Source organism: Hydra viridissima, unplaced genomic scaffold (genome assembly GCF_058129835.1).
Source record: "Hydra viridissima isolate aposymbiotic clone 2 unplaced genomic scaffold, HvirCarnegie_v1 scaffold_8, whole genome shotgun sequence".
In the NCBI taxonomy this organism is placed as follows: Eukaryota; Metazoa; Cnidaria; class Hydrozoa; order Anthoathecata; family Hydridae; genus Hydra; species Hydra viridissima.
In genome coordinates, this window is record NW_028324307.1 from 4,004,520 (window position 1) to 4,066,693 (window position 62,174).

The window sequence follows — 62,174 nt, forward strand, 5'->3', positions numbered from 1 at the left end:
TGACTTGTTCTTTTAGTTTGTAAGAACAAATTTTTAGGACATTTTTTGATGCTCTTTAAAGATATTATTATTTATAGAGTAGTAGAAGTGGAGAAGGCTCCCTGTTAAGGTCTTATAATAAGTTGCATTTCAGAACCAATTCATTTTGTCTGGTCAAAATGGAACCTGCTTCTGACAAACCAATCTAACATCTAATCTGAATAAAATTTGGTAAACTAATTGTTAAACTAGGTTTAGTATACTTTCGGAAGTGTAAGAAAGTAATACACGTCTTAGGTAGATGATGTTTGGAATGGGGAACCCATTTGCAGCTACTTCAAAATAGACAGCCTCTCATGCCTGGTTTTTTTCAAGATTGGGAACCTTTGCTGTTTTTGAGCCATCTGCGAATTTGCCACCAAATCTTTCTATTAAAACATCTTTGCAATTTCTAATCCAGTCTGCCAAATGAATTTTTTGTGATAAACTCAATAACACTCGAAGTGTTTAGGTATCTTTTTTCTGTCTCCTTCGATAAAAAATATTAAAAATACATTTAATATAATATACTAAGTGTGGAAATGGTATTATGTATTGGGTCAACACAGAAAGGCAACAATAACAATAAAGGATAACTTTGATGTAACGTGATGAAAATTATTTAACAAGACATAATAATTTCACTACTTTAAAATTACTGTTTAATTGTTGCTGTGTGCCTTTTTTATGCCTTAGAAAAAATATTTTTTTTATTGGAAGTTTTATGACATAATTATTGCCTTTGTGGTATGTCTATAATATGGGGAAATTTCAGTGAAAAAATTACTTATAACTATTTAATGATGTTAATCGTTAATTAATAAAATTAATTAATAAAACATTGATTAAATAGCCTTATAAATTGATAAAGAACGTCTTAAAACCCCTAAAACATATGAACCTAGGACTGTGGTAGCTAGTTGCACAGAAAGCTTCATAATTGGAAATAACTATAATATTCCACAATGCATTATTTTTTCAGTAGGTGCATTTTCTAATGGGCTTTTTTATAATTCATTTGATAAAGCAAAACCTTTTGCAAAGTTATTCAAATTTATAATTATCTTGCAAAATGCGCCCAGATATTTCTTGTTTTCAATTTTCATACTTCATATCGTCGGTTGACAAAACTCATTAAGTACAGGTTTATGGGAAATTGACTTTTATACACTATGATGCCCAAATATTAACAACATATTGCAAGAAAAAGTCACTGAGTGCGTAAATCAATCCGAAATAGTAGTATTTTATCTAGAGATATCACATTGATATCTCGATAAATGGAATTTTAATGAAGTAAACTAACTAAAACTTGATTATCTCAAACTAGCTGCAGTATCACTTAATGAGTTTTACTTGTCAATAGACGATATATTATTTCATTTGTCATAAAAAGTCACACATTTGTTTTTGTCAAATAAAAATTAGTTTATATATAGCTGGTAAATCATATTATGTTGATATTAAAATACTTAAATGCTTAGTTATTCTTGCGATTGCCATAAATCAGCTTCGCAAAATTCTTTAAAACTGTGACAAATTATTTTTTTCTTCGTTGTATTTACATTCATTTTATGTATAAGTTATTTATCCTTAACTGTATATATTTTTGTTGTTAAACATAAAAATAGAAAATTCTATAACATTTATAAACTAGAAGTCTACAGCAACATAGTAGATAGAGTAATTCCCTGAACATGAAACCATTGTGCTCCAGATAGCTACAAAACTAGTTGATATTTTGTATTATTTATTACATCTCTAGTTATATATGTTCTAAAGTAGTTAAGTAAATATCTCAATTTCAATACCATCATCAGCGTTTTTAGCATTTCTTAAAATATTAAGAATGTCTAGCTATATAAAATTAAGGTTAAAAATTTGGTTCTATTGCTATTATCTTTAAAAACTAAAAGGAAGTTGCTGTGACTGGTTAAACGAGACCAAAAATTTTCGACGAACCTGACAAACTTAAATATAATTTAATTTCTATTGTTTAAAACAAAAGATTTGTAACAATGCGCAACGAGCATGGTTCGCAAAGAAACAATATCGTTGTAGATCAATCTCTTATACGTCCATGGTGAATATGCACCCTGGTTGGCAAGAAATCTGCTTCACCGCGGAAGCGCGAGTTAGATATTTAGTTAATGTCTTAATAGGGCAAAGTGACCTAATAATGGCCGGGTCTTATTAAGAGCCAAATTTGGGTCAGCTTTTGTTACATTTATTTACTTGGCGGGACATTTACCTAGTTGATTAATAATATTTCGTGTTTCTTTGATATATCTATGTTTTATTTGAGCTTTTGTAAATTTTTCTATTAGTCTTGATTTTGTAGAAATCTTATTTTTGTCAAGGTTAGTAGAAGTAAATATTTTATACCGGCGGTACTCATTTTTGTTTTTTTTCAAGCAACTTTGAGACGCATTTAACGAAGTATTCCTTCGTGTACGGCTTTATGATATATTTTGATCTGTTTTGTTAGTTTATTATGTTTATGTAAACTGTTTTATTTGTCAACACACGAAAGGAAGAAGCATAAATGTAGCCCAAGCTCAAAGATCTCAAATAGTCTCATTAATAGCCACTCGTTTGACCAAATAAGAGCCGTGGCTCTTGTATGGTACTAACGTGGCTAATATTAGGATCTTAGTGTAATTTATACTGTATAAACACTATAAAGTAAAATTGATTTCCAATTTATTTCAAATGCATCAGCTATTTATATAAACATAAGATATAGGCAAGTGCTGATGTAACATTAATTTAGTATATAGCTAGTAAATATATAAAATAGTAACTTATCTATACAATACATGTATATACTTTATATACTTTATATATATATGTATATATATATATATATATATATATATATATATATATATATATATATATATATATATATATATATATATATATATATATAAAATCATTTTTAAGTCTTATGCTATATTTTAAAGCTTGTATGTTATTTCTTTAAGTTGATTTTAATCATGGAAAGCACAAAAAGGAACAAGAAAATAAAAAATAAAACTGCCTCTAGTTTTAACTCAAAGTTTACCCAGAAAGTGACAAAGATTAAGAGATTTCAGTGGTCTAGTGTTGATATGAAAAATGCAATTACAGCTGTTGAAAATAGTTTAATGTCACAACGAGAAGCTGCATTACAATTCAATGTTCCCCGGTCAACTCTTGGTAAATATTTTAGAGGAGATTCAGTTCTTGGTGTTAGACCTGGACCTAGTCCAATATTATCTAGCAATTTAGAGAACAAGTTAGTTGAATATGCAGCAACAAGGGCTACACTTGGATTTGGATTTGGAAAAAGACAATTTAAAAAATATGCTTCTGATTTAGCCATGAAACACAATTTAAAGTTTAAACATTCAACTCCTTCAGAAAAATGGTGGCGCTCATTCAATAAGCGACATAAAAATTTAGTTTTGCGAAAGCCTGAAGGTACTTCATCAGTTCGCCATCAATGCATGTCTGTTCCAAAAGTAGCAAAATATTTCTATTCACTTCATGAAGTTTTGCAGGAGACTCATGCACTTTTAAAGCCATCTTTGATTTGGAATATGGATGAGTCCGGGTTACAGATGGACTTTAAACCTCCAAAAATAGTTGCAAAAAGAGGTACAAAACACCTTCAATCTCGTACTACAGGAAAACGTGAAACCATAACCATTATTGCTGCTATAAATGCTGCAGGTGATTTAGTGCCTCCACATTTAATAGCAAAAGGTAAAACGATTAGGTCTCTTCAATCTTTTAATACTACAGATGCACCTTCAGGCTCAAATTGGAGTTTTAGTGAGACAGGTTGGACAAAGCAAGGGATTGCTTATCTTTGGTTCACCAATACTTTCTTGCCTAACATAGGCAGAGATAGGCCACAAGTTCTCATAGTTGATGGTCACGATTCTCATAACTCAGTTGAATTATTGTCTGTTGCAATTGAAAATAATATTCATATTGTGGAAATGCCAGCACATTGTTCGCATTGGCTCCAGCCTCTAGATCGAACAGTATTTGGTCCTCTTAAAACATATTACAATCAAATCTGTCATGAATTGATAAATGAATATCCTGGAGTTACTGTTGACAAGCCTAATTTTTGTGGTCTTTTCAAGAAAGCCTGGGATCAAGCCCTCACAGCTGATAACATTATTTCAGGGTTTCAATCGTGTGGCATATATCCATACAATCCATCTGCTATTCCAAGCACAGCTTACTTGCCTAATTCTGTCTATTCCATACAACAACTGCTTGATGAAAATGATCTGCTTGAATCAAGTTTGCAACCTATCAAAACTGACACTAGAATAACAACATCAGAAAGTTTAATAGAAGTGGGAGTTGATTTTGAAATAGAATCAAGCGCAAACAAATCTGAAAATACGTCTGAATATAAAAAAACATATAACACTGATTTGGTAAACCTTTACAATAATACTGCTTCTTTGGTTTGGGATACTTATTTAACACATGAGCAGTTTACAACTTTCAACTTCTGTATCCAGAATTGTTATGACATTCCAGATCCTTTGTATAAAGTATATAAAGAATTCAAACTGAAAAAGAGTTCATGCATAAAGGATGTTTTTGACATAGATATTCCAGTGTCAAATGAAAACACAGATCTTCCTATTCCAATTCTAAACGAAACCATTGTTCAGTCAAATTCTATGCCAAATGAAATCACAGGCCAGCCTTGTTATTTGACCAATGAAACCCCCTCTCATTATAATCAGATGCCAAATGAAGCTATTGTTCAGCCTATTCTGACACCAATTCAGTCTTGTACAAAGGGTTCTGCTAATGATAGTGACAATGATATTTTGCCTTATCCAAAGATATATACTATCAAGTCAAAAGAAAATCGAAGAAAGGTTCAAAAATATTTTGTATTAACTTCACAAGAAGCTATGCAATCGAAATTGAATAATGAGGAAAAGAAAAAAAATAAAGTCAAAGCAACTGAAGAAAAAAGATTAAAAAAGAAAAAAGAAAAAGAACAACAGAAGAAAGAGACACAAAAATTATCTAAAAAAGCTAATTTAGTTCAAGAGATTAATAGCAATTAAAAAATTTCTCAACTGATTTTTTTTATTTCCTATTTGATACACTAGCTAAATTTGAATAACAAATAAACACTCCGTTAAAGTACTGCTATAAACCAAGAAAAAAATATTTTTTAGCAAAACAGAGTATATTTTACTATACTCTTTTTACTAAAAAATTTTTTTCTTAGTATCTAGTAGTTCCTAGTTCATTATTAGGCTATAATCATCTGATAAAATAATACTTTTTGATATATAAGCATTCTTAAATATGTCAGTTATAGGTTATGTAGGTGGCTCATAATAGGTACCATTTCTCAATTTGCTGGCTACTATTTGGTCTACCCGGCCATTAATTGGTACGAAATTGAAATCTCTGTTTAAATACATTTTTCTCTGAATGAAGCATATTTTAGTACTAACTAGGACTTTTTTTAGGTAAAGCCGTTTGTCACCAATGTAACAGTGAAAAAATAAAAGCTCCGTTAGATTAAGGCATTCTTCACGGCTATCAATAAGAAATTTATGGCCATTAATTGGGCACTTTGCCCTATATCTTTTGTATGGCTACTGAAATTAGTGGCGCACTCAAAATACGGATCGCCATCTTGGCCCTCTCAAAAAAAATTCCCTTTTTTTTCTTATCGTGTTTTTTTGTTTTTAATACCTCTACTACGGCATATCATCAAACATTTGTCCGCCAGACGAAAGTTTGTAAAACTTGTCTGTAAGTTCTAATTCAATCACCAACTTGATGACCAATGTGGACTCCGCAAAATGTGCCATAATTGTGAATAAAAGGTCTACCCTTTGCAGTGCCTACAGTCCAAATGACCATCTCACTGACTACTATTTTGCCTTAACAGCACTAAAGAATATTGGCAAGAAAAAAAAGCCAAAGATTTCCTATCGAAATTTTCCTCTACTGTTAAACTAATTAAAAAAAAAAATCCCTTTTCCAATTTAAAAAGGTTTGTTCTTCTCAGAAAATGAATAGAGCAAATCTCATATAGAAACTGAAGAAATGATATCAGATTGGTAAGATTCTTGAGCTAATGCCAAACATAAAAAAAGCTTTCATTGTTTTATTCAAATAAACTTGACTGACTTAGTGTGTACTTTGGTACTTCCAAGAAAGCAGCAGAGTTATTAATCTCTAGGTTAAATGAAAACTTCATTGACAGCTCTGCAAAACTCTCATTACTTTCTAACTACTTTTTTTTTTCAGAAGACACTATTTATATACTGCCATGATAATACTATCAGGTTGTCTTTATTATTTGAATGAAGTAGATTATGAAGTTAAAGTAATTTTTCAGCACAAAATACCTTAAGCTAATGGCTGTAATTCTGACTTAGATACACATAGCATAGAAGTTTCTTTATAGTATGTTAAAAGCACAAATTGACATAATATTAATCTTATTTTAATGATTTAGTTTTTTTATATAGTATTTGTAAACAACATTAATAAAAAATTATATTTGATTATATAATTATTTTATTTTTTACATTTGGTATTATATTGTTTATTATACCTAAAGACAAAAGATTTTAGCATAGAATTCTCTTAATAGTAGATAATTTTATTCTTCTTCTTACATATACTTTTAAACTGGAGAACAGGTTTAGAAATGTTGTAACTGTAATCTGATAATAAACACACAAAAAGGAAGGTAGAGGTTTACTTTATTAGAGGAAGATAAAGAAAAATTATTAATCAGGCTTAAACACAAAAAAGCTTTGAGTTGATAAGTGGATTAAGAGTTGTTAATTGCAGAGACTATTGTCAAAATTATTAAATACCAAAACAAATGACTTTGTTTTTAATTGGTGGGTAAAATTGACATAATCTGTGTTTTTAAATAATTTAAGCCACATTTATATAAATTATGCTACCTCATGGTGTGCCAATATATGTTCATGTATATGTGTGTGTGTATATATATATATATATATATATATATATATATATATATATATATATATATATATATATATATATATATATATATATACGCATGTATGTATATATGTATGTTTATATATACATATATATGTATCATAAATATACATATATGCATATGTATCTTATGTAAATATGTGTATTTTATAAATACATATATATATATACACATGCATACATAGATATGTAGGTTTGTATATATGTATGTATGTATGTATGTATGTATGTATGTAGGCATTACATACATTCATATGTGTTAAATGTATATATATATATATATATATATATATATATATATATATATATATATATATATATATATATATATATATATATATATATATATATATATATATATATATATATATATGGTTTTTTCCTCTGTAAAGGGTGTCTACAAAAAGCTCTATCACAAAGCTAAAATTTCTTTTCATTTGTATCAACAAAACTGATTTTTGTTTTTTTTTTCATTTTAGATATTATTTAGTTACCATAAATCTAGTATAATATGTGCATACAATGCAGAACAAAGAAAGAAAAAGACAAAAAAGTTTGCATGAAAAGAAAAATTCTTTAAAAGAAAAAGATGAAGATACTTATATTAAGGTGAGTTTAATATTTATTTTTACTTGGTTTTTTTAAAATACTATAGTTTTAAAAGGTAGACTGGTAAATGATACATATACTAATATATTTAAGATTTGTTAGAATTAGGCTAGACTTTATTGCCATCACTTCAATTCTTTTCTTTTAGTATCAGATATCTCAGATAAAAAAGCTTTGTGTTTTGATTATGGTACCATTATTATTGTGTTGAGTTAAACTAAAAGTTGATGTCTAATTCAAATAAAAATGAAATTTTTAAATCACATTTTCTTGAAATTTGCAATTTTAATACATTCAAGTAAGATTTTTAAAAATGCAAAACTTTAGCTCATATCTTTCACTTGTTACAAAGTGAAACATTGAAATTTGAGCTTAACTTATTTTCCTTACATTTTAGCATGGATAATGGTATTTTATAAGAAATATGGTTGAGTAACTAAACTAAAATTTTGTACCCAGCCATTTTTGAGTATGCAGAACTCAAAAATAAAGTCAAAAATGTTCTTAGCAGAACTTGTTTTTTTAAATGTTTGACAGTTACAATATGAGAATATGTAAAGTAGCAAAGATAGTGTTGTACTCCCTATAGCTTAAGTTATCCAAAGCTGATTTTTTCAGACTGTTTTATATTGGTAATTGGCTAAAACACAACATTTTATTTCATGCTTAGTTACAGGATGTTAAATTTTATTTGTTTTTTGTCTTTTGACTGCTAATAACAAACTAATTTGTAGAGGTCAGAGATTTCTATATTTAACATAGGTGCCAGTCCATTTTAAGTTTTCTAATGCAACAGAGCATGCTGCAATCTTTTTTTTTAGCCACGGTTTTAGTCACAGAAAAAGTTAAGTTTTTGTAGAAAAGGCGAAAAAGATTTAAAATATCAGCCCAGTTATAAGACTAGTAAGAGGCTCCTTTGAATCAGCCCAGTGATAGAGCTTCTCTTGATGTCTAAATAGCTCATAATGTAGTGGAACAATCTTTTCTTCTAGATAATAAAAGGTTTGTTAATTTTAACTTTAGTTTAGTCATTGTATCAAGAAGATGAAACATACTGCTGAAGGAAAAAGAGGAAAAAACTTAACCACAGGTTCACTTAATAATACTGCTATAACAGCCAAAAGAATAACTGTAAGTATTAATACACTATGGTTTATGCATTACATTATAATATTTTGCTTATGCTAGTAAAAATGTGTGTGTGTTATTATTTATATATAATACTAAACCAGAATAATATGTTAAATAGAATAATAAATGTACCATGTAATAATCTGGCTAGTTTTTATTAAATTTCAACTAGATTTTTTGTTAAAGTCAAGATCATATCTCCGCGCAATTCTTTCAAAAGAAACTGTTATTTGAAACTGAGGTTTTAAAAATTGTTTTCACTTTTAAGGTTGGAGTTAAGGGTATCTTTGGTAATGCAAAGAATTCTAGTTCTGTCTATAGAGGTTGGTTTATCTATATATTATTTTAAAAAAATTTTTTTCTTTTTTATTAATTTCATATTATGTGTATATTTATATATTTATTTCATATTATTTTTTTTTATAGTTTTTTATTTTTATAACAAAAATAACCATTTTGCTCCGTTTTCTGAAGGTCAATTAGGATTCAGTTTTACATTCTTTTGAAAGAAGTTTGAAATTAATTTAGTTAATTGTTTTGAAATGTGCCATTTTCTAGATTTGATGCAAAGGATTGAGAACAAGAAGGTTTGGAGTTTTTCAAATTTTTTTATATTTTTAAAAAATAACAGAGTGTTTTGGATTAGAAAAAAGACTTTTTATGTTTGGTGTCTCAGGACTCAAATATGAATTCCTTTTTGAGAATCATATTCCATTGTCCCTGGCATTATAAAAGAATTGTTGCTTTTGTGGAGTTATGAATTTTTTAATTTTTTTATGTTTTGGCTAATAATAATACCTGTCACCTTTTTGCTTTGATTGTTTATGTCTATTTTACTCCAGTCCATTATACACAAGTGTAAATATATTGTATATTAATTTACATGTATATATTATTTTTTCTAACAAGCTTTCAAAAGCTTCATCTTCAGAAATCAAAGAAAGTTTAACACACATAATACAGAGTTGTAAGTCATTAGATGTGTCAACAACCTCAAGACTAGATGGCTTTGTAACTCCAGGTTCCTTTGGCAGATTTTGTTTTGCTAAAATATATATATTGAGCTGTGAAATATTGTGTATTTTAAATTGTTTTTCTTTAAATGTTCTTCTATATTGTACTAATTTTAGTATATTACTGTAGTATATTCTGCATTAACTGGGATTTTAACTGCAAGTTTTTACATATTTGAATTTTTGATATGAAAGCTTCTGTAAACAGAACTTTTTTTTTATATATATATATCTTCTACAGTGTTGTTTCTTTCTTTGAATAATTTTTTTACCTTTTGATTGTATTATTGTGATTAACTGTTATTGTGATAAATACTTTATATGAAATTAAATGGAATATATCGTTTTTTTCTTCAGGGTGTGATGAATCAATGAAAAGTTCAAGAAAGTAACTTAATTTTGTTGATAGTTATCATTAATAGTTACTTTACACGCACCAACTACGTTATACATTCAAATTAAAAAAAGTTTATTCCTTTTAAAAGACAAGATTTTCTTTAAGAATGACTAAAATTTGTACAGTTGTATTAAATTTTAGTTGTTTTGAAAGAAATTTTTAAAAGTATTGTTATAATCAGTTTTAATTTTTATGATCTTTCAATTAGACATGGTTTTTGTTTAGTGAGGTTTGTGTAGTTAGTAGATCAATTAGTAGTTGCGAGGATGAAACAGAACAATCACCTATGCTTAATGTAAGGTCTTAAAGTTTTATTTAATTTATAATCTAATTTGGGTTTCTAGAAATTAAAAACAAATGAAAAAGTTTAACAGAAGTTTCAAAAAACATCACTGAAGTATTAGTCATCGTTCAATTTTTCATTGTGACAATTTTTCATTGTGTTTTCATTTTTCATTTTTTATTATTCATTCTAATTGTTGCATTTTATGTTATGGTGTACATTTATATTTCAAACAGTTATCTTATAAAAGTTACAATTGTTACATTGGTATTTAAAGATAATTAATTAGTTAATTAAAAAACTAGTTGCATTGATAATTAAATATGTAAATGCTGTTTTTAAATAAACTTTTTTAGTTAAAATTAAGTGTATTAGTATCTTAAGTCAATTATGTTATATTTATATCATGTTAATTTATAAAAAGTTTAATAAAGGTCACAAGTTCAATTTCTACAATCATTTGGTTAAATTTCATATATTGTTAAAATCATTTTTATTACAGACACCGTACGAAAAAATTGCAGAAAGAATGCAATCATCACTACCACAAATAAAGTTATTCAAAAGTTGGAGTGAGTTATATTTTTAATGAATCGCATATAAGATCAGTTTGAACAAAAGTATGATGTGTTTATTATACCAAAAATCATTATTCCTAGTTCATAACAAATTTAAACCTTGCTAATAATTTTTTTTGTTGGGCAGTATGAATTTCTTTAAACATTTTTTATCATGATTTTGGGTATTTATTTAAATGAAATTATGAACTTTAAGTAGGTTTAGAGAATTGTTTTGCACTAAGACTGCAGTGCTTTGTGTATTCTTTAAGACTGCAGTGCTTTGTCTATTCTTTAAGACTGCAGTGCTTTGCTTTTTAAAATCTATGTATAAAATATATCTATATATAAAATAACATGGACCATATTATGGATAGTCAATAATAATTCATGATTAATAATTCATGATTATCCATAATAGTGTCCAAGTTATTTTATATGTTTAGATGTATTCTCTTAATCAATCTGCAAATAGGTTTTCATAGAAGTTAAACACTAATTAATTAAATTTAAAATTATTAAAATTAATTTAAAATTATATTTTACTTTAAAATAACATTTTAATTTAGACTATTTGAAGGATGTGAAAGATCATCTCAAGAAAATTTATAATACAAAATAGTAAGTTTATTTGAAAAAATAGTCTTCTTAAAAACTTTTTACATCTCAATAAGGCAATTGTTTGAAAAAAGAATGCAATGGTAATAATTGTCTTATTTTATGTCCATAATTGTGTCTTTTTAAAATCAGAAAATATTGTTATATGCAATTTTGTAGTTATTTATGATGTATATAAAATATGTAGAGAATAACTCTCTTAAAGCTTCATTTTATACATTTGTTAGCCCCTCCTTTGATGTTACTTCATTTGCATTAAAAGCTTTGACCTGTTAACAACAAAGGCATTTTTATTTTTATTTTTTTTTTTATCAAATGCATAATTTGATTGATAGTAAAAAATTATATATCTTTAGTCCAATGGATTTAGCTGCTAAATTCCACTTGAAAGATTATTCAGGTTTTTTTTTTTTTGTTTCTTGTTTTTTATGTTCATTTCATTCCTGTTTAATTTCCTGCTCAATTAAAGATATTTTTCATCAAGTTTATAAATTTTTTTAAACATCGTTGTTTAAGATGTTCCTCCTGCAAAGAAGAGCTGCATAGAAACAGTTAACCAAGAGGATTGTGGTCAAGAAATAAAAAAAGTAATTTGTATTTTACTTTCTTGTGATTGACAGCATTGATGAACAAATTATGTAAACACCATCTTACATCATGTTTACAGCGTTTTTCAGCTTTGTTTATTGCTTTAGGGACAATTAAAGCAACTAGCAGACATCACAAATGTAGAAAGGTATCTTTTTTTTTTGCAGTTTTATAATTTTAACATGTTAAGTGATTTTTGTGTAAGTTTTGCTTTAGGGAATTATTTTTGCTTAGTTCAGCACTCTTCATTTGAAGTAATGTTGCAGCACCGTTCTGTAGTTTGATTGAAAAGTAATGAATCTGAACAGTAAAAATAAAATTCATTTTGTACTGAGAACGCTAAGAATCTATTTATATAATATGCGTATTCCATGGTAAACATTTATCTAATCTTAGTCTGCTCATGGACGATATATTATTTATAAATATATTTAGTTTTCTATTTCAGAAAACGAACCTCAAATACATTATTTAAAACAAACTTTTGTGAAAATAATCAGGTAATTTTTAGATTGATATTTTCGTTGTTTATATTTCTCATTATTCCGTTTAAAAATATTGTACAAATAAAAAGCTAAAAAGTTACTATAGAAACCTTAATATAGCTTTTATGTTATAATTTTTTTCATAGATCAACGGAATAAAATACTTGTCTTGCTAAAATATTTTTCTCATATTTTAAACCCTCGGTTTCTATTTTCAGTCGAGTGACGTCATTCCACAAAAATCGAATGCGGTGCAGAGGGAGGATAAAGAGTCCTCTAATGAACTCTTTGATTGGAAAAGTGAACAAGTAAGTCATTCACAAAGTATCAACAAGACTGCAACTCGCAGTCCGTTTTTGTATCCATTTACAATTAGCGATAGAGCTGTAGCAAAACCTGACAACCTTCAATGCTTTCATCATGATCCATCTTTAAGCAAAAAACCTGACAAGCTTCAATGCTTTCATCGTGATCCATCTTTAAGCAAAAAGGTGGATAAAATCCCAGGTAAACAATATTCACATCGGCCGTTCATTTCATCGATGCCCAATCAATGTTTAAATAATTTACGTAATGGTGGCGCACCGTTTGTTGCTAGCAGTAAGTTAAACATTCGAGAGCGAAATCAAAGTACAAGTTCAGCTCTCACGATACTTAATCAGCCCATAAATACTTTGCGTAGAAACCGTCGACAAACCAGTCATTCTGCGGAGTCAGTACATTCCACAGAAGAAATAGTAGATATACTTGATTATATTGATAGTATCCCTATTAAAATACTTGAATCTGAGCTTCTCGGTCGAAATGACAAAACGACGCCATTTTTTGATACTGAACTGGTGAAACCATCATTAGAAAGTCCATCTCCTCCGAAATACTATCGAATGAGTATGTTTTAGCTTACTTGATTAACTTTTCTGATGACGTAAATAAGCTGCAATCATCTGTTTACGATGCATCTCACTTTTAGATGCTGCAGGTTATAAGAAAAGTTTTTATTGTTTGTATACTATTTGTCGATGTAAAAACAGTGTTGGTATGTTTACCGAGTTATTAGCATCCACTGCAAGCCATCGCTGACGCTTGAGATACAATTTTATAATAAATAACGCAGTTCTCTGAATTTGTTTACCATATTTAGGTGTTTTTGAATTGAATTGAATTTTATTTTGATGAGTATTTATTTATTGCTTAGAATATGAATAAATGAAAGTGTTTTTATGAGTAACAAATAAGTTGAGTTTTTAGTCCGATATGTCTTCTGCTTTTAATTTTAAAAAATTTGTAAAATGCATGAAAAACTACAAGAACAATTTATTTTCGGTTTATAAATATGTTTACAGTATAACATAAATATTTCTATTCATTCTTGATTCTCAAAAGCAAATGATTTTATCAAAAGATATTATTTATGAAATAGTGTGAAATAAAAAGTGTTAATATAAAATTACAATAATGAAATTTAGATTTTTTTGAGACCCTTAATGTAGCCTATTTAGCTAATAGTTAAATCCAGTAAAAATGGTTCTGATATACTTCTAAATACCTTGTAAAAACTAATGAATTTCCTGTTTCAGTTGAATTTTAAAACGAAGTTTCAAAAGTTTAGAATTTCGATAGGCTTTTCTTAGAAAAAATTATGCACTTCGAAACTTTGCTCAAACAGCCGTAATGCAGACAACGAACTTTGACTACGAAAGATGCAGATGCTTAAACATTACATAAAATTATCCATACATCACACTGGACCAAAGTAATCGCCATGTTCGACGTCGGGGAACTCAAATCAAATCTTTTTTATATAAAAGAATCTGAAATCGGGACAAAGTGCTAGGAACAAAAGTCAGGCCAAAGTACTAAGCTTAAGGGGACCCTGGGCCAATTAAGAGCTTGGGTTTTAATTTTATTTTTTCTTTTCAAATTTATAGTATTGCTATTGATACTCAAAACAATTTTCTTTACTAAATATGCTGGGTGATTTTCACAATAAGTGACTTTATATAAAAATATTTATTTCCATTTAATGGGTGACCCCCTTCCCCCTCCTAAATGAGATAAAAAGTAACAATCTTTTTTTAAAGACTTTATGTATTAAAAAAATACATATTTAAATATGAAAATACACAGTTTAAATACGAAGAAATCTGTTTAAAATGCAAAATTAGATTTTTTCGCTATAAAACTGCTGTGCTTATAAGTTAACAGCAACCGTAATCTAGATGTTTCGCTCTTTTTTTTTCTTCAAGGTTTTCATTCATAGTATGTAGCAACTTCAACCTTGTTTTAGATTGTTTCAAGACACAACAGAATGCAGACTTTATAGTTAATTTAGACATTTACACTTGGTCACAAAAACCTCCTTTACAATTTTGTTATTTTGAAACTGCAGTAAATGTTTAGTTTAGTGGTCGGAAATTAGGTAGTTAAAGAGGGTAACGCATTCCGTTATATGCAACAAAGTTTATTTTACTTTAACTGGTAATTAAGCCACAGTTTACTTTACTCATAAAACGCTGCTCAAAAGTTTAGCACACAGTAAAATTAAATTAGTTTTTTTCTTTAGAACTTAAAAAATAGAAAAGATGAAATTTTTAAGTTATTTCAAATACAAAATTTATTTTTTAGAATATTTAGAATATGTTAAGAGAAAAAAAAAAGAAAAATAACAAAAAAAAAACTATTAAACTTTTTGGAATAACTTAATCATATGTAAAATAAGAAAAAAAAGCTACTCATAAGTTTAGCACGCTAACTCTCCTTAAAGCTTTCAAGGAGAGTTTTTATTTATTTATTTAAAAAGTTTATTTAAAATTTATTATTATAAAAGTTTTATTAAAAAGATTATTTAAAATTATTTATTTAAAAAGTTGCATCATTGTAAATTAAACTCTCTTTTTTGATAAAATATTTAAAAAAGTAATATGTAGCATTTTAAAAGCTCGTTTTAAATTAATTCATCATCTTTGCTTAATTTTTGTCTGAAAATTTACCATAGGGAAAAAAAAAAAAATAAGCCAAGAAATCAAACGGCTTATACTGCAACTATATTCTATAGACGCATGTGTATTATGTCTTAAAAACGTACTTAACTATATTTTTATAGTGTATTTCAATAGATTATAAATAAAGTATCAAAAAATAATGAAAATTATTATAAATTTGAAAAGAGGTCAATCATAAATTAATTAAGTTCAAAAGAAAGCTGGCTACTTTCTATAGACACAATTTACATTTTTTAACAAAACTATTAAAAAAAAATGTTTTTATCACATTTTTAGTACTCGATTGGACCTTTGGAAATTTGAAAAGAGGTCAATCATAAATTAATTAAGTTCAAAAGAAAGCTGGCTATTTTCTATAGACACAATTTACATTTTTTAACAAAACTATTAAAAAAAAATGTTTTTATCACATTTTTAGTACTCGATTGGACCTTTGCGCACAATTACTTGATAAATTTGTTTTGACATACTTCCCATCAAGTTTTCCAGCACTTTTAGCTCCGAATCCTCTCAGCATTCTGATACCGCTACTTTTAGCTCTGCCACAGAGTTATATTGCTTCTGGTCAGTATAGATACGTCTTACAATGATTCCCCAGATGTTTTCAACAAGATTCAAATCTGGACTGCGCGCAGGCCACCACATTAGCTCAATTTTTTTAGCTTCAAACCTTAGATTTCTTTGGTTTCCTCTTCATTATTGCATAATCTGTTGGATTTTTCAAGAAATTACGGATAACGTGATCTGATCTCTTCAATCTTCTAGCTATTTCTCGATTTGGAACTTTTTCTCGATGATAAGCCAATATTTGACCTTTTTTAATATTGGTAAGAACCTTTCCTTTTGGCATTTGGTTAAGTTCAACTTAATTTCAACTCACAAAATAAAAAACACTGCAGAATATAAGAAGTTTGCGACAAAACTCGTAAAAACTTTAGTACGTCTATAGAAAATTGCCACATGAATATTAAAAATTTAATTATTTTAATACAATAAAGACAATTAATAATCAGATGCATAATGGATCATTGTTTTCTTACATAAACTTGTTCAAAAGTACCGTTAGAACAATTTTACTACCACTGTAACACTTTAAAACCGCTAAATTCTTCATGCGTCTATAGAAAATGGTCGCAGTGTATTATTGCCTTAATATAGGATGTCACTCTAATATTGAAATATCTCGAATTTTAAATTGTTTCACCTTTGTGCGTAAGTAGAACTATAGTCAAATCTAACGAAACTGGTTACGAAACTGGTAATAAAGCTTACAAAAAGCGTTCTGGATAACCAAGCTGCTGCCAGAGCGCCATTATTAAAACTAACACATAAGCGTTAAACTTATAAGCGTTAAACTTATGAGCAGCTTTATTTTCTTATTTTATATTTGATTACTTTCTTCTTTTCTTTGATTTTCTTTTTTCTTTTAAAATATTCTAAATATGCTAAAAAATAAATTTTATATTTGAAATAACTAAAAAGTTTTATCCTTTTTTCTATTTTTAAGCTTTGAAGAAAAAAAAAAAATTTAACTCCGCTGCATGCTAAACTTTTGAGCAGCATGCAGCGGAGTTAAATTTACTTTTAAACTCTAAATCTAATCTAAATCAAAACTTCCTATTTTATACAGTGTAATAGTTTCCGTGCTATAATAAATATTACTAAAGTTCGAAAATTAGTAAAGAATTAAAAAAATTTTTTTTTTTAAATTAGTATTTCCAAAATTTAAGAATTAACGGGAAATTATCAAATTTATTGAAATTTTTTCAGAGACATCTTTGTCTAAATATATATACAAATATTTTATTTCAATTTTAGAAAGACATATGCAAAGGCTTCGATATTGACACAATGTTGAGCCTGGAAGTTAGTCTATTACTTAGTACAGGTAGTTGCAAAATAAATCTTAGATTTACGCCCCATATTTTTTAAACACACGAAGATTTTTTTCTCCTAAATTAAATCCTCATATTGATGAAAAACGTTTTTAAATTTGACGATTAGATAATTTTTTACTTTATTTGTCATTCAATTTCATTACGCAATGTTTTATTTTATTACCCCTTCCCCCCCCCCCCCCCCGTCATACAACGCAGTTTCTGACCATGGAATTTAGAGAAATTTCGTTAAATGTAAATTTTATCCCACTTTTACGACGGAACCGAGGAGAAGTGTTCTTTTTAAAATCTCGAGCCAAAAATGGTGGGTAAATATCGGAGGAAAAATCTCCAACTTACCTTGACATGTAATCTGTTAATATCTAATCGATCTTTAATAATGCTTTCAATTTTTAACAAATTTCATTTTAGTTCTGTTTTGAGTATCTTATGTAGCTGAACCTTTTTCAATAATATTAGATATTTCAAAAAATTAGTAGCTTAAATTTAAGACAAAATCAGTCACTTGATTCTTAGCTCTGCAGACAATGATCTTTTGAATTTATCGTTCTTCCTCATTCTACTAGAAAAATTTTTATATCTAAGTATTTGCTGTACTATTGTTTTAATACTGTTTTACAGGCGGACACTGCTACCATCCGTACAAGAAAGTTCATGACCAACCGTCTGCTCATGCGACGTCAGATGGTCGTTGATGTATTGCATCCAGGAAAAGCAACTATTCCACTAGTTGAAATCAGGGAGAAACTTGCACGTTTGTACAAAACCACAGCTGATTGTGTAGTTTGCTTTGGCTTCAAGACAGTATTTGGAGGTGGCAAAACAACTGGATTTTCTTTAATTTATGACAGTTTAGATATGCTTAAAAAGTTTGAACCTAAGTACAGACTTCAAAGAGTAAGAATCATGTTTTACTTTTTTTTTTTTTTTTTGAAACTTAACTTCTTTACTGTAATGTTTATGTGAAATACATTTTTCAAAAAATCACGAGTGAAGTTAAATTCTATAACAAACTTTAAGTGCTATATGTATTTTGTTCAATTATCTTTCATTTCTTTCTCTGAGTTTAAAAAAAAACCAACAATAAATTCACATCACTTTCTCTTATAAAAAAAATTTCTATATGCTCGTTTTTTTTTTGTTTAACAATCTTTGATTTGTTCTAATTATATTAGATCATCAGTGCTACTGCACTTCCCCCTCCCTATATTTATGACCAATCATGATAGACAATTTTATGCTGATTAGGAATAATATAAAAACATAGGTCTTAAAATCAATATAAAGTACTCTAATCTGAAGTTGAATGTATAAATCTATAACAAATCACTAATATTCACCATTCAAAGTAAACAAACTTTTTTTTTCAAAAGTAAATGGTTCATAGCCTGGTTTTTACTTTTAAAAAATGTCTTTTGGTTTATTAGAGATGCTGATGTTCTTACCAATCTAATCAGACAGACAAATAGCTATATAACGTGTTACTCTTATGAAATGTGATTCCTTTTTGTGAATTTTAATTTTTTACTGAATTACTAGTGTTTTTTTCAGTAATTTTTGTTTTTTTATTAAAAATAAAAAGTAGTTTAAAAGATCAACTTTCATTAAATGACAATTGAGCACTTGTTCTTTGCATAAAATGTTCTTTATACATTTCTGGCTATAAAAATTACCATTTTTGACTTACATGATCCAAGCTGTTAGAGCATTTATTGTTGGTGTTTGAAGAGCCATGATGAAACTGAAAAACCTTTTATATGACGAAATAGTAAAAATAATTTTCACTGAGGGTTAGCTTGAAGTATTAAATGGAAGTTAATAGTTTTAAATGTATATTTTTGAAATATACATTATTTTAAATGTTTTATAGTTCATTGTTGAATGCTCAGTAAATGAATTTTTCAACTAATTTCATAAAAATTTAAAAAATTATTCTAGAGAAAGCCAGAATCTCCAATTAAATGAAATTGGCGTGATAATTAAATACCATTAAATTCCCATAATGTTATATTACTCGAAATCTGATTTATAAAAAATAAAAACTAGACAAATACTTTTAAAAGATAACTTTTAGACAAATCATCATTTCTCAAAATGACAAATGTTAGTGTTTTGTTGTACATTTCTTGTACTTTCAACTTCAGATAAAGCGTCTTACATTGATTTTAAGACCTATGTTATTATTTTATTCTTAATCAGCATAATTTTGTAGCTCATAGGGTTTCAGTTGGCTTAAAACCACAAATTCCTTTTTTTAAATTGACCTTTTTACAATATTAAGTAGTTAGAATTTTTCCCTTATTCTGATAAATAATTTCTTTATTACCGGCTAGTTTTTATAATAACTATACTGCAGAAAAAAGACACTAGTCATTCAAAAAAGAATTGTTATACTTTTCTTTTAAAAACTATTTTTATTTAAATTAGATTACTGAAGGCAATTGCAATTACCTTATTTGTATAAAAATTTGTATTATTCTGCTAAAGTGCTAAGTGAATCTGTTTTTAACTAAAAGAGCCCCTCTAAAGTTCTTTGCTAAATCATGTTCAAAATGTTTACTAAGCTTTGTATTTTTGTTTAGCATGGACTATATAAAAAGGAAAGACCACCACGAAAACAAAGAAAAGAACGTAAAAATAGGACCAAGAAAGTTAGTGGCACAGCAAAAGCTAAAGTTACTGGAGCGAAGAAAGTAAGTTATAAATATTTTAAACTCTTTCCTTACTTTAAATGCAGTCTTTCTATTGATGGTTTCTTTAAAATGAATTATTTTTTATTTTAGTAATTTGGAACTTCTCTGGAGGCTTATGCAGTTAAACAAATTAAAACAAAAAATTGATGTTTTTTTTTTCTCCTTTCATGCAATTTGTTTTGAGGCTCCTAGATTTTCCCTTAACATATAAGTCTTGGTTCTAAACTTTTGAATTTCCCTTTTTTTTTACTTTTCTGGAGATAAATCTTAATTAAAATCACCAGGTTATTGAGCCAATATGATTTTATCACGTAATAATTTATAGCCTAGAAGTTTTTGATTGTTTCCTTAGACAGCCTAAGCTGTAGTGCTTTTCATGACTCACAAACTAATTAGATGAACTGCAATTCCGCAAAATTGGCAAGTAAGCTGTGAGTCCACTTACTTCTCGTCAGTTGTCATGGCATAAACTTGCTGCTCGGATTTAAGTTAAAATAACCGAAATTTATGTCAAATAAACCTGTAAAGGCTGTTATTAATGCTTAAGATGGATGTATACATTCTACGCGTATTTAAGGTGCCCTACTAATAGACCATTTATTCCTTACATGTGAATCTAATCGCCTGAACCGCGCTAATTAAGTGTAAACTAACAATCTCTGAAACCACTAGCTTAACTTACAATCTTAATTTAATGCTGTAGTGCTCTCCATCTAAGATTTAATTAATAGTAGCTATTTAGCTTTAGATTATAAATTTAAAGTATTCTTTTGAAATTAAACCTAATTACTATTTAACTTGTATTAGTTCGACATGTTCTTGGTCAATGATTAAATTAACTTCCTATTAATTTTGAACTAAGAGTATTAATCTTCGACTAAATTATAAGGAGTACATGGTTTGAGGAATGCTCCAGATATGACAATTGACCATACCGTACTAAAGACAATTTTGATAAAGTTATGTACAAGGTACATATTTCCACGATTATAAATTATATACCGCTAAAGTAATGCAATCCTGATTCTTTTCTTAGATCTATCCAATAAGCTAATATCGCTTATATGTATAGCATTTATGTTTCGACCATTAATAAGAGGGTTTTAATTGCTTGCACCCCGTATGGCACAACGTGTTTTAGTATCTACTGAACTTTTTTTTTACTATTTAACCGAACCCAACAGTTCATTAACTTAGTAAAGAGTAAATTTTTTCAAGCAAAAAACGCAGAAAGTTTAAACAAAGAACTTTGATGTTCCTTTGATTCACAAATTAAAAGAGCTACATACTTTTTTTTTGCTATCTACAAAAATATCAATTAAAGAGAAACTAAAGTCTGTGAACTATCCTAACATCTTGACCTTAAACAAGAATAAGCAAAAAGCACCACCTTAGAGCTTTATGAAAAACAAATGTGACCTAAGCGTAAATTTAAGATATTTATTTTCTTCCTTTACTGGGAATTACGCATTGCGCAACTTAAAAGATTCATTATCAGCATAATTCGCTCTTGTTGACTGAAAGAAATTTTTATAATTTTGTCACCAGGTATTTGTTTTTTTATGATTTTTGAACTAAAAATTTTTTTCGAAACCGTTTGAAAAAGAGTTCTTTGGTTTGCTTAGTAATAATTTTTTGTTTGATAATAATTTTTTTTTTTTTTAACTTTAAGAGACGATTTAACCTTACGGATTTATTTAATTATAAATATATAAAATTTGTTTGCTTTTTATTTTCCTATTCTATAAGCGTATCTTTAACGAAACTATTTTGATTAAAGGATGAGTGACATCTTTGATGGTTGCAGAGAAGTGGAAAAGTGCTAAACATAGTAAACTCTAAGTAAAAGGTTATCAATAAATTTCCTTTGTAACTGAGCCAGCAGCCATAACAGAAAAAGGTCTAACTGAACCAGCAGCCGATAAAATGAAAATCTTATTTTTCAAAATGTCGTTGAGTTTTTAGGCTGTTCCAGCGGCTTGTCGCTCTCTTTGTTCTCGAATTCTAACGTACGTTGGCTCCTCTAACGTTTCTTTGGCTCTTATGGTTTTCGGGTGATTTAGACCAAGCACCTAATTTGTAATAGCCAATATAAAAGTTTAACATTATACTAGACATGTATCAAAGCATAACATAAAGTGATAAAGTTAATTAAATACGATCAACTTTATCTAAATCAAATAAATTTAGGATTTTTTTTTTTTTTTTTTTTTTACCTCAGAAGTTGCTTTATCCCATTTTACAAAATAATCGTACGCTTCATCGTATTGGCGGTCGTCTTCATAAAGAATACCGATATTGAGACACAATCGAACATAAAGCATGTGGTTTTCGCCGTACGCTTTCATACAAAGTTCCAATGATTTCATCAATTGCTATAAAAAAATTTTAATTAAAATTTGTACATACATACATACATACATACATACATACATACATACATACATACATACATACATACAGTGGGTGATCATAGAAATAGCAAATTCCATAATATTTTTTTAATTTGCATTTTATAGAGAGTTTCGACATTTAATTTTAATGGTATTTCTTATGGTAATTACGTCAAAACAATTCAAGTTGAAGTTTGGATTGGTTGAATGTTGTACGACGATGTGACAAAAACTTTTATTGTCAAATTTCGTTATGTGAACGTGCTCAATGAAATAGCACATGCTGATGGAGAATCCCATTTGTTATCAAAAATTGGAGTTTTTCAATAAAATTTTTAAATGGGAACTGGAGCAAGATATTGTAAATACTATTTGTGATGTACAATTTTCTTGTAGTAACTAAAAATTTGGGACAAAACAAAAGATTGTTCTGTAAAAAAAGAAAAAGAAAAGAAAAATAATTTTAAGTATCGAATGGGTTTAACATTTCTCAAAAATCGCATCAAATAGGATGTTCTAGAAAATTAGTTCAAAACTGTCGTAAATATATTGAAAAATACAATACCACTGATAATAGAATTCAAAAACCACCGCCAAGAAAATATCCAACTAATATGGATCGCCAAATTGTCAGGATATTTTAAAAAGATTCTTTTTTTAACTTCTGATGAAATAAAAACCAAAATTGAAGAAAAGTATCATGTAATTGTGTCCGCCTCAAACATTTATCGTCGTTTACAAGAAGCCAGCCTTCAAGCTGTATAGCAAAGAAGAAACCTTTCTTTTATAAAACAAAATCAACTAAACCGATTAAGGTTTGGAAAAATATTCCTAAATAAAAGGGTTTCCTATTGGAAAAACGTTTTATGGATTGATGAATTCAAGTTTAATCGTTTCAATCTGAGGGGAAAGTATGGAAGGCGTCCTAGGAACGATGAAAATAACCTATTGTATACTCTATAGATGGTGAAGCACAGTGGGGGTAATATTAAGGTTTAGGGAGCTATGTCCTGGCATGATATCGGTCCGCTGGTCAAGAATTGATGGAAATTTGGATCAATACAAATACAAAAATATATTACAAAACGTAATGGAGACGTATGGGGATGATAACCAAACTGTTACTTGGATTTTAATGCACGACAATGACTTAAAGCATACTGCGAGATCTATAAAACCTTCGCCTAAGGAAAATAAAATTGTTTTAGAATGGTCACCCTAAAGTTACGATCTGAATCCGATCGTGAACTTATGGTAAGATATTTGGGTGGTTATACGAGATAAACCAACCTCTAACTTTAATAAGTTTTGGGAAGAAATTCAAAAAGCCTGGAATCTCAACAATATGCCATCAAGATGTGCTGCAGTTGTAAAGAATAAAGGCTACTTAACAAAATAATGATGTTAGTTTTAATGTTCTGAGATAGACTTGTAAATAGCACTAATCTTTTGTTTGATGTACTATATCTATGATCACAACTTTTCGTTATAGTTTGTAAACTTTTCAATAATTACAGCTATACTTCAGCTAAAAATAATTTTTTTTCTTATGATTTATAGCTAAATAAATGAACACACACACATTATATATATATATATACATACATACACACACACACACACACACACACACACACACACACACACACACACACACACACACACACACACACACACACACACAGACACACACACAGACACACACACACACATATATATATATATATATACATACATGTATATATAATCCTCTAATTTTAATTGTACTATATACTATTTCAAATTTCGAAACATTTAAAAAAATTACGTACTGCTTTTTTCTCTTCGAAAAAGATTGTTTGTCTAGGATTTACAAACGATTTGGTCATTATTGCTTCAGCGAGGTGACCAATATCATTCATCTAAAACCCATTTCAATTATTTTTATTCTTTGAAAAATTTCTTTAAAAATAAGGATTATAATACTACTAAACAAAAAAAGCAACCTCTGTAAAAACTTCTATAGCTTGATCAATGACTTTAAAAGCCTCCTCTCTGTAACTATCGTCGTTTTTCAAGTCAGCTATTATACTCAAATGATGACACATTAAAATGTTATTCAATGCCATTTTAAACTTAAAATAAGATAAAAGAATATGTCAAGAAAAAGAGAAATCATTTGTAAGTAGATTAACATTACCTAATATCATTAACAAATAAAAACCTTGTGTTCTTCCGTCTGTTCTAACTGTTGCCTGAAAAGTTGACTTTTACGGCAAATATCAACAACCTCTATATCTTCGTTCAGCTGAGACATGGTAACAAAGTTGTGATTTTTTACTATCTACAAACAAGAAAATTTGCTCTTTACGCAATAAAACTTAATAAAGATAAACATTAGAGGGAAATGGTATCAAGGCCTAACAAAAGCTTCTGATATAGCTAACCTCACTTTTACACTTCGCCATCATTTGATAAACATCCGCTAACTCATCAGGTCGTGAACCAAGTTGATTTTCTTCTAATTCAACTCTCTCTTCAAGAATAATGGTTGCTTCGTTATACTGACCAGCCTGTATCCTTGTAATTTGCAAACAACAAAAATTAGAAAAATGAAAACTTTTACCAAAAGAAATTTCACTGTGAACCAAATTAATGTAAAAAAACTCACAGGAAAACTGCCACTTTCTCCATCTGATCACCAAAACTGATCAGATTATTTTCACTGGAATCTTTAAAAATTTTCAAAGCCTCTTTGTACATTGCAGCGGCAACGGCATAACCACCTGCCTGAAGTAAAAAAAAATTTTTTAATTTACTTTACCACTAATATCATCAATTACTAACTTAAAAAACTCATAACAAAATACAAAAAAAAAAAAAGAAACCTTTTGCCAAGAGCGAAGTAGATCTATACTAAAATCTTCGTCATATAATCGATCAAAAACAGGCCACTCCAATAAACATCGAATCAATCTATTGTTATCTAAAAGCCGCTCCAAGTGATAAGGCAACTCCTATAAAATAAAAATGTTGCAGCCCTAACATTTCAGAAATTAAACCATTAACTAAAAGAAACAAAAACTTTAATTTCATTGAAATACTTGTTAAACTACTTGCCTCTGCTTTTCTATCCATATCATCAACACCTTCAAAATAGCTAGCCAAAACACCATGCCAATAATTATAAACATGCTTTATAAGACCTTCACTGCCTTCAAAGTATCTAAATAAAAATACTAAATAAAATTTGAGAAATGGAAAGGTAAGTTTTACCACTTTTAAATTGTTTAAATTAAAGTAAATAAATAAAAAAAAAAAAAAAACTTACTTTTTTCGAACAGCTTTACTCAAAGAACGGTGATAAAAATCCAGTCGCCCCTCTCCAAGATCTCCACATGGTCGAAGTAAAGATTTCAAATTTCTGTAGATAAGTGCCCAGTCTCTGGCAGGGAGAAACTTCACCTGCTTGCCTTTTTGTCTTGTTTTCTGTTCTAAATTAAGGAAAGAAATATTTTCGAAATAAATTATCAAAAAACATAAAAAAAAAAAAAGAATTCCTTACAACATTAAGTTAAAGAACTTAAAATACTTTTTTTATCATCAGTTTCATCGTTTTCATTTTCTTTAACTTTGTATGCATCTTCTACTTGTTTTGAAAATTTATCAGTAAGTTGTTCAACTTCATGTTTCTCTGTATCCAGAGGCAAACCTGACTGTTCATTAAGCTTCTCTGTAGCTTTTATTATTTCATCATCTTCTCCCTTAAAAATAATCTTATTTATTAACGTTTGATACAACTTTGTTACATTTATTGTTATTAATATACTTTCAATAAAATTGATATCTAAGATAAATTTTGCATTAAAATATCAGAACTTTTTTTCATAAATTATTTATGCAATATAAAATAAAAAAATATCAAAGATAAAGTAATAACATAAATAAAAATTCAAGTTTCATAAAAAATGTTTTAAGGTAAAAGTGTTCAACCTCAGTATACTCTGGACATTGTATATTCCTAGAATCCCCAAGTAAGGCTAATAATTCTGTTTCAAGCAAACCATGTCTCGAAACTTCCAGTAAACATAGGGTAGCTTTCATGAGCACACCTCCAGTTTCTGATTCAAAACGTGTAAACACCTCGGTCTCTAAACTGAAAAAATTATTGCTTCTAGAATTTTAAATAAACAAACTTTTTTTATTTTTTTAAGAAAAAGATATACCTACCACATAAACAACTTTAGAAACTTTTTTTTTAAGGCAAATAAAATTTATTGAAGAATTTTTTTCTTACTTGATCAAGTCATCAGGCAGACTAACAATTTTATCTTTTAACAATTCAAACTGACCAAACACTCGCAACTCTTCGCATGCCAATGTCAGCCATAAAGGATTGCTTGAACCTTTTTTTGTACAAAGAGTTTCCATCTGCTCACTATCCAGCCGTTTGTTATAGATTGCTAAAATATTTGAAACAATTTCCTGAAGACAAAAAAAAAAAAAAAGTTAAACAACTTTAAGTGATCTTTTTAGACATTTCAAGATTACAAACTTAAATGCAAACAGAGTCATGCTATTGACTAACCTCTCTTGCCTCCATATTAAGTGGACCACATACTACTTCGCGAGGAGAAGGTTTATATGAGCGTAGTATTTGATGACTTGGTGTACCTTCAATCATTGATACAACAATACGAACAGTTGGAGATAAACTATCAGGAAGCCATCGACTAAGAAACTGCTGTTTGTCTTCATCCAACTATTAGTAGATAGAAGAAACAACTAATATTTCAGTTCTCAGAAATAAAATTAAAAAAAACAAAAAAAAAAATATCATTATTTCTTAGCGCACAAACCTGATTAACAGCATCAATAAACAAAATGATAGGTTCTGTATTTGGATTTGTCAACAAACTGTTAGTTAGCTGTATAAGCATTTCAAGATCGCTAGCTATATCCTTCATATCTGGTTTTGCTTCTTTAGTTAAACGTTGCAAAAAAAAAGCAAGATCAGTTGAGCCAGGTGTTGCACCAACAAAGTGGAAAAAGACCCTCCATTTTTTAAAACCACTATAAAAATTACATTCTATATGGAAAAAGACCTTCCACTTTTTAAAACCACTACAAAATTATATTTTTTACAACTGTAAAACTTCAATATAAAAAATAAAAACATACGTAGGCACAAGGATTTGATTGTTTTCAGCCATATGTACAGCATTACTTGCACATTTTGCCATCAGAGCAGACTTCCCTGCACCAGCAGTCCCAATAACAAGTAATGGTGATCTAGAATCGCCATAGCGTGTATAGGCATCTATCTATTTATTTGAAAATTAAAATAATTTTAAACTACCACTTTAAGAATTCATGAATATTGGTTGGTTTAAAACAAAGATGCAGAAACATGTTTCTTCTTTAAAACATGTACTTCTTCTTAAACAAAGATTAGTTTAATGTAATAAAATATAAAAATAACAAAGCAACTTGAAATTTAAACAAAGAAATTTGATTACTTGAGTAATGAGTTTGTCTCTCCCAAGAACACACTGAGAGCGACTGTCCAAAAATGTCTAAAAGTTTTAAGGACTGTTTAGGTTTTTTTAGTTGTTAGATTTAAGTACTTGTAAATACAATTCAATTTAGAAATAGATAGCCTCTATTAAGAAATAGATAGCCTCTATTTAATTTAACAATGAGTGCTTTACTCAATAAACAGAGCAAAAAAATCAAAGGAGATTATAATTAACTGCACATCGATTGTAAAGAATGTTATTTTAAGTTTACCTCATGCGCTTCTTTTTGAACTTGGAGAGGGTCTTCTGGACTTGGATCCAAAGGATACAATATTTCAATTCTTTTTTGAAAGAAATCAAAAACCTAGTAAAAAAGTTGAATAAGAAAAAACTTTATTTAGATATCAAGTTTCTTTAGTTGATCAAATTTCTGGAATTTTTATCTTTCTTTGATTTTGCAACCTTCTATTTTTTTAATTTTTTACTGTCATTTCAAACACTCATCATTATTATTTGATAAAATAGTCTAGTATATATTGTACATTTATCACAATTTCCATACAAAGTATTAAAATTGTTGTATATTTATTTTAGTATCTTTAACATTTTTATTTACTTATATATTGCTATAACAATATATTTCATACTTTGCAAATGCTTAAATGCAAAGTTATTACAAGTTATTTACAGTAGTTACTTACGGTTTGTGAAAATGTTGAGTTGCCAGTCAAACCTTCAAATTCTACTACACCACGATTGTATTTTCCTTTAACTCTGTACTTATAAACATGGCTCTCCTAACACATAAATGTCTCATTCTACAAACTTATACAAACAATAAAGTTACTTGATTCTTTAGTTAAATATCTATATTTTTTAGGAAATCAAGTACCAATAGTTTAAAAATTATATATTTTCAAAATTTGAACACTTTTTTTAGCAATAAAAAAGTATATAAATACACATCCAAATTGAATTGAATCTGGATTCACTTTGTACTTAATTCTTAACAATCTAAATGTGAATCTGTTTAAAACAGGAAATTTTATTTAAAAAAACTTCTAGCTAGCAAATAAAAATATTTTTTAAAGATATTACCATTGAACATTTACTTTACTAAATAAATGTATTTTCATTTATTTAAATGTCCTATTAATAAAAATGTAAATATGCCTGTATATATTATTAGTTATGCCTCAAAAAATGTAAATATGCCTCTATATATTATTAGTTATGCCTCATGTTCAATTGCTTGTCACCAATTGAACATGAGGCATAACTAATAATATATACAGTGCTGGAAATATCCTCAAGACTTGCCTAACATTTTTTCTCTTTAACTATACGCAGCAGTTCATCAGTTTTATTTTGATAGCTTTGAAAGCTTTCCTATCAAGATATGTTTTTAAGAGAGTGCAGAAAAACTTAGGCAATTTAGACCTAAGCTTAGGCTATTCACAAAAAAATCTGGATATATCTGCTGCCTCCCTCCCTACTGGTGCATATCGTATATTAAAGTATAAATTAGTAAATTAAAAAAATAGCAAACAATTATGTTAAAAAAGTCACCTCAAAAGTATTAGAGATAACATTTTTAAGAGCTTTCAATTTTTCAATACAAAACTCTGCAGTATCTTGAAAATCTTTCTTGACATCTTCTGGAATACCCTCAAGACTATCTGGCTCTCGAAGTAGAAATAAAGCTGATAAGAGAAAATATTTTAAAAGTAACTTTTAATTGCAGAATTCTTTTTAAAATCTGAATGGTGCATTAAATAACTATAATTATTATACACTATAGCTAAAAAATTATATGAATTATCTGCTTGTGTATTCTACCATATAAAAAGGATTAAACAATTCAACATTAAAGTCAGTTTTGGGGAATCTGACAAGAACAATAACACTCTAACAACTTATTTACTACTACTATTAGAAAATTTTGATTGACAATTTTAAACAAAATAAGATAATTAAACAAATTTATTTACCATTAGGGTTCAGCTTTCTGAATGCACCATGAACAATTTCCATTTCTGTAACTGACAGACCATACACCCAACCATACTGTGCTGCTAAATTAAGTGAAATATCACCAAAGTTTGGAATCCAACCTGCTCTTTCACTAAGAAAGAAAAAAAAAAAGATGTCAAATGCTTTAACAAATGGTTTCATCAAATATCTTAAATTATTGCAAAAGAAATTATTACAAAATTATTATAAAATAAACTAGTTATTTAAAGGTGAAAATTGTTAATTAAGTTTGAAAAAGCTTACCCTGCTAAATTCAAAAAAAATGGTGCAACATTGTCATCATAACAACGATCTAGTTCACTTAAACATATTTTAATTGTTTCTTCTGTTGTAGAATCTTTTGGAACACCCTTCAAGTTTAATTAAAATATTAACTTATATTGCCAATAATTACTATACAAAATGTTTATATATATAAAAAAAAAACTGTACCCAGCGTAGATCACACTCTATTAGCCTGAGTTTTCTTTGTTCACACCAAAGACGAAGATCAGGAAACACCTAAGGAGTAGGCAACAAAGAATAAATCTGCAGGTAAAGGAAAACTTCTTTTTAAGTCAGAATAGAAACTTTACAATTACAACTTATTTACACATAATGCAACTAATACTGATTCAGTCAAAATAAAACTCATTTTTTTTGTTCACTGTTTGGAATAGCTTTAAAAAGGATTTACAGTCTTTTTTAAAGTGAAATTTAAATACTTATAAAAAAAACAAAACTGAACTTTTATGTATTCTACTTTTTGGTAAAACAGGGTCAAACACACACCATGCATGGTCTTGCATCATGCGCATTTATTAAAAGCCAAAAAAGACAAAAAAAACTAGCATACCTCTTTTACAAGAACTTCTCTTTCTTGGTGAAAATCTTTAAAGGTACTTGATACAAATATTCTAATAGTACGCCAACCTTTGCGATTTTTCAATGGTACAACATTGATGGCTTGCTTATCTGATGTTTTTTTCACAATAGACCACATTTCCTCAATACCTTTTGGTTGAAGTTTAGATGCTACCTCATATGATATAACATCGGCTGCTTGGTAATCTTCAAAGTTGTAGACTTTCTTTATGGAATGATTTTCTGATTTTATGCTTAAAGAACTCTTTGCTTTATTGTGATCTGTCTTTAAGATTTGAGATCCTCTTGAGTAGAATGATCCAGATCTGCTAGGAGGAACAACTGCTATACTATTTTTGGTTGAGCCACAACCCATTTATAAATACACATTATGCATCCTTTTAGTAAAACTTAATCATATAAATTTAAACATTACTCAATTACAAAGAACTATGAATTTAATATTTTACTGATTTTATTTATATACTTTATTAAATTTTTGTTTATAGTTAAAAACAAGTAACTTAACAACAAATAATAAAATTTTAAATCATTTTAGCAAATTATTACAGCAAGTTTTTTTTCTTTATAATCTGAGAAATTAAACTCATAGAAACATTGTAACTCTTAGCTACTTCAAAATACTAACTCAATTGATACAGATTGCTTAAGATTTAAATGAATTATTTGAAAAAATGATGAATGATTGATAAGAAAAATTGGCATATAATTCATTTGACTTTTTAAGTTATTCCCAAAGCAAATTTTATAATTAAAAATTTACATACCATTGTGCAGAGCTTTAGGATTTCATATATATATACATATATTCTATATTTGTATATTATTATACCTTGTATATTATTATATCTACAAGTTAAAAAGATTAAATCTACATTTTTTTTTTAATATAAACTCTGTATGGATAATTAAAAATATCCATTTTAACTGTTTAAGCATTTTAGTCTAAAACAAAACTTCAGAGTTGTAACTCTTTAAGTAAATTTAACTGAAAGAATATTTTACATAAAACTAAAAGTTTCAAACTTACCACAATGTATGACTTTATTTAGGTTACTTTCATAATGATAAACTCGATTAATCCAAACCTGTAAACATAACACATTTATATAAAATAATTTCACATAAGAAAAATTTGAAAATTCACTAAAATTTTGTGCCATTGTTAAAAGATGTGAAACCTTTCTGCTTTAAGGACGTGCATGGTTTTGTCATCAGGGCTTTAAAATATTTATTTTTGCTTTAGTTAAAATATTTAAATAACTAAGTCTTTAACAATTCGCTGCTTTATGATACTTTTCCCGAAGTTGACTTGCCAAATAAAATTTAAAGAAAATATAAAAGCAATTCTTCAGAGTTTAATACAAATATCAAAACTATTTATGGAGCATATTATACTAAATGAATCAAATATCACAATCTCATGATTATAAACAAACCTTCACTGTTAGTGCTCTTTTGTGTACACAATATGCACCTAAAAATGCTTGTATAATACTGTTTAGGATGGCATATTCTAAAAATATGTAGTAGATAAATGTGGGGAAGTGTGGATCTGTGTAATACATACATACATACATACATACATACATACATACATACATACATACATACATACATACACACAGTGGGGGGGGGGGGGGGGGGGGGGGGGCAAGAAAAATGCCATGCTAACATTTTTAAAGAAGTAACAACATACAAGAAAGACAAAAAAGTCTACTGGATCAGTGGGAAACCCTAAAACTTTTAAAAGAAAAGATTGCTACATTATTAAAACTGTAAAAAAGATTATCAAATCACTTTTTAAAATACAATTAGATTAAAACCTTTCAAAATTTCCAAATTATAATAATAAAGTATCTGGTGAAGTTCTTGCTGACAAGTAAAAAAAAAGCTCCTTGCTAGTAAAAGTAATTGCAAAAAAAGATGGCAATGGGCACTTAAAACACAAACATTATTAATTGTGGTTGTTTTAGCACACACTAAGCTGGAATAATATATTATTTGAGTGGAATCTTTGGGTTATAATAGACAGAAGAGTTCAAGATCATATTTCAACAAATGAGAACAAACAGCTTAAAATTCTACTTGACAGTTGGAATACATTTTCAATTGACTTATTGTAAAGACTTGTAAATACTATGCTTTAAGGTGTGTAGAAGTCATTACTAATTAATGATATATTATATCTTAAAACCACTTAAGTCTGAAACTTGAAAAATATTTCCAATTCTTACCATTATAATTGTTTATATATATATATATATATATATATATATATATATATATATATATATATATATATATATATATATATATATATACAAACACACACACACACACACACACACACACACACACACACACACATATAGCAAAGACACATATTTATATGTACAAAATAAAAAATATTCGTATGCACACTTGTATGATTATTGTTAATATCAATATCAATTAATATACTTTGTGTTAAGGATATTACAAAAAACACAGGTCATTGCACATAGTAATTCACTAATGAAACGCAATGACCTAAATAAGATAAAGAAAAGGCAAGAGAAAAGCATAAGAAATAAACTAGTCACATAATAAAAGTAGAACTTTACAAAAAGTTATAAGTAACAATTATGAAAGAGGCTTTTAAAAGAGTTAAAATCTAGTTCAAATAGTTATTATAATGTATTCACATATACATACATATATACACATATACACAAATAAGAAATTATAAAATGTACATAAACATAAGAGAAAATGGTTATAGAGGTAAAGAACAAAGTTAAGCATAACTTTTTAGGTAGAAATTATGGAGTGACTTTAAGAACAGATTCTTGGACCTAAGGATAAAATCTGTCTTTAGGGTGTAAGGAAGAGTGTTCCAAGAAAGGATACAATTATACTTACAATATTATACTTATAATAATAAGTAAATACATATGTAAGTGTAGAAGTATAGAAGTATTTTCATATACACCCATATATCTATCTAACTATATATCTATATAACTACATTCTGGTATATGTAGATATGAACTAAAGAAGTTTATAGTAATAAGAAGGCATTATCCACTAGCTCGTATTTATATATAAAAGGGTAGCATTTATAAAATGTGTTTCAGACGAGAAGCACGAAACTGAAGTCATCAAAATGTTTTGCCAATGTACTTTAACTTATAAAAAACTTAGAAGCTTAGCACCTAAATAGCTATACAATTATTATATAGCTGTACAAATACATTTTTTATATACCTATATTTATGCATAGATGTCTGATTATGCAAAACAATTGAGTATTTTGATTAAACCATGTTCGGCAGATTAATCATCTTCGGCAGGATAAAAAAAAATCGCACGTTTGTTTCGAAACTGTTTAAGTTTTCTGCAATATTGCATTAAAGAGTCTAAACCTTGTAAATATACAGGGCCGGTGCAAGGACTATGCGAATTATGCGGTCGAATAGGGCGCCGGCTTTTCTGGGGCGCCGCGCTGGAGTAGCTAACGGTTTTTTTTCGTTAACTTTTTTAAGTTTTAAAGATGTCAATTGATAAAGATGTGAAGATGTCAATTTGACATCTTTTCCAATGTGTATGTAGCACTGAGAATTTTGCTTACCCTCCCCGTATCAGTGGCCAGTGGAGAAAGAAGTTTTTCTAAATTGAAAATTATCGAAAATTATCTTTGATCGACTCTTTCTCAAGACCGCCTTAGTGGGATGGCCACATTAGCAATTGAACACCAGGTTCTGAGTACAATTGAAAGCGATTCATTTCTAAAAGACTTTGCTAAAGTTAAGGCAAGAAAAGTTTGTTTCTAAAAGTTTCTAAAGGCATTGTGTTTGTTAAAGGCTTTACAACTTTTTAAAATTATTATTCAATACAATGTTAGATTTGCTATTTACATTGTCTATAAAGTTATTTTACGATATTTATTATTTTATGTTCCTTTGTATTATTAATCCACCTAAAAAATATACTGTTAGGGTTACTTATTTGTTCATAAAAAGTATAATATTTACTATTCCATCGGATAGTTTTATTGAGAACATGTTTATATATATATATATATATATATATATATATATATATATATATATATATATATATATATATATATATATATATATATATATATATATATATATATATATATATATATTGGCATGGCAGGCTCCAGGTTGATGGAAACAAAATCCAGGTACTTCTCCTCCCAAATAGAAAACAAAAAGCTCACATAGTTTCCTATAATCACTCCTGACAAATGTTTTTGAGGCAAGGGCTTCTTTTCCAAACTCCAGAGCTTTCTTAGCAATTTCATAAAGGGGTGACCCAGTCTGAAGCTGACTCCAATCAAACCTAACTAGATCTAGCATCTTGTCCGCCTCTTTCTTGACTGAATACCAACTTTTCTGGAGTTTGACATACAGCCCTTTTCTTGGGGCCTTCGTCTTCTCTCCAGTCAAAGCCTCCATAAAGTGTGAGATGTGTATTTCTAGCATATGTCTTCTACAGAGAAACCATAAAAGTGGAGTGTTAAGGATGGAGCTAAAGATAACAATAGCTCCAGAGTGTATTCCAGTATTAGATGCCGTAGTGTCGCAGCAAACAGCAAATATTTGATCAACAATGTTGAAGTGTTCTAGCAGATTCAAAATTGCTACAGCCTGGTCACTACCTTTGGAACTAGCTGTCTGAACAACACCTAGCAGTATGTCATCTGTGTCATCCATATCAGGGGATGTAACACTCACCGCTATTCTTTCTACAGAAACAGTTATTTTCAGATCTTCTTCAATCTGTTTCACCCGTTTTCCATCAAAATGAACACATAGCTTTTTTCCCTTCAGAGTTGTTATAATTTCTTGTCTGAGTTTATCTCCTACTGCCTCTATTTTTTGGAATCTCTTTCTATGAACTGTACTTCTTGATAGAATAATATCTTCTAGATTCACACCAGCTTTATTGCAAATAGCAGCTACTATGGAAGTTTGTGGTCGTATACCTACTCTGTATCGGGCGGAAACTGCAGCAGTACAGTCAACCAGATCTTCAGCACTTATACTTATCATTTTCTTAGTTTTAGTAGAATGACTGAGTCTATTAGGTAAATCTTCATCATCTAAAGAATCTAAACTTGGTTCCGATTCAGATTCATTTTCAGATGAATGCAAAGAAACCTCAAGGTCATTGGATTTTACTGCATTCATTGTGGTTCTACCTTTACCTAATATTTTTATTTTCAACTGAATTTTGTATTACTTCATCAATTTCTTCTGTAATATACATGTTTCGCTCTCCTTCTTGATCTAGGTAGAACTGAATATCCTCATCTTTTGCATTCTTAGAACGAAAACGATCCTGATTAACTTTTTGTTCAAAATTTGGTAATGAAATATCAAAGAGTGTATTACTCTCCTCTAAAAACTCTGTCTGTATCTTAGAGAAGTTGCCTTCACTAGAGTTCCAGTTCAATGATTTGAGATGATACAAATTTATGTACTAATTATGGAGCTTCAATATCTTATCCCTGACACTGCATCCACTGATGATAAAATCTTGAAACCCTGCTTTCTTCCAAGTGTCTATTACAGCGGAGGCAACACATCTTTGTTCAGAATTCTTGCAGAAACTATCTTTACATATCAGATCCCTGTTCTCATGTTTCTGAGGGCAGGCTACTATCAACTTAGTAGATTGAAATCTTATAGATCTAAAATAAAAATAGACAAGTATTAATCATTATGTTTTTTTTTTTCTTACGTAATTTTTTTACTCATTGCGTCTCATTTTTAACACTTGTAGGGGAGGGGGTGATATTAGATTAAATCTGTATTGCATAAAATAGACCATTTAAAAATTTTATCATTGTTTTATAGTATATTTACATAACAATTATAATTATTTGTTTTACCTGGGAGATTTTAGAAACTGGATGTATCTAAGAATATTTCCAATGGTTGCCAGCTGTTTTATAGGAAGCCCATTGATTGTGTACTTTAAGAGAAAAAGTAGCCTCCTTGGATTTGTTGACAAGTTGTACTTTCTCTTCTCACTCTTATTTTTTTTGTTTTTTGAGTACGACCCATTTAAGTTATTAATTTTATTATTACTTAATCCTTAAACAATATTAAAAAAATTTAATTCTAATTTCCACCTAAAAAAATTACATTTAATGATATTATTTTCAAGTAAATATATGTATATTGAAGATATTCATAACTATTACATAATTATATATGAAAAAATTGGTTCTTATTTCAGTAAAATAAGTTTCTAGTTATTACTATAAGCTGTTAAAATCAAAATAATAAACAAAAACCATTTAAAACAAAACAGTATACAGAAAACACAAAGATTGTTCAAGTAGTCATTATTATCAATATTTTCTGTGAATCAGGCTTCAATGAACCTTCTATAAAAAAATAACAGATGGATTAATTCTTATATAGTCTAAAATCATTGGTTTTCAAATCCTCTAGGGTAAGGGGCATTAAAAATGTAAAATTATTAGGTCCGCATCTAAAATAGTGTTATAAAATGTCAAACTTTATCAAAAATGAAGAAATTTAGATTTTACATATAGCTGAAATTGACCTCAAAAAAAAATTTTAGTCATACATATGAACTCAGTAGACAAAACGGAATGGGAAAAACATGCGTGCAAAAAATTTTTTTTTTGGGGACACCCTAATATATATATATATATATATATATTGATATATCTTTTTGTTAATTTCTTTGTTTAGAAATTAATTTTACGGCGCTTTCAATGATGTATTCAGTTTTTAAGTAATGTACGGTAAACATTTAATATTATGTTTGTATGCGCAATTTACCGAAAACATATTTTATGATAAGTTAATGATACGCATACCATTGTATTTTGATTTTTTTATTACAACTGTCGTGAAAAATTATTGGTTTATTTATATAACCTACTCGACTAAAATATATTTGGTTGTTCATTTAATTTTTAAGAAACAAACACATAAAAATATACTCATTATTTAAAAACGTAAAAAAATATTAAACTATAAAAATACTTTTTAGAGTTTTAAATGACTACACGTTTTTTACAATAAGGGGCGCCAAACCTTGATCTGGCTTATACAAAAAAAAAAAAAACCTTTAATCGGCCCTGTAAAAAATATACTGCATGCAATTTTGCTGGAAGCAGTAAAAACGAATTTTAAAAATGGAGTTTCGAAATTCCATGCTTTTTTTTTTTGCTTTTAACTAATCAATATTTAAAACACGCTTAGTTTGGTAATAAAAAATAAAAGTTGTATTCAATTTATTTTACTATTTTGTCAAAAATTGAAGTTAAAAGTTATTTTTCACAAAGAAATTGATTTAACCAATTGATTTGCATGGTATTTTATGCTTTTTTTCATTTTTTGCTATTACTAAGAAAAATAAAACTATGAAATCTTTTACTTTGATGTTTGATAAAAACAATAAAAATGAGATATTATGAAATAGACGCATATAATAATTACAATGTATACATAAATATAAGTAAAAAAATTTTAGTGTGGAATGTTGTTATAGTAATCTCAGAAATCTACAAGCAAAATGTTTTTAGTATTTGTATTTAACATTTATAAAAATAATTTTAATACTTGTAAATCTTTGTAATTTCGTTCTGTAATTAGGAGCCTGTCCCTGTGTAGATTTCCTAACAATTTTACTTGATTATTTGATACAATAAATTTTTTTTATTGCAATGCACACCAGTTATGTCCAAATCTAAATTTAAGAAAATTTCTCCTTCCGGAACGTAAAACAAAGACATTATGCGGGTTACTTAACTTTTTCCTAGTGCACGCCAAGAACGAATACTTTTATGCCATCAAAATTTTTTGAAAATAGTATGCTCCAAATATCCTTCGTGATTTTCTTGCTAATTTAATATTGAAATGTACTCAAAAGGCAAATGTATCACTTTATCAAGCATATAACGTTCAATGATGGGAAGTATGCTTTCAATTTTGAGTGTCAATTTTTTTCAGCAACTTCATGCAATCATTTCCATTGAAGTGACCACCATGGTACAGCTGTAATGGTATATGTATTGAAGTCAACCATTCTTTTTGCTTTTTGACACCTATGACTTTAAAATTTTCACTTGAAGCCAACAAATTGACTTTTTTACTGGAATTTATTGTCCTGTTTGGTGTTCAGAAATTAGACTCAAACTAGCTTTGAAAAAGGACCTCCATCATCAAGGCGAACTGAACTAATTTGGTTTAGAAATGATCCAAGCTATCTAATTTTATTGTTTGAAAGCCCAGTACTCTGCTGAATATCAACCATATTTTTTGTTGTCAAAGGGCCTTGAAAGAATGAATGAGCTGCAGATGTTGCTTTAGAAAGAAAACGAAATCAGTTACTTCACATATAAATTGTATTGCTCAGAATGTACAGAATAATAAAATAACTAATCTTTTCAAAATTTGCGATTAAAAAGCCGTATTTTTTCTAAAAATAGCTAAAAATAACAACGATTTCAATACCTATGCATTATTATTTTTATTTAGTTTTTAAGTGTAATATTTTTTAGCGTAATGTAAAGAAAGAAAGTCACGTTGATATTTGTAACTTTTATTTACGTTTATATATTAAATATATTAAAATTAATTATATACTGTTAAACTGTTTATAGTTTCTCGTATCATGACTTTCATAAGTTTAGTACTCTATCTTTTTGTTTCATTTATGTGCAAATTCTTTGTGTTGAATTTGTCTCCAAGGAAATAGTTTTGCAATCAATTATGATTGTCTCCCTTAGGTTTTAATCCAGGATTTTAAAATTTATTGTTTTGGAGTCCCCAATATATATAGAATGAACTCTTAAAAAGGGCAATTTTGGGATATTTAGTCGGTAAAAAAGTCAAAATTTTCAAACCGTGTTTTACAAATTTTTTTTAAAACAACCCTAATCTGTAAAAATTGATTTTCCTCAGACTGGCCCTCCGAACTAGTTATCTAAATTTTTTAACTCAATTATCTTAGTCAATATAACAAATATTTGGTTTTCTGACAGTTTTTCTGTTTTAACAGAAATAAATATTTCTTTATTTCCTATGTAGGTATCCTTAAAAATGCTTTTCAATCATTTTTTAGCATTTTTATGCAATTTGGCAGAAGTTTATACCTTAGAAAACGCCGAAATTTTCACGCGATGCATAAATCAAGTCAAACCACGCTTTAAATAGCAAACCAATATTTTTGCCTAAAAAATGAAAACAGTACATGTAGCAATTAAACAATTATAACAAAAATTGTTGGTATTACATAGTAAAACACTAATGTAACCATAGTTTTTAAAATAGTGACCGAATATCACAGTAATCAGTGACATTTTTAGGTATAAGTAGCAAAAAAGTAAAAAAATTTAAACTAAAACTGCCATAATTCCGTAACCCGTGAACTAATCCGACTGAAATTTCATCCAAAGTTTGGTGTGGCAATATTTGCATCGAATTTTATCAAATTATATAGAGTGGTTCTCATTCTACTGGTATTTTTATTGGCGCACATGAAGTCAAAATTTCACTCAATTTGAACATTGAAATGAAGTTATATTCCGCGGACAAAATAAAATGATTTCAAAATTTGCATCACAGGGTACCTTGAAGTGTACGTTATCACCCCATATTTGTGGCGTTCTCAGGTCAGCTAGGTTGGCATTATCGTGATCCATGCTAACCGTGCTTTTGAAAACAAATTTTTATCTAAATTGACCAAAATTGTAACTCAAGGAAACATCAAGCTAATTAAAAAAAAAAAAACCAAATCATTTAAGTGGATCAGTAAAAAGTTGCCAAACAGCTGAAAACATTGCATCAATATCCTTGTCCTTGATCCTAAAATATATGTCCTTGATCCTAAAATAGCACACAAGTAAGAGCAAGGAGTGAGAAGAGAAGTACTAAAAAAAAAAAAACACCTGAAAAACTAAACAACTCTTGCTATTGGCTTGTCTAAGGAGAGGCTAAGTAAACGAAGAGCAACCTAACCCAATTCAGAAGGTAAAAAAATATCAAAATATAAAAGAAAGATAAAATACACACATATTTAGATATACATATATATATATATATGTGTGTGTATGTGTGTATGTGTGTGTGTGCGCGTGCGTATGTGTTTGTGTGCGTGCGTGTGTGTTTGTATTTACAAGAAGAAAAAAATCGAGTGCTAAGATCTGATAAAAGTGTTAGATACTGTAAAAACTCATCTAAATTAAAAAAAAAAAAAAAAATCAATGTCCACTCTCAGATTATGTGTTTTTAAAAGTATAAACTGTTCTGCCTATTCTAGAATGTCAATTCACTTCGAAAAGCACAACTTTAAATTTTTTGATATCTTTATTTTATTTGCAGGAGCGGATCCAAGGTGTAGCAAGTAAAGCAGTTGCTACAGTCAACTCGGACTACATTTATTATTATTTTCTACACACACATATAAAATATATATATATATATATATATATATATTTTTATGTAAAATAACAGAAAAATTTTAGATCAAACTTTGGCCGCTATCGTAGCTTAACTAATTTTACTAAATCGAAAAATAAAATTTTCGCTAAAAAAAACCCGAGTTTTTATAGGTTTTGTCTCTCTTGTTCATAAATTTTTGTAAGAATGTCAAACATTTCGCAGCGTAGCTACTTAAATTTGACTCGGAGTGAAATAAAATGGCAAATTATGTGTTGCAACTGTAGCAAAATCCTGTTCGTCATGTTTTCAAACAACACTAAGTTTACCCCCGTGCATTTATAACATTGAATACATATTTAGTATCACATTTTTGTTAACAAGGAGGTCTTATATAAGAACTAAATTCATTAACCGAGAACCTGTAGCAAGTGTAGCAAAAAATCAAAATTGTACTTGGTTGAATTAATATTACTTTATATATGGTTTAAAAACTTTTTTAATGAAAGAAATGGAGCTGTATCAAGCGTTAAAAGCAAACAATCATTCTTTATTAGATCAAATTAAATTATGTAACACCGCCGAATTAAACAATTTCTGCCAGTGAAACTCTGAGGGAATATATATTTTGCATAAATTGTCTGGTGCAGTCGATGGTTTTATAGATGCTGCAGCAAGTAATGTTTTGGCAAGGTTGTATGCTGATAAACCTATAGACGAAAAAACGTATTCCATGGTGCCTGTCAGGTAATTTTTTAATATAGTTTTTGTTGATTTCTAGCTGAGCAGCGCAGTGGATGAACAGATATTTTTTAGTTAGAAGTTCTTGATTTATAATCAAAACAATTCCTAAAGTTCGTAAACCTTCTTGTTTTATAGTCAAAGCACCACAACCTGAATACCCTATGTTTAGCCACTGCAATGCTATATATATAGTAATCAATAAATGTGTGTATATATGTGTGTGTGTGTGTGAGTGTGTATGCATTAAAATTTAATCTTATGTCCAGAACTCCTCAAGACGGCAACTGTTTATTTTCTACTGTCTCCCTTGCTTTAATCGGAAAAAATACACTCGCACCAACTCTTAGGCAACTTTGTGCAATTGAGTTATACAAAAACGCAAATTTTTTTGCTGTGCATCCTGTTTTTCGTCTCGGACATTCAAGTGATGTTTTTTTGTCTCGGACATTCAAGTGGTGTTTTTCGATCAAAGTGATCTGCTTTTTTGTTAGGTATCTCTAATGTCGCATAAACTGCTTTTGAGGCTAAAAAGTCTAAAGTTGATGCTATTTTGGCTGAAGCATTAAATATTTCTTAATCTGGTGTTTGGTCATCTTTAGTTTGTGTGATGTCTATCTCAAATATTTTAAAAGTATATTCTTATTTGTATAATATAACATTTAAACTGATTTGAATTTTATTGTTTTATAATATGAATATTATTGTGTATATATTTAATTTCTATTTTAGATTCCTTTAAAAATCTTTTATCCTACTACAGGAGATGCATGTCTAGAATATTTATTTAGAAGTACATTGTACCCACTGTCTTTTAAGAAATTCGATAAACTCAATCAAATAATTTACTTAATGCTGTACAATATTGACACAAAAAAAGAAATTCCAAGCAATCTTACACATATAGGAAAAATGTATTTTTTCAAACCTAATCACTATGTGCCTCTGGTATCTGTTAAAAGTGCTCAGCCAGAATTTCGAAATGTTTTAGTTCGTACTCAAACAAGTTTAAATTCTGCAAATATATTGTTCTAATGGGAAAAAAACGCACTTCAAATACCCAACTTGTTCAAATACCCCACTGTTCTACTGTTCAAAAAAGTAGTTTGACCAAACCCTCATCGAGTATTAAGAATTCTTTTTCTGTGAACAATAAACCATTGTCTGTGTCTGATTCATCTTTAGATTTAGATAATAAATTTAAAAAATGATATCAGGTGTCTTAATTCCAAAACTACATGTAAATTATGAAAAGTCAACAACAGAAGTTGAATGTAAAAAATTTGATATTGGGTTGTTTGTAGACAAAGTGGGAAAATTATCAAAGCATGACAAGTATAATCTTCTAATGAACGTATGGGTGCCACCTTCTGATTATATATTTCCTAAAACTAATGGTCGTAAATGTAACCCTGTTTGGTTCAAAAATTTTCATGGTTGTGTTATTCAAAATACTATGATGGGTTGTTCTGTATCTCTTGTGTTCTGTTCGGAAAAGCCTCTTTAACTACTAATTTATTTTATAAATTACCAAATCGGCTTTGGTCAATTGGAAATGTAAGAATATTATCATATGATAACACTTCTCCAATGCATAAAATTTCAATACAGATAATGCTTGATTTTCAAGCAGCAATGAGAAGTAAAGCCATACCAATTAATTTACAACTCAATAAGTTTCTATCTGATAATATTTCTAGAAATCGGCAAATTTTGTTTTCAATATCACGTGCAGTACTTTATTGTTGTGGGCAGAATATACCGCTTAGAGGACACAGAGATGATGCCAAACATCTGGTTGAGCAATGCAAAAATGCTGGTAATTTCTAATGCTTATTAGATCTGATGGCATTATGCGGTGACAAGATCTTGAGTGACCATTTTAAAAATGGTCCTAAAAATGCTACTTATCGATCAAAGACAGTGCAGAATGAGTTGATTGATATTTGTGCAGGTGTTTTTCAATCGCTATTGACAGACAGAATAAAGAAAGCAAAGTTTTTTTCTATTTTAGCTGATGAAGCTTCAGATGTTAGCCAAACAGAACAAATGGCTGTTATTATTCGATATGTGGATGAATGCTGTAAAGTAAAGGAAGATTTTCTAAAATTTGTTTCTTGCAATCCTGGCTTGAGTGGAGTTTCTTTATCAACCAAGGTCAAGAAAAGTATACATAAACTTGGTCTGGAAATGTCTTAATGTCGTGGGCAAGGTTACGATGGGGCTGGAAACATGGCAGGGCGTCTTTGTGGTGTAGCAGCATTAATTTTAAAAGATTTTCCTAAAGCTCCATACATCCACTGCTTTTCCCATCAACTTAATCTATGTGTTACCAAAGCATGTGCAATTCCTTCCATTCGAGATATGGATCATGTTCGAAAAGTCTCTGAACTTTTTAATAATTCTCCAAAAAGGTTAGAAGACCTATCTACAAAAATTAGTGAGCTATGTCCGACATCATCTTTTCAAAAGACAATCAATGTTTGTAGAACCAGGTGGATTGAAAAAATTGATGGTTTTGAAGCTTTTATTGAATTATATCCGGCTATAGTTTTATCTCTTATTTGTATCAAAGAAGATGTGACATGGAACTACAAATCCAGTGACAATATGTTGTTCTTTTAAGTTTATCATCACTTTAATCATAGTTAGGAAGTTATTAGGCTATAAAAGACCACTAACAAAAACTTTGCAAAAAGTTGATTAAGACTTCTCAAAAGCTCCTAAAGATGTGGAAAATTTAAAGAATACTCTTATATTCTCTTCTTACAGCTCATGTGGTCAACAAACACAACATGTGGTCAACAAACACAACGTGATAACCATGAAGTAGATGATATAAGTGAATATTATCGAGTAACTTGTTCGATTCCTTTTCTTGATCACATCCTGATATAGCTAGATTCTTTATTTTCTTTAGAAAATTTAGCATTGCTAGATAGTTTCTCCATTATACCATCAAATTTAATTTCTGACAAGAAGTGGAGGAAAAAAGTAAAAGAATTTATTCGTACATACCAAAAAGATTTACCAGAACCAAGCTATCTTTATGCTGAGTTGGATATGTGGGAAGTTTACAGGAAAAATCACTCTGATAGTGCTCCTAAAACCATTTTAGATTCACTACAAAAATGTGATGACCATACGTTTCCCAATATTTCCACTATACTTCGAATCCTTTGCACATTACCAGTCACAACATGTAAATTTTCCTGATTTTTACACATCATTATCTACATGATGTAAATAGGTTAAAAATAGACAACTTTAAAGCCTTATAACTTTTTTCTAACTTTCAACATGTGGCTCGTTTTTTCTAGAGCTATTGTCTAGATATTTCTGTCGTAAAAATAGTGATTTTCATTAGCTTATATCATGTTAGAAAAAAAAATACAGCCTCCTCAACTTTGGAAAAATTCTGAAAAATGCTAAAAAAAGGCAAAATGAAGTTAACCGTAGTATTTCTCTACCCATTAACAACTCTTTAATTATTAGTTTTCTGATTAGCTACAATTGCCTGCAACAAATAGGCAAAATACAAGCAGCTTGTTATATTTTAGAAATCAATTATATCTAAAAGTGTATAGTCCATTCGACTAAGAAATCCCATTTTCAGCCATTTGGGGATAGCTCTTAAATTTTTTTAACACTAAGTATTGACCTGATATCAACAGGAAATAACGCCATTAGATCTAACTATATAAAAATGTAAACATCACTAACTTGTTATGTTCACAACAAAAATGGCAGGATTTTTTGATAACCCTATTTTTCAATCATCAGAGTTGAATAGCGTTATTGGAAACCAGTTCCCCTCCAACCTGCCTCCTGGCCCATGTGAGGGATATAACTTAGCATAAGGCTTTTTTTTTTTTAAAAAAAAGGAATGGTTGGTAACTTTCTCCCTGATCTGAACTTTATGCTGGATAAGAGCACAACTAAAGAGGTAATAACTTGATGAGCCCTGCATTATTGTTCAAATGATGATGAAAAAAAAGTTAGTTAATCATAAAATTGCAATTTAATCTTTATTACGTTGATTTTTTCATAGTTGATTGATTGATTCAAGGCAAAAGTAGAGCAGTGGTTCATACATTACTGGCAATATGAAGTAGAACAAGACTAATCAAGCCATTATAATCTTGATTTGATACAGCTATTCACGAAAGTTTAAACGATTGCAGAATTTTCAAATCTAATCTTCGGTTTTTCTTGAATAAAAATCTAACGGAAATAGATATCAAAATAATTATTTTTCCAATTTGGTAAATAGGTTATTTGTTAATAGAATAAAAAAAAGGAGGTTTTGACTCATTACCGTTTACTCAGAAATTTCATTAAAAGGTAGGTGATACAAATTAAGAGGTTTCACAAAAGTTTAAACGATTTTATCTAGGATCAATTATTTGCTAATTAATTGATGAATCCGCTGCGAAATTTTTTTTCGCAGCGAATTTATCAATTAATTAGCAAATAATTGAGTAGTTTTTCAATCAAAAAATTCATCACAACGTCATCAGGCAGCTTTTAATTCATTAAAAATCAACTTAAAATATTAAATATTAAAATATTGTGAATTTCAAATTAATTTCAATTGCGTGCAAATGGGTCGAAAATCAGTTTCTAGTGACATCAAATGGCAAGTTATTGGTATGGCGCGGACAAAAAATCACACAAACGTTCAAATAGGCAAAATACTTAACATTTCTGAATATTGCGTTTGAAAAACCATCAAAACCTGGGAACTTACCAAGGACGTCTCCGACATGTCGCGTACTGGGAGACCATCCAAACTCAGCAACCGTGACAAAAATGGTATATTCAGAATGAGCAGAGAAAACCCCAGGCTCAGCTACGAAAAGCTAGCACAAATCTTCAATGAGTCAAAAAATAATGCAAAAGTTAGCAGAGAGCTCGTGAGACGAACATTGTCGGACAAAGGTATTGGAACGTACATAGCTGCTAAAAAACCTATTCTTTCAATCACGGATAAACGTAAACGACGAGTGTGGTCCAAAGAATGGCTGGACTGGTCTGTAGAACAGTGGGCAAAAGTTATTTGGAGTGATGAAGCTAACTTTCAAGTTGTAAACCGCAAGGGAAGAATCTATGTCAAAAGATTTGCAACTGACAAATATTCAGACAGGTTTTTGTAACATCGTTGACAAGGCGGTGGAGGTTCGGTTGGCATCTGGAGATGTTTTTCTCACAAAGGTATAGGCTTCTGTGAGCTGTATGAAGGCCGAATTAATCAATACACCTACAAGAACACATTGGAAACGTGTTTAGTTCCATCAATCAGACACTTGTATGGCAGAAGCAAGCAATTCATCTTTCAACAAGACGGGGCTTCAGCTCATACAGCACACTCAATCAAAGAATATTTTTTGAAAAAAAAGTTCAATGTGATGCCCTGGTGCCCTAGATCACCAGATCTCAACCCAATCGAAAATATTTGGTCTTGGATCGACAATCAACTGACATACCATGAAGTTCAATCAACTCAGTATTTAAAGCAACTTTTGAATGAGTACTGGCTGAAGGTACCTCGCGTGATGTGCATGAAATTAATGCATAAATGAGTTTATCTTTGCTATAAAAACAAAGGAGGACACTTCAATTATTAATTTGGCTTTTTTTTTCATTTTTTGTTCGAATGTTGCAATTCGTTTAAACTTTTGTGCTTCTTATTTTTCTTACAAGATTTTTTGTAATGGTTGTTTTCTAACTAAATATTAAAATTTTTATAACATGTTCATATTCATTTTAAAGCTAATTACTTTTTCTTTAATAAATAAAAAAAAATGAAGTCGATATCATTTTACAGTTTTTCTTTATTAAACAAAAACCAAACATATTTGATAAAAATTCTGCAATCGCTTAAACTTTCGTGAATAGCTGTATTTTGTTTAAATAAGTTTTTTTTACAAAGTATAAATGATTGTCAATTTTAATTAGTTAACTTTATCTATTTATCTAACAATGCAATTGTTTTATGTAATATACTCATATATGCAATGTATGTATGTATGTATGTATGTATGTATGTATGTATGTATGTATGTATGTATGTATGTATGTATGTATGTATGTATGTATGTATGTATGTATGTATGTATGTATGTATGTATGTATGTATGTATGTATGTATGTATGTATGTATGTATGTATGTATTTATGTATGTATGTATGTATGTATGTATGTATGTATGTATGTATGTATGTATGTATGTATGTATGTATGTATGTATGTATGTATGTATGTATGTATGTATGTATGTATGTATGTATGTATGTATGTATGTATGTATGTACATACATACTTGCTATCAATAAGTTGCATACACACATACATACGACTATGCTATCAATAAGTTGTGATAATTCAGCGAGAAATGACGCAAATATAATATTTTGTAAAAACATATTTTAAAGTTTACAAGTCATAAAAAAGTAAAAATTAATTACATAAAATGCTGGTATTATCATTTTTTACTTTAATACCAGCATTGCATGCTCAAAATGCGCCAATATTTCTTTTCAAATAATATATTTTGTGTACTTGGTAAACTGTAGAGCTGAATGTTGATGTTGTTAAATACTATTTTTAAATTTCATGTTTTAATTTTAGATATATCTTAAATTAAAATATACAATGTTGAACACATTAAAAGAAACTTGTTTGCTTTGCAAAGATGGTGACCTTGCTAATCAAAAGATTAATGTTGGAAGGAAAGGTATTTATACCTTAATTCATTATTCACAAGTACGCAACGATAAAAACCTTGAAGAAGAGCTTAAGAAAAGGGATACGGTTACTGTTCATGTGGCATGCAGGCGTGATTTCACTCCAAGTGTAACTTTTGATCAGTCTTTATGGTTAAAAGCTTACGAAATTGCTAAGTCTAAGCAATTGGATATAGTTATTCAATTGGGAGCATTCCACACCTTAATGAGCTTCCTAGGAAGTGTTGGTATAGTCATGGAGGGATCAGGGCTGAATAGATTACTCGAACTTATTTATGCAAGCAATATAATGACTGGTAAAGAGGTAGCTAGAGCACTAAGAACTCACTTCTTAGTTGAGTCTTCCTTAATGAGCCTACTTTTTAAACAAAGCCCCAAAGATGAAGCTGATAGTTCTTTACAAAATATGTATCAGAATCTGGTCCAAGGAAACATTGATTTGGAAGAGATAAACAATAGCAGTGTTATTATAAGATTCACAAATCTTATTGAAAATTTAAAAATACAGCTTCCCCATTCATCCAGAACAGCAAAACTATGGTTGCAATATCTTGAATACATTAGAATTATCAAAATATTCATCAGAGCAGAGAGAACTGGGAACTGGCACGAACATCTGGAAGCCATCAGGCTGATGCTTAATTTATTTGTCGCAACAGGGCATATAAACTATACCAAAAGTGCTCGGTTATACCTACAATCCATGCACTCACTTAATTCAGAACATCCTTGGCTTTATGAGCAGTACTGTAAATCAGGTTACTATTGTATTAGACGCACAGATTGATATTGGGCTGGTCTTTGGCCTGATTTAGTAATTGAACAGTGCATGATGAAATCAATAAAAAGCAATGGAGGCTTAACCAGAGGAAGGGGTATGTCAGAGACTACAAGGAATCTTTTGATCAGTACCTTGCACGAATGCGGAGCAATCCATGATTCCATGTCAACATTGACAAAGCATCGTTTTGACAGCAGTAAGTAACATTGTGAATCTGGTAATTCTCGGCGAAAAAGAGATACTAAAGATTTTAAAGCACTAAAGATTTAAAGCATTAAACAGCTCAAGCTGTTTAACCCATTTGAATTTCAAGACTTAGGACCTTTTATGTATATTTACTGGCCTATATGCTGATAAGGATGATAAAATCAATTGTGATCAAGCAGAAAATGTGAGTTTAGAGATTCAAAACAGTCTTAATAATACTGCAGTCAATCAAGCAGTTATCAAGCGTTCAAAGCAGGTCAAGACACTTACCAAGCTGATGCCAACTGTTAAAGTTAATAACGATGCAGTCCACGTAGATCCTAATGTTACAAATCATCCATCAAAGATCAAGAACATCAAAGGAGGGCAAGAAAGTCTATCAACATTGTATTCCAACCAAAAAACCAAGTGATCTGCAAACAATCTGAATTTCTGTCAAACAGCAATAACAAAACTGCTTCAATCAAAGTATTGGTAATAAAGCTAAGAAAAAAAGTCATATAATAGCGGAATGCGAAGGAGAGGCTGACAGAACCATTGCTACAAAAGAAATTGAGCTTGTACAAAATTGAAAACGTGTGACTATCATAGCTGATGATTCAGATGTTCTTGTTATGTTGGTTCACATGTGGGATCAAACCATGTGTGAGAGTTGTTTGCGCCACAAAGCTTAAAAAAGAATGAAAAAAAATACGGAACCAATAAGCTTAAAGAATGTTACATTAAGTTTATCATATCACGTGAAAAAATGTTTGTTGTTTATCCTTTGTGGATGTGATAATACCTCTGCGCTTTTTGGTAAAGGAAAGATGGCTGTACTGAAGTTTATTGAATCGAATAGTGAGTTCGCTCAATCTTTACATACAGTATTCCTAGATCCCTTTGCGACACAAGATCAGGTAGCTAATGTTGGAATACAACTGGTTTTGAACATGTATGGTAAGCAAAACAATGAACATATTTTTTTTTATTGATTTATATTATTGTTTATTTTATGATTATATGTCCATATTGTTTTGCAGAGGTTTAATTTAGCTCAACTACTACTATAGGTGAAAAAATTAAACAAGTCTCGCTAGCACAACTTAAGAAACAAAAATATATGAAAATGGTGGCAACTTCCAAAAAAGGAATTCAGCCAGAACGACTACTACCACCTGAAAGCTCGATCAAGAACCATTCGTTTCGAGTGTATTTACAAATTCAGCAATGGTTGGGAGTCAATATGGATGAAACAAAGTGGGGATGGAGTAGGGAAAATGACGTTTTAGTACCTATAAAGACAGACAAGGTACGTATACTCAAGCAGCAAAATAAACCACAAATAGCGATTTTACTTTCAAAACGGATCTCTTGAAAATACTCATTTTTCAATAAACAATCTAAGTTTAAACCAGCTCCCAAAAATAGTTTTAATTAACTTTTCAACTTAAGTATTTTTTTATTCAGGATCCTGCACCAATTCACATTCTTATCATCATAAAATGTAACTGCGGCACTAATACTAAAACACTGTGTGGAAAACAATGCCAATGTCGATGTCATGGAATAAATTGCATGACAGCCTGCAGTCAGTGCCAAGGTTTGGAGTGTAGGTTTGGAGGTTTGCAGTGCACAAATGCACCAAAAAACAACGCCAATATCGATGACAGCGAAAATGAATATGAAAGTAGTGAAGATGAAAATGGAAACATTTTTGAAAAATTTTGTGACTTTTGATATTATTTCTAATTATATTAGTCGAATGTAAAAAGCAGTAATATTTTAACCTTAAATGAAAAATGATTCAAAAGTAGTTAAATATATATTTATTATGAAAGAAAATATTTCAAAAATGCTTGTTTTTTTTAAATAGGTGTATAATAAACAAGTTTTTTTTATTTCAGTCTCAATATCAACTATATATCTAATAAATTTTTAAGTAAAGGTGTTTTAATATAGTATAAATATTAGCATACATAAAGAATATTGTAAAAAACTGCTGATATCAGCATTTAAAAGATTTCTAAAGCACATTTAATTTTTTTAAATTTTTACACATTAGGCTATATCTGCGCAAAATTTCATAAAAACCAAGCAACTTTATAATAAGTTATTACAACTTATTGACAGTAAACACGACGGGTTTTTTTTTGTATTTTCAATAAACTTGATTAAAAGTGAGGTCAGCTAAAATAATCATAATTTTTTTTGCTCAATATGGATTTTGGTGGATTTTGGATATGTTAAAGTACATAAAATTACGCTTCGAATGGTACCAAATTCATCTTTAAACAAATTTTGTCCAGGTTGGACACTAATTTGACTAGACTATTATGGCTGTAAATAAAATGAAAAAAAAAAAAAAAAGGACGAAGCAGCAATAGAAAATGTGTTAACAAATCGCGAGGTTAGAATTATTTTGTTCTATCTCCATATTTAAAAGTTGGGAGAAAAAGAGTTATTAAATTTAGTTAGTAATAATAACTTTTAAAATACACATTATTTTATAATTTTTTTTCTAAATAATTTGCCTAAACATAAATTATTTAAAGCATAAGTTATTATTTCTTTAAAAAGAAAAGCTAAAAATTTAAACACTTTTTACTTTTAGAAAAAATCAAAAACTTTCTCCCAACATTTGAACTTGGAGATAGAACAAAATAATTCTAACCTCGCGAAATATTAGGGGAAAAAACTTGGATGGAAGTTAATTGCAAAAACTTTCAATGTTCCGGCCACAACATTTCATCAAAGAAACAGCTATTCACGAAAGTTTAAGCGATTGCAGAATTTTTATCAAATATGTTTGGTTTTTGTTTAATAAAGAAAAACTGTAAAATGATATCGACTTCATTTTTTTTTATTTATTAAAGAAAAAGTAATTAGCTTTAAAATGAATATGAACATGTTATAAAAATTTTAATATTTAGTTAGAAAACAACCATTACAAAAAATCTTGTAAGAAAAATAAGAAGCACAAAAGTTTAAACGAATTGCAACATTCGAACAAAAAATGAAAAAAAAAGCCAAATTAATAATTGAAGTGTCCTCCTTTGTTTTTATAGCAAAGATAAACTCATTTATGCATTAATTTCATGCACATCACGCGAGGTACCTTCAGCCAGTACTCATTCAAAAGTTGCTTTAAATACTGAGTTGATTGAACTTCATGGTATGTCAGTTGATTGTCGATCCAAGACCAAATATTTTCGATTGGGTTGAGATCTGGTGATCTAGGGCACCAGGGCATCACATTGAACTTTTTTTTCAAAAAATATTCTTTGATTGAGTGTGCTGTATGAGCTGAAGCCCCGTCTTGTTGAAAGATGAATTGCTTGCTTCTGCCATACAAGTGTCTGATTGATGGAACTAAACACGTTTCCAATGTGTTCTTGTAGGTGTATTGATTAATTCGGCCTTCATACAGCTCACAGAAGCCTATACCTTTGTGAGAAAAACATCTCCAGATGCCAACCGAACCTCCACCGCCTTGTCAACGATGTTACAAAAACCTGTCTGAATATTTGTCAGTTGCAAATCTTTTGACATAGATTCTTCCCTTGCGGTTTACAACTTGAAAGTTAGCTTCATCACTCCAAATAACTTTTGCCCACTGTTCTACAGACCAGTCCAGCCATTCTTTGGACCACACTCGTCGTTTACGTTTATCCGTGATTGAAAGAATAGGTTTTTTAGCAGCTATGTACGTTCCAATACCTTTGTCCGACAATGTTCGTCTCACGAGCTCTCTGCTAACTTTTGCATTATTTTTTGACTCATTGAAGATTTGTGCTAGCTTTTCGTAGCTGAGCCTGGGGTTTTCTCTGCTCATTCTGAATATACCATTTTTGTCACGGTTGCTGAGTTTGGATGGTCTCCCAGTACGCGACATGTCGGAGACGTCCTTGGTAAGTTCCCAGGTTTTGATGGTTTTTCAAACGCAATATTCAGAAATGTTAAGTATTTTGCCTATTTGAACGTTTGTGTGATTTTTTGTCCGCGCCATACCAATAACTTGCCATTTGATGTCACTAGAAACTGATTTTCGACCCATTTGCACGCAATTGAAATTAATTTGAAATTCACAATATTTTAATATTTAATATTTTAAGTTGATTTTTAATGAATTAAAAGCTGCCTGATGACGTTGTGATGAATTTTTTGATTGAAAAACTACTCAATTATTTGCTAATTAATTGATAAATTCGCTGCGAAAAAAAATTTCGCAGCGGATTCATCAATTAATTAGCAAATAATTGATCCTAGATAAAATCGTTTAAACTTTTGTGAAACCTCTTAATTTGTATCACCTACCTTTTAATGAAATTTCTGAGTAAACGGTAATGAGTCAAAACCTCCTTTTTTTTATTCTATTAACAAATAACCTATTTACCAAATTGGAAAAATAATTATTTTGATATCTATTTCCGTTAGATTTTTATTCAAGAAAAACCGAAGATTAGATTTGAAAATTCTGCAATCGTTTAAACTATTTTAAATAGCTGTATTAGATTATCTAATTTTGTATTGTTTAAGTAAATTAGAAAACTAAAGTTATGGATAAAAAGAAGAAACCCAGTGGTGCAATTAAACGCAAAAAATGCCGAGAAAAAGAAGATAGTTAACAAAAATTGCCCAAAAATGACAAGTTTTTTAGTCAACTTTCTGCGAGTATATCTGGCCAAAATATTTCTATTGATAGTGACTCCAATAATGTGGTATCTGCAGTGTTGGTTGAGAAGCCTACAGAAGAAGATTCGACAATTATTTCAGTTGGATATAACTCCGCCGCCGCTCATGTGAACGTGGATGATGTTTGCATGACACACATAAGAGCGGAGGGTTTGGAGGAACCGCAGACCTCTGCTTTTTTCGAAAATGTGTGCGATTAATCTTCTTATGAGTTGGGAAACTTCAAAAACAAAATATTAAGTGAGAACGAAAAACGTCAAATTCTGGATATGGGGCCTTAACTGCCTTCAGGATCTTTTCCAACAGACATCAACCAGGACAATAGCTGTTTTTCAAAATCGTACTACGTTTCGTGTTCTAAACATGGGCCAGTTAATCGTTTTTGGTTGTGTTATTCCAAAATAGTTGACGCTGCCTATTGCAAACCCTGCAGGTTATTTACTTCACAAAAGAATAATGTTTGGTGTACGGGAATTCGAGATTGGAACCATTTATCAGAAAGAATTAGACAACACAGTTGTTCAAGTAGCTATTCGGAACCATGTGCTGTCAATGAATTTTGGAAAAAAAGCAATACTATCGACAAGGAACTTAAAATGAAATTCGCAAAGAAGCATCATTTTGGAAAATGGTTCTTCAAGGGTTATTCGATATCATACTTACCCTAGCAAAGAGTTCTTTGGCTTTGAGAGGACATCAAGAAGACTTAAGTGAGGAAGGATACAACGGAAATTTTCTGTCGTTTGTAGAGCTTGTCGCCCGATATGATCACATTTTGCGGCAAGTTTGGATATGGCCAAAGATAATAATTATTATTTCCGAGTTTTTTTATCGTTTTATTTTGTTTATAATTATTAAGTGTTTGATATCAGGACTTTTTTGAAATTGTTTTTTTTTTTTTTTTTTTTTCTCATATTTTTAGGATCTATCAGATATCTGAGTGCAACAATTCAAAATGAAATGATTGAGAGCTTGGGAACCAAACTCGAAACCCATCTACTAGAACAAATTAGAGCGTCACCGTTTTTTGCCATCATAAAGTATACGACACAGGACATATCAAAGGTAGATCAGCTAAGCATTGTTGTAAGGTATGCAGTAATAACCAGATCGGAAAATGGACAGCCAATTGATGTAGAAGTAAAAGAAGTGTTTCTAGGCTTTTATGCAGCCATCAAACATGGCGAAGTAGATTTAGTCAACCAAGTGACAACATTATTTATCGACAAAATTATTGATTTAAAAAAATGTGTAGGGCAAGGTTATGATGGAGCCAGTGTGATGAGTGGTGTGTATAATGGTGTACAAAAACATGTTAAGAATATCCAGCCTAACGCAGAGTACGTACATTGTGCCATTCATAACTTAAGTTTATTGATAAGTTGTGTGGAAATACAGATTTTTTTCGCAACGTTGGAAGATTTGCATAACTTTTTCGGTAACAGCATCAAACGTTGGGATCTACTGTCAAAATTCACTGGGGAATCGAACACCACTCTAAAAAAACTAAATCCGACTAGATGGTCTAGTAGGGTCAATACAAGGAAACAAAACTTCGTTATTTTGATATTATCAAAGCATTATCTGAAACAATTCTAAATAGTCCTAATAAAGATGAGCGTCGTGAAGCTCATCTTTATTAGGACTATTTAGAATTGTTTCAGATAATGTTTTGATAATATTTTTATCTTTACTTGCCTCGCCCAAATTGATGTCGCAAAAATGCGACATCAATTTGGGCGAGGCAAGTAAAGCTTTAGCAGAGACCAAAGCAAAGTTGCAAATTTATAGAAATGATTTCGAATTATTCAAGTGCAAAGCCAGTGAAACTGCAAAAAAAAAAAAATGGTATTGATACCCATTTTCAAGAAAAAAGGCAAAGAAAAGTTAAAAAACATTTTGATGTATCAGCTGCTGATCACCGATTTCCAAACCGAGAAAAAATATTTAAAACTGAGATTTTAAATAATGTACTAGACACAGCCCAGCTAGCCTAAACAGACGGGTCCCGTACGGTATTGAACCGGAGATCAGGTATGGTTACCATCCGGGTTATTGCACCGGGAGTCAGACGGGAACCGTACTGTTTTCCCGGGCGTTAACACCATATATCGACCATATTTCAAATATTTCGTTAATGTTATCCGTTTTTAAATTACGATTTTCAGATAAGAACAATTTTTTTACTGTTTGATTATAGTAAAATCTTTTTGAGGATAATTTTTTTACTAGCAGTATTTTAGGTATTGCAGTTTAATTATGTGTTCGTTATGTTTGCAATAACTATTTAAAGATAGTTCTATGTTGATTTTTGCAAATTGATTATAACATTTAGTTGAAAACACTGGTTTTAAGTTGTCTGAGATACTGTAATTACACTACGCACGAAAGCAATTACAAAGAGTGGACATTGCGCAGTTTCCTTAAAATCCTATATACATACTTTGAGCGATATTTTTATGGACATAGTTGATTTGTAAAGTGTAAATTGAAGACGAACTTTTTGTGGATGGGAGTTTTTTATTAGAAGAGAAAATTTAGAGTTGAAACGTTGCGTTCGCCGCGAGAAAGCAACATATACATTGTTAATAATTTTTACCGCATATAATTTATAAAATCTATCTTCAATTAATTTTTAATAAAACTATTTTGGTAATTGGGGAATAGTTATAACCTAATAAGATTTTATTGCCCATATAACTTTTTTATATAATTTGTTATCAAGGGCGGGGAAAATTAATCGGGCAAACAGTTAATTGCAATTAATTGATTGAAAATTTTTAATAACAATTGATTGAAAATATTTTTTAAACCAATTAATTGATTGGGTCAGAGTTGCAATTAACTGATAATTGATAAATTTTGCCATTAATATTATTTACCGAGATTATATTATACTGTTATGTAATTTTTAGTTTAGGGCACAATGTTAAAAAACTTTTTACGGCTGTAAATGCCTACGTCTGTAGAAAATTTACAGCCGGAATCGAAATTCAGTGTTATAAAACTTTTTCGGCTGTAAAACCTCTACAGCTGTAGGAATTACAGCTGTAGAAACTCCGGCTGTAGGACCATCTGAATTTTTGACTTACAGTCGTATTTCAAAAGCAAATTGGCTAAACCAGTTAATCCTTTGGATGAAAATTAGAAAGCAAACATTTTCAAAGTTTTTTTGGAACAGACAGAGCTTTTTTTAAAATTATAAAATACATCTTGTATCGAGCTATTATGGACTTGGATCTTGATTGCTCCAGCTCAGATATGGAGCTCTACTTCCTGTCAACTCATTTTGGAAAAAAGAGAAAGCCCAGAGTGGTAAGATAACTACAAGTTTGAAAGATTTTTGTTTTTGTAAAATATTTATTTAAATGCAAAAGTAATCTAGCTTTGCATGCACCATTGATAAAACCACCTATTTAACATTATTAAAAGATTCAGGTAAAAACTAAGCTACCCTAATATACTAAACCAAATAATATCCTGGGGATTAGTAGTTTCGAGCAGAACAAAATTCAGACTTTGCAGACTCAGACAAACTTTAAAACAGTAGGACATATGGTTTCGATGATCTTTCCAGTTAGATCTTGAGGGACTATTTTGGGTTAGGATTAGTATTTTACTCTATAGTTCACCAAAGACAGCACAAGGCAAGGTACCTTAGGTTACGTAGATTATGTATAGTAAGTAAGGTTAATTTGATTGAAAATAGTTGGTGGGCTCTGTATCTCATTGTATAATTTTAAGGATATTTTAATTAAAAAAAAACAATATTTAGTTCAAAGATCGAAGGTTCACTGAACAAGTCTCTGATGTGGTGTATAGACAACAAAATCGGATCCCAAGAGCAGCTGTCGACTATTTGGAAGATAAAATTGAAGATCAACTTAAGCATCCTACAAACAGAAATCATCCACTGAGTTCAAGGCAACAGGTAATCAAAAACAACAAAGTCTTTTAGATAACAACAATGTTTGATTAAGCAGAGAAATTAAATATTTTTACAAAGTGCTCCATATGAACCAAAAATTGCATAAGTTGGATTCTGTATTTTAATTGTAAAATTCTCTTGCAAAGTTTTATCATCAAAACAAAACTATTTGTTAAGAACCACATTTTAATGGGATACTCTTTTTCCAGATTTTGCTTTTTTGTCAATTCCTGGGCACTGATGCCTTTTACCATTTGTTAAGAGATGCTCGAGGTGTTGATACCAAGACCATTCATGCTACAGTCCATCGAGTTGCTGATGCTGTCATCTCCCTGAAGAATGAAATCATTCGTTGGCCTGAAGTTTGCAGTGACCTAGCAGAGAAATTTTACCAGTTCAACCAGTTTCCTCTTTGTGCTGGTGCCCTGGATGGCACTCACATCAATGTTGAACCACCCAGAGCTGATGAAGCCTCATTTCTGAATCGCTACAGGGAACACTCCATTAATGTACTTGCAGTCTGTGGGCCAGATTTGTCTTTCTATTATGTCGATGCTAATCACCCAGGCAGATGTCATGATTCAAGAGTTATCCGTGAAAGTTCTCTCTGGAGATCATTTGACATTCTTGATCAACGGCCCTTCAAAGGTGCTGTACTCCTGGGAGATTCAGCCTACCCACTGCGTGAATGGCTAATGACCCCCTTCCAAGGAATTCCAGATGGTGCGAAAGAAAAGTACAATGATTCACACAGTGTCACCAGGAATGTGATAGAGAGAGCCTTTGGTGTTGTGAAGAAAAGGTTTTACTCTCTGGGTAATGGATTTCGATTGCACAACATGGAGGATGTGCCAAAGTTCATTATAGCAGCCTTTATTCTACACAACTTAGCCATTCAGTTTGGTGACTCTTGTGAATTTGATGATGACCTGTCTCCTCAACAGCAATCGTCACGTCGACCCAGGAAGCACCAGAAACGTAAGCGAAATCACCCAGTTATTCCTCCAGCAGAGCAAACATTGGATGGTACCTTGAGAGAAGAGAATGAAAGCCAAACATACACCGACAAAAAAACTATTCTTGGTATTAGAAAAAGAGAGCAACTTTTGACCTTCTTTAATGAATAGAAGATGTTTCTGTTTCGCCCATTTTAATGATGCTAAAGGATATGTTAGACTTTGTGGTGCATGTAAAATTTTTCCTATTTGATGCCAATACTGCATTGCTAAAATGATATAGGCAGAGTTTTAAATAAAGAAGCTGCTATGTTAAAACCTACAAAATGACACTTAGAACTACCAAGTCTATATTTGGATAGTACAGAAAGCAGAAGACTGACAATAGGTTTTGAAATATTTGTTTATTTATTTATTTGACACCCTTTTTTCTCATAAGCAAATTGATTCGGAAGTTATTGAAAGCATTTATATATAGATTAATACCAATTGTAAAAAATTAAGACTAAGCAGAAGACAAAGGATTTTAATATAAATTCAAAATTTTGTAAACATGCAAAGCAAAATGATAATGTAAAATAGTTTTTGTTAAGGTACTTAAAAATCCATTTTTGTACTAAATTGGAGAAAATTTTCAATGTGTTTTGCACATTTTAAAATAAAGGAGACATTGCTTTTAAAAAATATGACTTTTTATTTCAAAAACTTTTCTTTGATGGAAAGACAGAATTAGTTTAGATAATTTGAAAATTCACAAAGTTTTAGTTTTGAAAAACATCTAAAATATCCAAAAAAACTGACATATTTTAATGACTGAGGTTAACTTTGAAAATGGCAAAGGTCAATTAGTCATTTCTTCAACCTTTTAACTTTTTTCTTTGCTTTTTTCTTACGTTTACTCAACCTTGCTAGGTAAATTTCTCTACCATGATTGTTATTTTGCAAGAATTTATGGAGGAAGAAAATGAGGGCAAGTCTCTGGGGGTCCAAACCATTAGGGGACAATACAGGTGTACTTGAGTGGTATTCTAGGCCTGAATTTTCAATTAGGAGGCTCCCATGTGGCAAGTAAAACCCTACTCCTTGATGATGAGACCCCTTAAGTCTGTATTGGGGTAGTACATGAAGTTGGGGAGTGGTAAGAGGATCTTTTAGAAAAGTTACAAGGGCAACACAGCCATAATGAACATCGTGTCTATCCTTATGCACATGTGCAGTGTAATCACTAGCCAAAGTCATGCCAGAGAAAACATTTTGGGATTCACACCCTAGACGACAGGTGTTAGGTTTTACAGCAGTCATTTTATCAAAGCAAAATGGGACAGCTTTTTGAAGATGGAGGGAAATGAGGTCGGCAAGGTTATCAGAAATTTGAAGCAAAAGAGATGGATTGCCACCAGTGAGAAGTGGGAAAAGGCTAACTCGGTCATTCATGGGTTTACTAGCATTCTTACAGATATCGCCAGCTCTATACATGTCTTTTGTGCAGCCAATTGTGTAAGAAAATGATCGATTTGGGCCCTCTGGGCCCTGGCAACTGCAATTTTGCCCTTCAACTTCAATTCCCCTTGATCTGGAAGGGCAAAATGGGAGTACATGGGTGGCTAAGGCATTTCGTAAGTTAGATGCTTCGGAAGAAGTCAAGAAATCCAAAATTATTATTGAAACAACAATGAAATAGTGTTTTTGACAGCTTAGGGGATTTGTTATTAGACAAAAATTAAATTTTATGTATAAAAATTTTGGGAAAATCTGCATTTATTATCTGGAAGTTTGGGTTATTTTTGCTCAAAGACAAGAAAACATTTTTGTACCAATAAGTTGGACAGTTCTATTTATAAACAAATTTTTAAAAATAAAATATCAGCACTTTAAAGCTGATACATCCAAAAAGTTGTACCATTTTATGTAAAAATAAAATAAAATTCGAATTTGCAATTTTATTTGTAACTTTAGAGCAAAAATGCATAAAATATCGAAGAAAGAGCTTTTTAAGACTGAAAAAAAAGTATAAAATAGCATTTATGCTATCTTGACTCATGTAAAAGTTATTGCAACATAAAGTTTAGCAAAGAAATTTTACAATTTTATTTTCTGATTTAGGAGTAGAATTTAACAATTAATTCTCATTGGTAAATTATGAATCCCCTAGGAAGTCAATACTTGAAAGCTTTTACATTTGAAATTGTAAATCATTGATCTCATAGGGCCCAACAAAAATCTCTCTGCAGCCCATCTTTGGATGGTAGATCACTGATTGTGAACCTGTGCTCTATTTAATGGATAATTCAATGTAATATTTTATGTTTTATTTCATACTTTCATAAGAACATACAGCAAATTTGACAAATTTTCAATTTCAAAATTAGATTGACAGAAATAGTTCAGTTTAATGCATCACTTTATGAGAATCTTCACTAGATTAAAAAAAAAGAATTTATAAAGTTGCTTGGAGAAATTAAATAACTCTTGAGTCTTGGCTTGCAGGTTTCACTCTTCTATGACAATACATATTTGCATTTCGTTTAGGAATTAGTTTCTTTGACTCTTTCTAAAGTTGAAATGAAGCTGACTGGAACTGAAGAACT

At 29.6% G+C, this 62,174-nt stretch overlaps 6 protein-coding genes and 3 pseudogenes across 16 annotated transcripts; 7 read left to right on the top strand and 2 right to left on the bottom strand.

Annotated features, from left to right (window-relative positions):
* Positions 1 to 2,960: 2,960 nt before the first annotated feature.
* On the top strand, positions 2,961 to 6,031 carry LOC149884616 (uncharacterized). The gene has a single exon (XM_090095856.1). It carries the CDS (start codon positions 3,018 to 3,020, stop codon positions 5,109 to 5,111), a length of 2,094 nt encoding a protein of 697 aa, XP_089951982.1. The 5' UTR covers positions 2,961 to 3,017; the 3' UTR covers positions 5,112 to 6,031.
* Positions 6,032 to 7,524: 1,493 nt separating this feature from the next.
* On the top strand, positions 7,525 to 13,963 carry LOC145187111 (uncharacterized). Of its 6 annotated transcripts, none has more exons than XM_090095857.1 (14): positions 7,525 to 7,659; positions 8,683 to 8,790; positions 9,059 to 9,113; positions 9,349 to 9,377; positions 9,700 to 9,820; positions 10,161 to 10,191; positions 10,426 to 10,495; positions 10,986 to 11,055; positions 11,610 to 11,661; positions 12,015 to 12,058; positions 12,175 to 12,245; positions 12,354 to 12,394; positions 12,695 to 12,746; positions 12,950 to 13,963. In XM_090095857.1, exons 1-14 carry the CDS (start codon positions 7,573 to 7,575, stop codon positions 13,628 to 13,630), a joined length of 1,512 nt encoding a protein of 503 aa, XP_089951983.1. In that variant the 5' UTR covers positions 7,525 to 7,572; the 3' UTR covers positions 13,631 to 13,963. The 6 variants fall into 6 exon arrangements, with proteins under 6 accessions (XP_089951983.1, XP_089951985.1, XP_089951984.1 ...); XM_090095859.1 differs by having other exon boundaries at positions 12,175 to 12,219; positions 12,352 to 12,394; XM_090095858.1 differs by having other exon boundaries at positions 9,700 to 9,811.
* Positions 13,964 to 17,857: 3,894 nt separating this feature from the next.
* Positions 17,858 to 20,646, top strand: LOC145186820 (small ribosomal subunit protein eS24-like). Its single transcript, XM_090096635.1, has 4 exons — positions 17,858 to 17,935; positions 18,253 to 18,528; positions 20,214 to 20,324; positions 20,415 to 20,646. Exons 1-4 carry the CDS (start codon positions 17,933 to 17,935, stop codon positions 20,415 to 20,417), a joined length of 393 nt encoding a protein of 130 aa, XP_089952761.1. The 5' UTR covers positions 17,858 to 17,932; the 3' UTR covers positions 20,418 to 20,646.
* Positions 20,647 to 22,167: 1,521 nt separating this feature from the next.
* LOC145186813 (TPR repeat-containing protein DDB_G0287407-like) lies at positions 22,168 to 34,438 on the bottom strand. Of its 5 annotated transcripts, none has more exons than XM_090096634.1 (27): positions 34,363 to 34,438; positions 32,553 to 32,629; positions 32,144 to 32,201; positions 31,085 to 31,421; positions 30,682 to 30,750; positions 30,493 to 30,599; positions 30,207 to 30,340; positions 29,785 to 29,918; positions 28,917 to 29,012; positions 28,487 to 28,579; positions 28,216 to 28,272; positions 27,878 to 28,020; positions 27,556 to 27,769; positions 27,285 to 27,458; positions 26,994 to 27,181; positions 26,690 to 26,852; positions 26,289 to 26,460; positions 26,028 to 26,190; positions 25,817 to 25,922; positions 25,585 to 25,713; positions 25,368 to 25,486; positions 25,144 to 25,276; positions 24,921 to 25,040; positions 24,703 to 24,831; positions 24,529 to 24,618; positions 22,541 to 22,699; positions 22,168 to 22,396 (listed from the first exon to the last, which is right to left on the bottom strand). In XM_090096634.1, exons 4-27 carry the CDS (start codon positions 31,229 to 31,231, stop codon positions 22,286 to 22,288), a joined length of 3,150 nt encoding a protein of 1,049 aa, XP_089952760.1. In that variant the 5' UTR covers positions 31,232 to 31,421; positions 32,144 to 32,201; positions 32,553 to 32,629; positions 34,363 to 34,438; the 3' UTR covers positions 22,168 to 22,285. The 5 variants fall into 5 exon arrangements, with proteins under 5 accessions (XP_089952760.1, XP_089952758.1, XP_089952756.1 ...); XM_090096632.1 differs by having other exon boundaries at positions 31,085 to 31,418; positions 34,363 to 34,411; XM_090096630.1 differs by lacking the exon at positions 34,363 to 34,438 and having other exon boundaries at positions 31,085 to 31,418; positions 32,553 to 32,815.
* LOC149884617 (uncharacterized) lies at positions 32,191 to 36,211 on the bottom strand. The gene is made up of 2 exons (XM_090094521.1): positions 35,279 to 36,211; positions 32,191 to 32,201 (listed from the first exon to the last, which is right to left on the bottom strand). The coding sequence occupies exons 1-2, from the start codon at positions 36,177 to 36,179 to the stop codon at positions 32,191 to 32,193; spliced, it is 912 nt and encodes a 303-aa protein (XP_089950647.1). The 5' UTR covers positions 36,180 to 36,211.
* A 5,843-nt stretch (positions 36,212 to 42,054) lies between these two features.
* Positions 42,055 to 44,712, top strand: LOC149884618 (uncharacterized; annotated as a pseudogene).
* Positions 44,713 to 44,740: 28 nt separating this feature from the next.
* On the top strand, positions 44,741 to 45,509 carry LOC149884619 (52 kDa repressor of the inhibitor of the protein kinase-like; annotated as a pseudogene).
* A 5,199-nt stretch (positions 45,510 to 50,708) lies between these two features.
* On the top strand, positions 50,709 to 51,863 carry LOC149884620 (uncharacterized). Of its 2 annotated transcripts, none has more exons than XM_090096531.1 (3): positions 50,709 to 50,967; positions 51,081 to 51,319; positions 51,478 to 51,863. In XM_090096531.1, the coding sequence occupies exons 1-3, from the start codon at positions 50,709 to 50,711 to the stop codon at positions 51,745 to 51,747; spliced, it is 768 nt and encodes a 255-aa protein (XP_089952657.1). In that variant the 3' UTR covers positions 51,748 to 51,863. The 2 variants fall into 2 exon arrangements, with proteins under 2 accessions (XP_089952657.1, XP_089952658.1); XM_090096532.1 differs by having other exon boundaries at positions 50,837 to 50,967; positions 51,064 to 51,319.
* A 2,439-nt stretch (positions 51,864 to 54,302) lies between these two features.
* On the top strand, positions 54,303 to 56,240 carry LOC149884621 (zinc finger MYM-type protein 1-like; annotated as a pseudogene).
* The last annotated feature ends 5,934 nt before the right edge of the window (positions 56,241 to 62,174 follow it).

What these genes read in the sequence shown, in the direction of transcription:
- LOC145186813 (XM_080063088.2), bottom strand. Translation starts at nt 31,468, where the DNA reads ATGGGTTGTGGCTCAACCAAAAATAGTATAGCAGTTGTTCCTCCTAGC. An exon ending in GAGAAAGTGGCAGTTTTCCT is followed by an intron (nt 25,277 to 25,367) that starts GTGAGTTTTTTT and finishes GCAAATTACAAG; the next exon opens with GATACAGGCTGGTCAGTATA. An exon ending in TTTTCGAAGAGAAAAAAGCA is followed by an intron (nt 22,700 to 24,528) that starts GTACGTAATTTT and finishes ATTTTTTTATAG; the next exon opens with CAATTGATGAAATCATTGGA.
- LOC145187111 (XM_090095857.1), top strand. Translation starts at nt 7,573, where the DNA reads ATGCAGAACAAAGAAAGAAAAAGACAAAAAAGTTTGCATGAAAAGAAA. An exon ending in AACAATCACCTATGCTTAAT is followed by an intron (nt 10,496 to 10,985) that starts GTAAGGTCTTAA and finishes TTTTTATTACAG; the next exon opens with ACACCGTACGAAAAAATTGC. An exon ending in GACATCACAAATGTAGAAAG is followed by an intron (nt 12,395 to 12,694) that starts GTATCTTTTTTT and finishes TTTCTATTTCAG; the next exon opens with AAAACGAACCTCAAATACAT.
- LOC149884617 (XM_090094521.1), bottom strand. Translation starts at nt 36,179, where the DNA reads ATGATAAGTATAAGTGCTGAAGATCTGGTTGACTGTACTGCTGCAGTT.
- LOC149884620 (XM_090096531.1), top strand. Translation starts at nt 50,709, where the DNA reads ATGAAAAAAAATACGGAACCAATAAGCTTAAAGAATGTTACATTAAGT. An exon ending in ACTGGTTTTGAACATGTATG is followed by an intron (nt 50,968 to 51,080) that starts GTAAGCAAAACA and finishes CTACTACTATAG; the next exon opens with GTGAAAAAATTAAACAAGTC. An exon ending in TACCTATAAAGACAGACAAG is followed by an intron (nt 51,320 to 51,477) that starts GTACGTATACTC and finishes TTTTTTATTCAG; the next exon opens with GATCCTGCACCAATTCACAT.
- LOC145186820 (XM_090096635.1), top strand. An exon ending in CTAAGTACAGACTTCAAAGA is followed by an intron (nt 18,529 to 20,213) that starts GTAAGAATCATG and finishes ATTTTTGTTTAG; the next exon opens with CATGGACTATATAAAAAGGA.
- LOC149884616 (XM_090095856.1), top strand. Translation starts at nt 3,018, where the DNA reads ATGGAAAGCACAAAAAGGAACAAGAAAATAAAAAATAAAACTGCCTCT.